The sequence below is a fragment of the Hordeum vulgare genome, chromosome 3H (assembly GCF_904849725.1).
Source record: "Hordeum vulgare subsp. vulgare chromosome 3H, MorexV3_pseudomolecules_assembly, whole genome shotgun sequence".
Taxonomy (NCBI): domain Eukaryota; kingdom Viridiplantae; phylum Streptophyta; class Magnoliopsida; order Poales; family Poaceae; genus Hordeum; species Hordeum vulgare.
Genome location: NC_058520.1, coordinates 610,070,644 through 610,142,732, shown reverse-complemented (window position 1 = coordinate 610,142,732; position 72,089 = coordinate 610,070,644). Strand labels below are relative to the sequence as shown.

Genomic DNA, 72,089 nt, shown 5'->3' with positions numbered 1-72,089 from the left:
GACGTTCCCCAAAAGGCTGACCACCGGTAACGCGCGGTCACTTTGCATTGATTCCCGTGGGATACCGAGGCGATGAGGACGACGAAGCGCCCGGTCGCTGACATGGTTGGCCCACCCGTTTTCTGCCAAAACCCTTTCCCCTGGCGCCCCTAGCGCGCCGGGTTTGGCCTAGGTCCGCCGACGTCGATTTCGGCCCTAACCGGGTAAATTTGGGCTCCTGGGGCGCGAGTAGGCCGATTTTCAACAGCTGGCGATAAAAAAGTGGCGTGGGAGCTTGTTGGGGCGCGGCTGGAGATGCTCTAAGGGAAAGGGGCATCTCCGACAAAATTAGAGGAAGGGGGCAACATATTCATTTTTTTCGAAAAACATTCAATCTATTCATCATCAATCATGATAGTACAACAAATAACAGAAAAAATAAAAATTACATTCAGATCCATAGATCAGCTAGCGACGACTATAAAAACTAAAGCGAGCCGAAGACGCGCCGTCGTCATTGCCCCTCCCTTCTTAGAGTCAGGCAAAACTTCATCGGTGATGGTTGTTGTTCTCGTGTGCCAGTCCTGCACGACCTTAGCACGACGACTTCCTGGCTGTATATTATAACAAATTTTGCCCGATATCAGCGAGAGAGGGGCAACGACGGTTTGCTAAAGGGCTTGTGGTCGTCACTAGGTGGTATATGAATCTGGATCTATTTTTTTATATCATTGTACTGCCATAATTGAAGATGAATCTATTGAAAGTTTTCCTAAAAAAGCCATTGATAATCCGAGCGAGGGATAAAAAAACACCAGCCATGACGTCATAAGGACAGTACCTGGAACCCCGAGCATCGACCTCCTCGTAGACATGCAGGCATGTCAAGAGGATGCGTCGCGTCACCTCATGTCAGACAATTATAAGCGGGACTGTCACGCCCGCGACCCTATCCTCAATTTGGCATGAAGGCCTCGTCAGGGATAGAAGCGCATCTCGTCGTGTCGCAAGAATGGATATCGTTACAAGTACATGTACTGAAAAGAAGAGATATATATATATATATAGAATTGGCTTACACTCGCCACAATCTACATCAGAGTCACATCAGTACATTACATAATCATCAAGAGTAAGAGCAGGGTCCGACTACGGACGAAAACAAACGAGAAAAGAAGAACGATGTCCATCCTTGCTATCCTAGGCTGCCGGCCTGAAACCCATCCTAGATCGATGATGAAGAAGAAGAAGAAGAAGCAACTCCAAATGAACAATCAACGGGCTCGCGTCGAGTAACCTTTACCTGTACCTGTAACTGGTGTTGTAGTAATCTGTGAGCCACAGGGGACTCAACAATCTCATTTTCAAAGGTATCAAGACTAGCAAAGCTTACTGGTTGAGGCATGGTTAAGTGGTGAGGTTGCAGCAGCGGCTAAGCATATATTTGTTGGCTAAACTTACGAGTACAAGAAATAGAGGTGAAAGATCTACACATAACGGACGTGTCTACTGATGATCAAATGAATGATCCTGAACACCTACCTACATCAGACATACCCCACCGTGTCCTCGATCGGAGAAGGAACTCACGAAAGAGACAGTCACGGTTACGCACACAGTTGGCATATTTTAATTAATTAACTTCAAGTTATCTAGAACCAGTGTTAAACAAAGTTTCCACGATGCCACATAACCGAGGGCACGGCTTTCCGAAAAGATTTAACCCTGCAGGGGTGCTCCAACTAGTCCATCACAAATTACCACAAGCCGCATAGAAATCCTCAATCACGAAGCTCGCGATCTCGTTGGATTCCCTAGTGGAAAACCTCAACTCTGAGATTGCCCAAAGCATCGCCGGAATCCCGATGCACAAGATATTCCGTCAAAGGTAAAACTAATCCAGCAAGGCTGCCCGACGTGTCGACGATCCCGATAGGAGCGCTAAACCTTCGGGTGACCAGAGGGGCGTCGGACATCGCTCAGGTGGGATCAACACTCATGAGGAGCACTGGCCCGGGGGTTGATTAAATTATCCTCGGGTTAATTACTCCCTATGCACTTCATTAGTTATTAGGCAAATGTAGTACCAAATTTGGGCCTTGCCAGACCAGCTTTAATCTAAAACGAATTATCAAGGGGGTCTCCATAACAACCCCGACTGTGTTAGGGTGCTCATTTATGGAACATAACAACGGTAGCCGAAAACTAAGGGGGCAAAGCTGGAACAAAACACCAGGCTCGAAAGGCCGAGCCTTCCACCTTTTACCAAGTATATAGATCCATTAAATTAAATAACAATAATATATGGTGATAAGACAAGGAACCCATGTTATCACATGGAAGCATCTACACCTGCAACTAGCAACGCTAACAACAGGGTTAAGCAAGCAGTAACATAGCCAAACAGTGGTTTGCTAGGTTGTACAGTTGAAGATTATCATGGCATTGTTGAGAGGATGAAATTTAACATGTGGTAGGCAACGAGACATAATCGATAGCATCGAAATAACTAGCATGGCAATGATAATAATGGTATCTGGGGAAATGGTCATCTTGCCTGAGATCCCGCTTGGAAGAAGAGGAACTCCGGGAAGAAGTCGAACCAACATAGTCGAACGGGTCCTCACATTCCAACACGCTTGCGGAGCTCTATCGAGACGAAGCAAACCAGAAACAAACATCAACACAGATATTCATCACACGATGCACACATGATGCACAACCTACTATGATTCATGATCAGTTCAACATGCAAGGGATGACATGGCAATTCACCTCACGCAAACACTACACATTAAATGAAGCTCGATATGCAACGAGTTGCATATCGACAAAACTCCACGATTAATTATTTAATTCACTCCTGATTATTTACACGACAATATTAAATTGTTGTTATCATGGAAAGGGGTGAAGCGGTGATCCTACATGGCATCCTAGACGGTTTAACTCGCGGAACATAGAACGGAGCTACGGCACAAGAACATGCAACACAAGATGTATATGCCATGAATGCGTCATGCATGCGAGTTCATAACACGGGCAAGAAGGGAAAGAAACAGGTGTCGCCACGGCGAGCGAGAGGGAACCATGGCAGCAAGACGGAAACGAAGCCACGACAACGTTCCTATCCCGATAACTCGTCGAGATATCATGCCACGTTTAGGAAGCGTGTGCGGGAACGCTAAATAAAGAATGGGGTGATCCCGCTACCGGGTTCCCATGTGTCGGGCACAACATAAGAGGAACAACGTGCAACGGGCAACATACGGCGCAAACATACATACATCTCATACATCACATGCACACGGTCACGACAACGTCTCAACGTTATACCTTCGGAGCGTGCACATCGGAGCGGTTCGGTTCGTTGAAGGAGAACAACGGTCGTTGTGGAAGTCGTGGTACACGGTCTCGTCAATGGTAGTCGTACACGGTTCTTCTCGTCGGCACAGGGTCTTCGGCGTCGGTATTCGAACACGTTCCGGGGGTCGTCGAGGACGTCATTGAACTCGTCGAATTTGTCGATGAATCACAGCAGGCGGGGATGGCAGGCGACACAACAACAAGCAACAACATATAGCAGCTTATGCGATAAGCTATAGCAACTATCCTCGGCAGCAAGCTTCAACAGCTGCAGCAACAAGCACTAGGCAACCCAAGCAGCTACAGGCAGCAGCAAAGCAACCCAAGCAGCAGCCAACAACTAACAACAGCAGGAGCAGCAGCTTAGCAACGCAACAACGGCCTAGCAGCAAGCAACAGCATCGGCCACGCAACCAAGCACATCAGCCAGCAGCATTGGCAAGCCGCGGAAGCGAAGCAGCAAGGCAACCGCAACAAATCGGCAAGGGAACATGGCAGGGAACAACAGCACTCCGGCAACAGCAACGGCAGGGGAAGGAGGCCGGCCTGGAGGGGCAGCTTGTGCGCGGGAGACGAGGGCGAGGCAGGCGCAGCGAGCACGGGCACGAGGAGGCGAGGCGCGGCCCGCAGGGAATGGCGCGGCGCACGGCGCGGGAGGCCAGAGGAACCGGCGCGGGGCGGCTCGGCCTGGGGCTGCAGCGCGGGGGGGGGGGGGACGAGGGAGGCGGCGCGGCGGGGAGCTAGCGCGGTGGGGCTGCTCGGACGGGAGGCGGGCGAGGCAGGGGCTGGAGGGGATCGGGAGAGAGGAACTGGCGGCGGGGCAGGAGAGAGAGGTGCGCGAGGGGGACGAGGGATGAGGCGCAGCGTCGCTAGGGCTGGGGAGGGAGCCGGCTCGTGAGGCTGGCTCTCTCTCCCTCCCTCTCTTTTGTGTTTTTTTAACTTTTAAAACCGAATCTTTTAAACAAAGAAAAGTTTTTAACAAAGATAAAATAAAAAAAGTCTTTGCTCCTTTGAAAATTTATACCCCAACTATGAAATAGCTTGGGCATTTTTAAAAAAAAAAAATGAAACCTTTTTTAAGAATTAAAATAAAACCCTTTTTTTATTTAAAGAATAAAATAAGAGCTCTTTAAAGGAGAAAAGAAAATGAGACGGTTTTTAGAAAAACAAACAAAAGGGAAAATAAAGGAAACCCAAGGGGTGGCCCCCATATTTAATAAAAGGGTTTTTAAAAGAAGACACAATTTTTTTAAAAGGGTTAAAACGGAAACTTCTACACAACCCCAAAAAAAATCACACTACGGGAATCAGGTTATTTGCCGTTTGTTAAGATCTTTGCCGTCAACTTTTCTTCGTGGATGACGACAAATAACACTTTTGCCGTTAGTTGCCGTCAGCTGCTGACGGCAAAGAATGACTGCCGGCGTAAACATATTTTGCCGTCTGTAAAAATAAGCGGATGACGACAAAGACATAATTTGCCGTCTGTAAAAGAAAGTGATGACGACAAAGAAGAAGCACAACACACGGATCGATCACGCGGATCGATGACGTGGCAAGATCTGAGACACACTAGCCTACCCCATCCCACCACGCACGGACGTGGGTGAAAAAAATATTTTGCCGTCTATAAAAATAACTGGATGACGGCAAAGACGTATTTTGCCGTCTGTAAAAATAACTAGATGACGGCAAAATTATTTTGCCGTTTGTGAAAATAACTGGATGACGGCAAAGACGTATTTTGTCGTCTGTAAAAATAACTGGATGACGGCAAAATAATTTTGCCGTCTGTAAAAATACCTAGATGACGGCAAAATAAGAAGCACAACATACACGGATCAATCACGTGGATCGATCACGTGGCAGTATCCGCACCACATATCTTCTGTCATCCACCACACCCTCAGTCCCCACCCCACCGACGCACATCCCACCACCCCACGTCTCCATCTCTTCTCTCCCCCACCAGCAGCCATGATCTGCCACCCCCTTGCCCCCACCCCCCGCGCCCACCACCACCCACTCCCTCGGGTGCCCGACCACCACCCCCTCCTCCAATGCACCACCGGCCACGCTCCCAATCAGGTCGCCATCCGCGGAGCCCCTACCCCCGCCGCGCCCACCACCACCCACCCCTTCCTCCGACGTCCAACCACCCCTCCCTCCGGTGCCTCACCGCCCACCCCTACCTCCCGCGCCCCACCACCCACGCTCTGGATCAGGTCGCCGGCGGCGACGCCCCCACCCCCCGCGCCCACCACCACCCATCACGTCAGATCCAGCGACCTGAGACACAAATGCATCGATTCGGCCCCGGATCCGGCGAACTCAGCAACTCCCTGACGCCACCGCAGCTCGCCTCTCATGCGACCCCGCCTCCTTCCAGTGCCTCCATCAGCTCGGCCTCGGGGTGGCCGGCCCCGGATCCGGTGAGATCCGTGCGGCGCGGATGCGGGAGTCGGATGGAGTGCCCGAGGAGCTACTCTCCGCCTGGTGGCCCTGCACACGCCGCCTGGTGGCCCCGCACCCGCCGCCTGCTGGCCTTGTTCGAGATGTGCTGCGTCCATGCAGTGGAGAAGAAGCCAAGGGACCTGATTGCTTTTTTATCTTTAGTTCTAGGGTGCTTTATGTAATACGCGAGGACTGCTTTAGGAGTTGTGCTAATGTCAGGGTCCTTTCTGTAAATTTATATCAACTTGTTGGCTGATGTAGTTTCCATGCCCTTTTGTGCCATTTTGGTTCATTGAGTGACGATGGACTATATATGTTTTATAAAATCCGCTCGTAAAAGATTCTATCTATGCCTTTGACCAGATCTGCACCTGATTGTTGTTTATATTATTTTTAAAAAGAAAATTTCTTTGCCGTCTGGTATTGATAACAACTCACGGCAAACCCGTAATCTTTGCTGTCTTGCATTCCGGTTGGATGACGGAAAAGAGTTAACGCCGCCCGGGTAGTTCTGTTAGGTTTTTTGCCGTCTGCCCGAGAAAATGCTGACGGCAAACCGTTTTCACCGACGGTAAATTTTTTGCCGTCTGCCCGAAAAAATGCTGACGGCAAAATTACCCTTTGCGGGCACATGGTCTGACGACATTTTTTGCCGTCATGGGCTGACGGCAAATTTTTTGCCGTCTGTAATTCTCTCTTTGCCGTCTTTAGCGTCCTGACGGCAAAATGCCCGATTCCTGTAGTGTCAAAGAGAAGAGAGGAGGGGAGTTCCTATCGCCCTAAGACTCGGTGAGCACTCGAAGCACACACACTCAAAACACCACACACGACAGACGATGCAAGATGCCATGCATGATGCGACGATGCAAACTAAATGTTGATGCAACAAATAAAACTAATCACACGACGGAAACATAAATAAAGGGGGAATCTTCTGGAACGTCGGTCTCGGGCTGTCACAACTCTCCTACACTACAAGAGGATCTCGCCCCGAGATCCAAGAATGGAAGGGGGGAGAGGATGAGAAAGAACAAGAGGTAAAATTTAGTCGCTTCTTGGCAAACGAGTGAAATCAACGATCCTTGAAGGTTGCAAAGAGATGAGGAATGATATGAGAAACAAGCAAGAATTCACGGAAAATTTCGGCAGCACTTCGGTAGGAAAATGGGACAAAAAATTCGATAAGATGGAAAAAATAGACAATATTCATAACAAACAACTAAATAGAGCAAGGGAACACCATGATCTTGACAGAACAAGATAATAGACCCAAAAGAGCAACATCATAATGCCTCCGAAACAAGAGAATATGAACTAAGTCAATCGGAAGAAGAGAATGAAGAAAGAATGACAACTATCATCATCATAGAATTGAAGAGCCTCCGGACAGAGAATTGACGTAGTAATTGGAAAACCAACAACGAAAAGAACAAGATAACAAGATAGTAGTGGGATTATGAAAATCATCTCAACAAATGTGAGGTGACGACCAACCACTAAAAGAAACAAGGATAGATTGGGAGAAACAAGATATGAACAATTCTTACACCAAAAGGATACCTTGAGAACAAGGATTAATGAGAAGCACCATGATAGCACAATCCATAGGAAAAGCTTTAGGTGAAATCCAAACCAAGATAGCTCAATGAAGAAATCATGGGTTGAAAATATCTCATGATCATAGAATTGGTGGGTTTAATTATCTCATTCTTGAAAGGATATCTCTTCGAGGCTCCTACACTAACAAGAATGCTATAATACCACCTCAAATGATAAAGGAAGAACAATGCACTTGGAAATGCAAGAGAAGAAAACTTGAGGTACTCCAACAGGAATGTTGAAGAACACTTCAAAATGAATGAAATCTTGATGAACCACCAAGAAGGACATCCGTATCAAATGGATGTTGCAAGATATGAAGGTAGAAAAGAATAAGATTATGACCTTGCCAAGATTTAGATGAAGCTTCACAAAGAGATACTTGATAAAACTTGGAACTCCGGAAAAGAAAAGATAAGAACACTTGAGAAAAAGGAATTGATATCATGAGGCACTCCGGAAGAAGAATTCAGATTACTATGAACAAGAATAAGAATTATGTTAGGCTTATCTTTCATCAAGTTTAATTGATGACAAGCACGGAATTAGCATACGACTTAATCTTCTAGAAATAAATCTTGAAGAGGCAGAGAGATAGCACCACTTGAGGTAAAATTGAAGGAAGCACCGGTAAGAATTCACAATTGAATGGGAATACCAACAATTAATGGAGATGCAAGATAACGAAGAGATCATGATCCACCGAAAATAAAAACTTAAACAAGACACCGGATAATCGAGAGACGAACGAACAGACAACAATTGAGAAGAATTGAGGAAGAAAGCTGAAAGCTCAGAACGAAGAATCCTCTCGAATGATATCCTTCGGAGGATCAAGAATGAAAACAACTCAGAGAATTACCGGATAGCGAGAAATGGATTCTCATGATTGGAACAAATGAGATGATAACACGAAGCTGAGATGACAATCTTCACAAAAAATGGAACAAGACTGAGAGAAACACTCCTTCGGATTTGCACGCTGAGAATGATGACGAGGAACAACACCAAGAATAGCCGAGACACTCCGGAATAATGAAGAATGCAAGGTTGAACCAAATATGAGAATTAATTCAAATAGATCTTGAATAAGTAATATGACTGATGGAAATCATACTTACGTCATAGTTGAAAAGATTTAGAGGTCTCTGGAAAAGATTAAAAGCGCCAGGAAAGATCCTGGGAAATAACCTGTGGGTTATGGGGCCACTCAAAGAAATCACCGTTAGAAAAGATTGCTTAGAAGAGAGATATTGCACCGGTATGAATAGAACTAGATGAGGTTGAGAACCTCGAAATAATTAAAAGATTGGAACAAGAACTTCTAAGATAGCTTCAATGCTCCGGATAGAAAAGAGAGGAATGAATAACAAAAAGACTCACAAGAATTTCCAACATAGGAAAGAATTACAGGGATGAATAGGATATAGTGAACACGGATAGCTTGAACTGAATTCACCGAAAAAGATGACAAGAATGAATAAATATGACGCGAATCTCCTGAGAATCTTCACAATGAATCATCGGGTAAGATAGAAAAGAACAGATAGCGGAAGCACAAAGAAGAGAAAACTCTTGGATGAAAATTGAATCACTGAAGAAAAGGGTGGGAGGGCGGGGAAAAACAAAGACAACTTGGGACAGATGAGACAAACTCCGGAAAGAATTCAGAGAATGATCTGCAACAATTTAGAGAGGATTGAATTCAGTTGAAGAGAAGCACACCGGTTGAAAAGAATTGATACGATGACTCCGGTTGAAAAGGAATTGACATGATAATTGATATAGCAAAAGAATTAATACTCTCATAAAAATATGAGAACACCTCTTAGAAAAGATCTGAAATCACCACTTGATATCGAAGCAACACGAATTTGTTGGAAGATCGTCCTATAAGTAACTACTTGAATTCCCACCTAAGAATTCTCGAAATATTTGGTCATGCAATCTGGTACACGGATACAAGGAGTAATATCACACAACTCCTATACTAACCCGTCACCTGTATCACATCCGTCAACACACAACCAGAATCTCGAACCTTCATCTACAACAGACCCTCGTGGTCACAACGATACAAAGTATGGCAGTACTCCCGAACAATCTGCATCAGTACTGGGGACATCGGGGTTATCTCGCCACTACTAGTATTGAAGCAATTACGAACATCCTTCGTTCTGAGATACTAAGAAATCTGAATGATAACGATGTGCTCAAGAATCCCCTGGAGCTCAACTCCCCGGAAGAAAATCAAGTCAGACAGGAGGCACCAAGCTAGAACTCCGTCACATCGGCATCATATAGATCCCAAGAATATCCGCGTGATCCTAAAAAAATTTGAGTGAGAAGAGGAGTAGAATAAATTATTACGTCAAGATTCCTCACCAGAGCATAGAAGAGGAAAAAAAAGAACCATACTCTCCGATATATAACTAGACTCAAAGTAGTTTTTCACTAAACTCGACTCGGCCAAGTTCGATCAATAAAGGGAGCTCCTAGGTCGGTACTGCTCTGATACCAACTTGTCACGCGCAAGATGCGACCCTATCCTCAATTTGGCACGAAGGCCTCGTCAGGGATAGAAGCGCATCTCGTCGTGTCGCAAGAATGGATATCGTTACAAGTACATGTATTGAAAAGAAGATATATATATATATATATATATATATATATATATATATATAGAATTGGCTTACACTCGCCACAAGCTACATCAGAGTCACATCAGTACATTACATAATCATCAAGAGTAAGAGCAGGGTTCGACTACGGACGAAAACAAACGAGAAAAGAAGAACGACGTCCATCCTTGCTATCCCAGGCTGCCGGCCTGGAACCCATCCTAGATCGAAGAAGAAGAAGAAGAAGAAGACGAAGCAACTCCAAATGAACAATCAACGCGCTCGCGTCGAGTAACCTTTACATGTACCTGCAACTGGTGTTGTAGTAATCTGTGAGCCACAGGGGACTCAACAATCTCATTTCCAAAGGTATCAAGACTAGCAAAGCTTACTGGATGAGGCATGGTTAAGTGGTGAGGTTGCAGCAGGGGCTAAGCATATATTTCGTGGCTAAACTTACGAGTACAAGAAATAGAGGGGGAAGATCTACACATAACGGACGTGTCTACTGATGATCAAATGAATGATCCTGAACACCTACCTACGTCAGACATAACCCCACCGTGTCCTCGATCGGAGAAGGAACTCATGAAAGAGATAGTCACGGTTACGCACACAGTTGGCATATTTTAATTAATTAACATCAAGTTATCTAGAACCAGTGTTAAACAAAGTTTCCACGTTGCCACATAACCGCGGGCACGGCTTTCCGAAAAGATTTAACCCTGCATGGGTGCTTCAACTAGTCCATCACAAATTACCACAAGCCGCATAGAAATCCTCAATCACGAAGCTCGCGATCTCGTCGGATTCCCTAGTGGAAAACCTCAACTCTGAGATTACCCAAAGCATCACCGGAATCCCGATGCACAAGATATTCCGTCAGAGGTAAAACTAATCCAGCAAGGCCGCCCGACGTGTCGACGATCCCGATAGGAGTCGCGTACCTCGTTCTCAGGACACGACGGATGAGCTAGACGTCGGGATCGCTAAACCTCCGGGTGACCAGAGGGGCGCCGGACATCGCTCAGGTGGGACCAACACTCATGAGGAGCACTGGCCGGGGGTTGATTGAATTATCCTCGGGTTAATTACTCCCTATGCAGTTCATTAGTTATTAGGCAAATGTAGTACCAAAGTTGGGCCTTGCCAGACCAGCTTTAATCTAAAACGAATTATCAAGGGGGTCCCCATAACAACCCCAATCGTATTATGAGCGCTCATTTATGGAACATAACAACGGTAGCCGAAAACTAAGGGGGCAAAGATGGAACAAAACACCAGGCTAGAAAGGCCGATCCTTCCACCTTTTACCAAGTATATAGGTCCATTAAATTAAATAGCAATAATATATGGTGATAAGACAAGGAACCCATGTTATCACATGGAAGCATCTACACCTGCAACTAGCAACGCTAACAACAGGGTTAAGCAAGCAGTAACATAGCCAAACAGTGGTTCGCTAGGTTGTACAGTTGAAGGTTATCATGGCATTGTTGAGAGGCTGAAATTTAACATGTGGTAGGAAACGAGACATAATCGATAGCATCAAAATAACTAGCATGGCAGTGATAGTAATGGTATCTGGGGATTTCTATGCGGCTTGGAAGAAGAGCAACTCCGGGAAGCAGTCGAACCAACATAGTCGAACGGGTCCTCACATTTCGACACGCTTGCGGAGCTCTATCGAGACAAAGCAAACCGGAAGCAAACATCAACACAAATATTCACCACACGATGCACACATGATGCACAACCTACTATGATGCATGATGAGTTCAACATGCAAGGGATGGCATGGCAATTCACCTCACGCAAACACTACACATTAAATGAAGCTCGATATGCAACGGGTTGCATATCGACGAAACTCCACGATTAATTATTTAATTCACTCCCGATTATTTACACGGAAATATTAAATTGTTGTTATCATGGCAAGGGGTGAAGCGGTGATCCTACATGGCATCCTAGACGGTTTAACTCGCGGAACATAGAACGGAGCTACGACACAAGAACATGCAACACAAGATGTATATGCCATGAATGAGTCATGCATGCGAGTTCATAACACGGGCAAGAAGGGAAAGAAACGGGTGTCATCACGGGGAGCGAGAGGGAACCATGGCAGCAAGACGGAAACGAAGCCACGACAATGTTCCTATCCGATAACTCCTCGAGATATCGTGCGACGTTTAGGAAGTGTGTGCGGGAACGCTAAATAAAGAATGGGGTGATCCCGCTACCGGGTTTCCATGTGTCGGGCACAACATAAGAGGAACAACGTGCAATGGGAAACATACGACGCAAACATACATACATCTCATACATCACGTGCACACGGTCACGACAACGTCTCAACGTTATACCTTCGGAGCGTGCACATCGGAGCGGTTCGGTTCGTTGAAGGAGAACAACGGTCGTCGTGGAAGTCGTGATACACGGTCTCGTCGATGGTAGTCGTACACGGTTCTTCTCGTCGACACAGGGTCTTCGGCGTCGGTAGTCGAACATGTTCCTGGGGTCGTCGAGGACGTCATTGAACTCGTCGAATTTGTCGATGACTCACGGAAGGCGGGGATGGCAGGCGACACAACAGCAAGCAGCAACATATAGCAGCTTATGCGATAAGCTATAGCAACTATCCTCGGCAGCAAGCATCAACAGCAGCAGCAACAAGCACTAGGCAACCCAAGCAGCTAGAGGCAGCAGCAACGCAACCCAAGCAGCAGCCAGCAAATAACAGCAGCAGGAGCAACAGCTTAGTAACGCAACAGCGGCCTAGCAGCAAGCAACAACATCGGCCACGCAACCAAGCACATCAGCCAGCAGCATTGGCAAGCCGTGACAGCCAAGCAGCAAGGCAGCCGCAACAAATCGGCAAGGGAACTGTCAGGATCAAGCTTCAGACTTGAACCAGACAGGCGAAGATGATCAACTTCACAGAAGAACAGTGGGCGAATTGGTGTTTCTATTGATTGGATCTCGCAGAAAATGGAGAAAGCACGCCACCGGCGGCTAGGGTTTGTACCCAAAATATCTTACATGCCTCGATGGGCTGGTGGTGAGGGGCTCTAAATAGCCAGCTCCCGAGCTAAAAGCAGAGAAAAGAGAGGAGCTCGTAGTGGAGCGTGCCTGATCTTGAACAACGACGCGGGGAAGGCTCCGAGCCGTTGGATTCTTGATCTGCGGTGGAACTTGCTTCACTTTAACGAACCGGTACCTCCTCATCTCAGTCGTCCGAGGCTTCATCAACACCTCCAGGCACAACCGGCACGCAGGAACAGGGGAGGAGCTTGACAATTCCCCCCTGTTAAGCTGCAGCTTGACCCCGAGCTGCAAAATCAGGGAATACCTTCTATATGAATGCTGCATCCTCCCAAGTAGCCTCCTCCACTGGCAGGTTCACCCATTTGATCAGCCACCTTACAACAGGAACACTAATATCCCCTTGCACCCTTGGAACCAGCTTCCTTTCCAACAACAATTCAGGCTCTATTTTGATCAACCCATCAGGCCCCACTAAAGGCAAATCCTTGGAAGGTACCACTGCTGGCCCCACATGTTTCTTCAATTGACTGACATGAAAGGTGGGATGCAGTTTACACCCCTCAGGCAGCAACAACTTGTAAGCATGGAAACCCACCTTTTGCAAGATTCTAAAAGGTCCATAAAACTTTGAATGTAACTTAAGATTCCTATGGATGCTCACATATGTGTGCCTGTAAGGTTGTAGCTTCAAATAGACCATGTCCCCAATCTCAAACTCTCTTTCTTTCCTTTTTTGTCAGCAAACCACTTCATTCTAGCTTGTGCCTTGATCAAGTTTGCTTTAATAACTTCGAGTGCTAGTTCTCTGTTCTGCAGCAAATTCTCTGAATCAACAGAAGTAGTATCAGGCAAAGCAGACTCAGCTACCATAGGAGGAGGGAACCCATACAAGGCCTGGAATGGTGTCATTTGCAGTGAAGTGTGAAAGCTTGTGTTATACCACCACTCAGCCAGAGCGAGCCATCCATGCCACTTCTTTGGTTGTTGAAAGCACATGCATCTTAAATAGTTTTCCAAACACTGATTAACTCTTTCAGTCTGGCCATCAGATTGGGGGTGATAGCTTGTACTCATGTGTAATTTAATCTTCAAGGATTTGAACAATTGCTGCCACAAGTTGCTAGTGAATATTCTATCTCTATCAGTCACAATCACCACTGACATGCCATGCAGCTTAAACACAGTTTCAGAAAAAGCTCTAGCCACAGATTCCAATGAAATAGGGTGCTTCATTGCTATGAAGTGTGCATACTTTATAAACCTGTCCACTACCACCAAAATGAGGTCTTTGTTTTCAGACAAGGGCAGTCCCTCCACAAAGTCCATGCTCACATGTGCCCATGCAAAGTCAGGCACAGGCAGTGGCTCCAACAACCCACGGTAAGGGCAATGCTCTGCTTTGTTAATCTGACAGACAGGGCATGCTTTCACAAAAGCAGTGACATCTTGCTTCAGTCCTAGCCAATGGAACACAAGTTTGATTCTCTGATATGTAGCCCTCTCTCCTGAGTGACCTCCTAATTCAGAGATGTGGAATGTCTTCAACAGTTCTTGTCTTAAAGCAGTAGTGCTACCAATCACAACTTTGTTTTTGAATCTTAGGATACCATTCTTATAAGTATAAGCATTAGCTGGGCTTGTATCCACAGAGCCTTGAGCAATCCATTCTTTCACTTTCTCATCCCCACTATAGCTTTTAGCCACCTCCACTATCTAGGTTGGAGTAGTGCTACTAGCAACTAGCATGGAAGCTAAGTGTTTAACTCTGGATAAAGCATCAGCTGCTCTGTTCTCCTTTCCCTTTTTATATTCAATTGCGAAGTTGTATCCCAGCAACTTGAGCAAGAGCTTATGTTGGATCCCTTCAGTAAGTTTCTGCTCCTGAATGTATTTGAGGCTCTCCTGGTCTGTCCTGATGATCAGTGTAGTGGCCAGGAAATAGTGCTTCCACTTTTTAACAACTTCAATGATTGCCATAGCTTCCTTGTCATATGTGGACATAGAAGCAACTCTAGGTCCAATGGTTTTGCTGAGAAAAGAAATGGGCCTTCCCTCCTGCATTAAAACAGCTCCTAGGCCATATCCACAAGCATCTGCCTCCAGAACAAAAGGCTTGGAAAAGCCAGGTAGGATCAATACTGGAGAGTGTGTGAGTTTTTCTTTAATTGCAGCAAAGGCTCTGTCTTAATCAGCTCCCCACTGAAAGGAATCTTTCTTCAGGCAATCTACACAGTGGCCTACATGTGATTCAATAACCCTGAATGAACCTCCTGTAGTACCCACTTAATCCCAGAAAACTCCTTAATTCAGTAACATTAGTAGGAGCAGGCCAGTCCTTAATTGCTCTAATTTTAGAAGGATGAGTAGCCACTCCCGCTTGGTTAATGATGTGGCCCAAGTAATCCACCTCAGTCTGACCAAAAGAGCATTTCTCCAACCTTGCATATAACTTATTCTTTTGCAATATATCAAACACTTGAGTCAGGTGATTTTTATGCTCAACCATAGAAGTACTGAAAACCAGAATGTCATCAAAGAAGGTCACCACAAATTTGAGCATCCCAAACAATAGGTTCATGAGGGCTTGGAAACTTGGAGGACCATTAGTTAGTCCAAAGGACATCACTAAGTATTCAAATAAACCCATATGAGTGACAAAAGCTGTTTTATGAATATCTTCCTCTGCCATTCTGATCTCGTGATAACCATTCCTGAGATCAATTTTTGAAAAATATTTAGCCCCTTTCAGTTGGTCCAGCAAATCCTCAATGATAGGAATAGGATATTTGTTCTTCACTGTAATAGCATTCAATTTTCTGTAGTCAGTGCACAACCTCCATGATCCATCCTTCTTTTTCACTAACAGCACAGGGGAAGAAAATGGGCTAGTGCTTGGTCTGATCACTCCAGACTTTAACAACTTCTTGACGATCTTCTCTAGTATTTCCTTTTGATGATGTGGCATTCATAAGGCCTTTGGTTTACTACTTTAGCCCCTTCCATCAAAGGAATTCTGTGGTCACAAGGCCTACTAGGAGGCAGTTCTGTAGGTTCTTGAAATAACTATTCATAATCCTGCAACAGGCCCTGTAGCTCATCAGGCAAAGCCTTGGCAGTATCCACTATTTCCACAGGACAAGTAGTAAACAGCACAAATCCACAAACTTCTTGTTCCATTAACTTATCAGTACAATCTTTAGCTTCATCAGGTGGTATCTTAGGAACTGTCTCATCAGCAAAGGTAATGATCCGACCTTCAATTCCAGAAACCTTCATTTCCATTTTAATGAAATACATGTGCACTGGGCTGTACTTTTTCAACCAGTCCACTCCAAGAATCATATAGCCTTTCAGCTGGAGAACTCTGAAGCAATCAGTAAATTGTGTACCTTGGATTTCATACTCACAATCCTGCACCATGAACTCACTCCATAATACTTCACCACTAGCAACAACAACCTTTACTTTTTGGGTAGGCCTAGCCTTCACTGGTATTTTAGCTGCCATTTCTGGAGAAATAAATGTGGAAGTGCTGCCACTGTCCACCAAAGCAACTGTAGCAGTATTTCCCACCTTGATGGTGAGCACAAAAGTGTTTCTAATAGCTCCAATGCCCATAGCAGCATGCATAGACAACTGCAAAACAGTTTCAGCTTGGCAGTGTTCCATGTTATCCAGCTCTGGATCAGCAAAATCAGTAACAAATATGGTTTCAGGAATTTCTTCTTCTTGTAATGCTTGGATTTGAGCTCTCTGACTCATCTTGCACACCTGCCTGTGCCCTGGAATCCAAGGCTCCCTACATTTGTAACACACCTGGTTCTGCTTGGCCTGTTGGATAATAGTGTTTCTGTTTGGTGTTGCAATATTACCCTTACTCTTGCTCTGCTCAAAGGTAACCAGTCTCCTAGGTTGTGGAATATATTATTTAGGAGGAACTACTGGCACTGGTGGTTGAGCCTTCTCCATCCTTCTAGCATACCACATAGCAGTCTGCAAGTCCTTAGATTTAAAACATTCCACATGACTCTTTATGTAATTGTTCAGGCCAGCAACAAAACTAGTTACATAGTAACTATCTGGTATCCCAGGGTTCTCTCTCCTCATAACATTCATCAGGTGCTCAAATTGCTCAATATAAGCTGACAAGGTTGAAGTTTGGTGGATAGCATGAAATGAACTGACAATATCACAGGCAGACTCTACAACAAATCTGTCAGACAGATAAGAACAGAACTTATGCCAAGGCACATTACTGGGAGAATACCCTGTTCCTCTCCACCACTGCACAGCAGGACCCTTTAAATAAGACACATCCAATTCTGTCCTATGCTCAATAGGAGTCCTAGCAGCAGCAAAGTACTGATCCAAATTCTGAATCCAGGCTTCAGGGTCCACTCCTTCAAATTCAGAAATGTTCAACTTTGCTGGTTTGACTGTTAGCACTTGTCTTCTACCATCAGATGGTGAGTACTGTCTCTGTCTCTGTCCATCAGGCCATTCTTCTATCACCCCTGTCTCCACTTGCTGTAAGTGAAAATTCTGTTGACTCCCAACAACTTGTTGTCCCTCATTTCTGTTGCTAGAAAAATTAGGATGCCTGTAAGGAGCCTTTCTTGTCCCATCTAAATTAAGTTCCTTCCCAGTATGGTCTCTTAACACTGCAGTGCCCCCTACCATCACTGGAACCTCCTTCTCATGGCCTTGTATTGAAGGTGGTGTATAGTGAACTAACTGTTTGGGTCTACCAGCAGGAATACCAGGAGAGTGTACCTCCTCAACTTTTTTCTGTGCACTACCCTGCTCAGAATGTTCATGCTGTTCTTCAGTCCCCTGGTTCACCAACAACTTCCTAAAATTCTCCTGGATCTTATCGAAATTTCCTTGCATGGTAACAAAGTTCTTGTTTACCATCGATCTAAACTCTTGAAACTTTCTCTTATCCTCTTCCCTACCGATCCTCGGGGTCTTGATATTCAGTTCCAACGAGGCTAACTGTAAATCGGCCGTCACCATGGATTCCTCTTGGCCAGCCATGGCCACTCTCTAACACTGGGTGGGTGGTGGGAATTTGAGAAGCTTACCTCTGCCGGATCCAGATCTGCCTCTTGCTAGAAATTGCGCTCCCCTGGTGCCTCCCCGGCCGAAAGATCGACTGGCTCTAAATACCAATTGTCAGGATCAAGCTTCAGACTTGAACCAGACAGGCGAAGATGATCAACTTCAGAGAAGAACACTGGGCAAATTGGTGTTTCTATTGATTGGATCTCGCAGAAAATGGAGAAAGCACGCCACCGACGACTAGCGTTTGTACCCAAAATATCTTACATGCCTCGATGGGCTGGTGGTGAGGGGCTCTAAATAGCCAGCTCACGAGCTAAAAGCAGAGAAAGGAGAGGAGCTCGTAGTGGAGCGTGCCTGATCTTGAACAGCGACGCGGGGAAGGCTCCGAGCCGTTGGATTCTTGATCTGCGGTGGAACTTGCTTCACTTTAACGAACCGGTACCTCCTCATCTCAGCCGTCCGATGCTTCATCAACACCTCCAGGCACAACCAGCACGCAGGAATAGGGGAGGAGCCTGACAGGAACGCGGCAAGGAACAACAGCAGTCCGGCAACAGCAACGGCAGGGGAAGGAGGCCGACCTGGAGGGGCAGCTTGCGCGCGGGAGACGAGCGCGAGGCAGGCGCGGCGAGCACGGGCACGAGGAGGCGAGGCACGGCCCGCGGGGAACGGCGCGGGAGGCCAGAGGAACCGGCGCGGGGTGGCTCGGCCTGGGGCTGCGGCGCGGGGGGACGAGGGAGGTGGCGCGGCGGGGAGCTAGCGCGGCGGGGCTGCTCGGACGGGAGGCCGGCGAGGCAGGGGCTGGAGGGGATCGGGAGAGAGGAAGTGGCGGCGGGGCAGGAGAGAGAGGTGCGCGAGGGGGACGAGGGATGAGGCGCAGCGTCGCTAGGGCTGGGGAGGGAGCCGGCTGGGCCCGGGCCGGCTCGGGAGGCTGGCTCTCTCTCCCTCCCTCTCTTTTGTGTTTTTTTTAACTTTTAAAATAGAATCTTTTAAACAAAGAAAAGTTTTTAACAAAGATAAAATAAAAAAAATGCCTTTGCTCCTTTGAAAATTTATACCCCAACTATGAAATAGCTTGGGCATTTTTAAACAAATAAAAATGAAACCTTTTTTAAGAATTAAAATAAAACCCTTTTTTTATTTAAAGAATAAAATAAGAGCTCTTTAAAGGAGAAAAGAAAATGAGACGGTTTTTAGAAAAATAAACAGAAGGAAAAAATAAAGGAAACCCAAGGGGCGGCCCCCACATTTAATAAAAGAGTTTTTAAAAGAAGACGTATTTTTTTTAAAAGGGTTAAAACAGAAACTTTTACATAACCCCAAAACAAAATCAAAAAGAAGAGAGGAGGGGTGTTCCTATCGCCCTAAGACTCGGTGAGCACTCGAAGCACACACACTCAAAACACCACACGCGACAGACGATGCCATGCATGACGCGACGATGCAAACTAAATGATGATGCAACAAATAAAACTAATCACACGACGGAAACGGAAATAAATGGGGAATCTTTTGGAACGTCGGCCTCGGGCTGTCAGAGGGACCCAATCATCTACCAGGAGCACTCGAGCATCGGACGACACACTACAGTGTCAATTTAGAGCATTTACAGCCAGACCTATTAAATATGATCCCTTAAACGTTCGTGGACGTGTCCGATCTGTTTTGAGTTTTGAGCCTCTATAATTTGGTCCGCGTAGCCACAGTTTTAATTTTTCTTTTCATATGTCCGGTCACTTGCACGTGATTGGTGAAGAAAAAAAGAGAGAAAGAAAATAATGAATAAGAAAAGAGAAAATGTGGTCTGAAATGGGATCGCGTCCTATGTAGCGGACTGACCGGGCGCGTCCGCGCATCCTCGTATCGTCCTCATATTCGAGATGGATATGAGGGGTGCCGACCAATTCAGACGTTTGAGACGGATATGTGAAGTCCAATTGAATCGTATTTTTATGACCGGTTAATGATTGGAAGGACGTTCCGAGTGTTTGAGGAGCATATAGAAGGTCCAGTTGTGTCGTACTTTTGTGACCGATCTGTGACGGTAACTCGACTTACAGGAGCTCGGAAAGAGCACCAGAGACGACTCCTGTCAAGTATTCATACCCCACAACATACCTGTTGTTGCGATGAAAGAGATGACAACAAAAACAAATCTTATCAATCTAGAAAACCAAAAACAAATCTATCCTTTTCCAGGATAAAAAAGAGTGCATGTTTTTTTTAGAATCATAAGAAAATGCATCCATGTATGAGAGACTATTCTAGTGGCATTCAGCCCGCGGGCCACATATATGGCCGAGTGCACCCCAATTAATTGTGAAATCCCCATCCCTGCAGCGGCGCAGAGACACCGTTTCCTCCGCTGGCGCAACCCTAGACACAGCACGCCCGCAGCGGCCGGCGGCGTCCTGCCTCCCTCTCCCCACCGCGCCCCGTCTTGGCCCCAAGGACACAGCGCCCTTCTCCGCGCCCCGCTCCAGCAGCAAGTTGGTTTTGCTTCCTGTTCCCACACGTTTGAAACTCGAGACCTGTTTGTTTGCGGTGGATTAATGAATGCTTGTTGGCGAATCAGTTGTTCTCTAGCATCCGCTAGTGCTAATCTCCAGAATTAATTCTTCTGCTAGCATGCAGGGAATCAGGAACCATGGAACGAAGCGATCGAACGCACATCACGCATCCGACGCAACGCTTCGCCGGCGCGCTGGGTCTAAACATTTCCCTATGTTTTAGGGGTTTATGTGGGCATATATGTGGTACGTATATAGCATGAGAAAAAGGAAAAACGGCCGATACTTACTAACCATTCAGCGGTTCAGCCCAATATAACCTACCCACCCTCACACCACGTGGCCCAGTGGCCCAATCTGTCCTCAAGCCCGATGCTGAAATCCCCAACGTTTCCACCACCGGCGTGCGGCGCAAAAGGAAATTTCAACCTAGAGCGGCGGCGCAGGCATCCGCCGTGGCGTAGCGGCGGCGCCCGCGCTCCGGCTCGGTCTGCAGGCAGTGTTGGGCAGCGCCCTGCCGCAGCGGGCGAACGGCGTCGCCTTGCCCCGTTCTTTGTCGCTCCGCATGTTCTGTTTGCTGCCAGTTTAGTTCACATACTTGTTTTGGTTCAGTGGCTTAACTGAATCCAGTTCAGTACTACTCTGTTATCTACAGTTTAGTGCTAATTTCTCAGAATTAATATTTTCCTAACTAGCACATTGATTTTGCAAGAAAGGTTAGTCAAATGTCGGTTGGAACCTAGTCTTGTACTCCCTCCGTTCCTAAATACGGAGTATAAGTCTTTTTAGAAATTTCACTAGAGGACTACATACGCAGCAAAATGAATGAATCTATACTCTAAAGTATGTCTATATAAATCCGTATGTAGTCCCTTAGTGAAACCTCTTAAAAGACTTATATTTAGGAACTTCGGAAGTATTTATTATTGGAAAACATAATTTTTGATCCGACTAGGATTGTGGAATGTGGTTGCTTATAGTTAATGTTGGAATAATCAAGTGTTTTATTTTAGCAACGCCAGCAGTTGAGTTCAGTTCTATGATGAATGGAAAAACACCGGACTTGTTTCCCTAAACTTCCATCTCTCGGTTGTACCTTTTTTTTCTTTTTTTGGTTATGAACAAGCAACTTACTTAGCAGTTAGTACACCATTTAATTTTTGCATGTGTTGTATTTGAAATGTGGTAGAATCCACACTAACTTAGGCCCCCGTTTTTGGAAAGAGTTAATTCATTTTTACCCCCGTGATTCATCCTTTTGATAGATTTTACCCACTTTTAGAAAATCCTCAATTTATAACCCTGTTTATCACCTTTGTGCCACATTTTATCCCCTTGTGATCGAGTTGACCCCCAATTTAGTGCTGATTTGGCATGCCATGTAGGCGGTTCAGTATCGTGATGCTCCGATTGCCAATACCGTTATGCTCACTCAGGTTCAGTACTTCCAATTAAATCGCAGAGTGCAATCCAGGGAAAGTGGCTTGTAGGAACAAGACTGTTAATAGTATCCCATGTTTTGTACCTTCTTGTGGCTAGCCATAAACACCGTCTATCTTAGCATCTATGTGATACTGGAAATAAATTAAAACTTCGAGCTTTATGGAATTGTTCCAAAAGAGACCAAATTCACTAACCGGAGCTACTAACTATCAAAACCCAAAGATGATGGCAATTCGAGCATTCAGTCGGACCAGCCTACCCCCTCCCTATTCATACATGGCCCAGTGGCCCAGTCTCTCCTCAAGCCCAATTCTGAACTCACCGAACCCTATCCCTCAAAAGGATAAAAAGAGGAAATTGGAACCCTAACCACAGCGGCAGCAGGGGGCGGCGGCGCTCCTGCATAGGCGCATCCGGCTTGGCGTCAAGACGACGTCCTCGCACCTCTGTCCTCAGCGCTCCGCTTTTGCAGCAGGCCGAACTTGGCAGTGTTGAAGGCGGCACCAGGCGAGCGGCGTCGTCTCCCCTCTTATCCGGTGCTCCTCTAGCAACTGAGCGCGGGGGTCATCGAGCCACATCGAACACCAACAAGCGACATAAGAGTAAGTTGATTTGGCTTCCTATTTGATGACTCAAACAATTTCAAGTTTTTTTTACCAGTTGTATGAATCTATGCCCAATCTTGTGCTACATTTGTTGTACAATTAGTTGATCGCATGGTTTGTCAGGTTTGTTGCTTAACTTAATCCAGTTTATTACCAGTATGTTATTCACATTGTGTTTTTTTTTCTATTATCTAACATATAAAGTGACAATCTCGTAGAACTTATATTTTCCTACCCAGCATATTGATTTGGTAAGAAATTTAATCAATTCTCAGTTGTACCCTACATAGTGCATAGTATGCCAGACATAATCATTGGTCGAATTAGAACAGTCATGATGAGTAACCATGACTTTAAGCTATTGCATCCCGATCTTGCTTATATTTAGTGTTGTGATAAGCAAACTTTCCAAGTTACCAACACCACAAAGAAAAATATCATGTTAAAAACATATTGTAATCTGTCTGTATATATTAATTTGCCAAGCCAAAAAATGATATATAAAAACATATGCAGAAGTAATAACAGGTTGCCAATTTTTGAAACATATGCATCGTAATAATAGTTGCCATCGCCAAAAATTATTTCAAGAACTAAACACTGTAACATAAAGTTGCCATAGCAAAAAGCGTTTTAAAAAAGAATATACATTATGATGAAGGTTCCCATGTGAAGAATCATTATCCTGGCAACTATACAATTCACTTCACGAGAATGGATTTTTAGTACTCGGGTGTCTAGACACCCCCTTATCGAAACCGTACATTTAGAATTCACCACATAGAGATCTGTGACATAATGTATGGTACCACAATTTTGATTAGCAGGTGCAGCAGTTGTTTAGCGCTGGAGGATGCGTCTATTTGAAATGATTCTGGGCCTAGTCTATCACAGCTCATAGGCTGATTCCACCTAGCGATGCAAGTAGCGAGCTGTCGAGTTGACATGTCGAGCACATGTTCCATTGCTCTGACAGTTGAAAGAAACACTATGGCAGAACTCTTTTTTTAATGCAGTACTCCGTTGAGTGAGAGGACGCTGCTGCGTATGGCTTTGAGAGTGACCCGGAGAAAAAAAAAGAGAGAAATCGCTTAAGAATGAACTTTACTTTTTGGAGATGTGACAAAAAAAATGGAGAGAAAGCATGTGAGAGAGAACTTCACCTTTTTCTTCGAGAAGTGACACAGAAAAATGGAGAGAGAGGGAGAGAACGCTTGTGAGAGAGGAAATCACTTTTTTTTTAAGAAGGAACAAGTGAGAGAGAATTTATGCCCGAGATAAAGAGATGTTTTTTAGTAGGTGAGAGAACAACTTGTGCATGCATGATGATGTGACCATGAGAGAGATGCATAGCATGAGGGAGAGAGATGTGCACGGACTGCAGCCAGTTCACGTGCTACCTCTCTTAATTTGCTGTGATCATAGTCCACTCACTGCAAAACCTAGGACTCAACACGAATCTATAAAAAAACTGGGCGCACCGGATAACGGGGTGCCTAGACACCCGGATGCTATAGCACCTTTTCGTTCACTTCATATATGCGCCGGCCAGACTTGTTTTCCGAAACTCCCATGTTTCAGCTGTTGCTTATTTTTTGCTTTGCCATGAACAAGCAACTTACGCAATGCACCATTTAACCTCTGCAATCTTTTGGCTGTTGCTTATGTTTTGTTCTGCCATGAACAAACAACTTACGCAGTGCACCATTTACTTTTCTGCATGTATCAATTTTTTAGTGATATGTGGTAGAATCCTTGCTAATTAAGTCTCCCTGTCTTTTGAAAATGCTAGGACAGTTTAATCTGGGTTCTGAAGCAATGAGTACCTGCAAAAAGGCGACGACGGAAGCTATATCTGTTCCAGACAGACTGAGCAGTCTACCTCCAGAGTTAAAGGGAAACATTCTCTGCCGTTTGAATGTCACAGAAGCAGTTAGGACTAGCACATTATCAAGTACTTGGAAGAATGTATGGGCTGATATGCCAAAAATATCTCTGCGCGATGGGAATTTTACACGAACCAAGTTCGTTACGTTGGTTGGTATGGTGTTATCACTCCACAAGGGAACAGTAGAGCAGTTTGATATTTCAGGTAACAAAAGTTATCATGATGAGTTTGCTAGGTGGATTCTCATTTTGTCAAGGAAATCACCAAGATCAATTACAATCGAGTTGAACCAAGGGCCAAGGTATAGGATTCCGTCGTGCCTATTTTTTATCAGCAATCTGAAGTCTCTACACCTAGAAAACTGCACCATCAGCTTGCCCCCGTTATTCCATGGTTTCAAGAGCCTAACTGACCTATGCCTGAAATATTTCTCCTCCACGGACATGGATATCCAAAATCTGATCTCGTTCTGTCCCATATTGACGGATTTGATATTAATATCTTTTAAGGGCATCCACTCTCTAAATATTCAAGCTCCTACACTGAAATATCTAGTTGTTGACGGGGACTTTAAATATATTAATCTGGATGCCCCTAATCTGGAATGGGCCTTTCTCTCTCTTCGTCACAAAGCTAAAGCATATCAATCTGTTTCAATTGCACATGACAAGGAAAGCTATGTCAAACAGTCATTGGGAAGCTTAAGTGACATCAAAACACTTCTAATTGACCACTTTTTCCTGAGGGTGAGCTATCATTATCGCTAGCATTACTATGGCCTTCTTCTGTCTTCTGACTAATCTGTGTTGCCAATGCTTCTTTATTTTCCTGCTGCAGTATCTATCAAAAGGGTGCATACTTAGGAAGCTGCCTGTCGTGTTTAGTTGCCTGGAGTACATTCTTCTTCAGATATGCTTTTGGGATCAGAGGCAAGTCTTGACAGCTTGTTCATTATTTAAGAATGCCCCTAACTTAAAGGAGCTTGACATATCGGTACGTATACCTTTAAACCCTTTCCCTCACTCGATCACAATCCATGTGTGTTGTCTTTACTGCACCTGATGAGTAATGAGTTGTGGAAAAAATATGTGCAGAGTGTAACCTTCAAATCGGATCGCCCAATCACATGGGATCAGGATCAGGCGAGCATTCAAGAGCTTAACCTTCAAATGCAAATGGACCATCTGGTAACGGTGAGTGTGAACTGTTTTGGGGGTTTGGAGTGCGAAGTCAATTTCGTGGGAAAGCTACTGAGCTGGGCACCAGCTTTGGAAGAACTGCAGATAGAATGGAAGGGCGGAAAGGACTGCAGCATGGTTCATGCCAAGCTATTAGCTCTGCCGAGGGTGTCTCCCAGGGCCAAGGTCATTGTTACATTTTGATAAGCATGCTCCCTCATCTCTTTGCTGATGTAATTTGCTGCCGAGTAGGACTATTTTGGCTTTGTTCATGACAATGTACCAGCTACGACTAGCTGGTAGTTATATGTGTGCATCTAATGCAAATCATCAGGTAGAGGTAGTGTCTGTTATCAAAGACATTCTGTGGGAATATTTAATGTCCCACCAACATGTGATTTCCATATGAAACAGTTCTTTTTGCGAGTAAGTTTTCCATATAAAACACTGTCTATGTGTGGTCTTGCGAGCAGCATTTCCGTGTTAGCCTATGCAATCCTGTGGGAAAAATATGTCGTCATAGCGAAACAAACCATGTGATTAGGTGCATAACCTATTATGGTTAAGTTGATGAGCCCCGTGAGAATTAATTAATGACAATCAACTTAGGCTTGTTTAGATCCTAGTTGATCTTACTGCTGTTCACATACTTGTTTAGATTCAGTCACTAGTAGAAAATGGTCCATTTATCCCGGTTCCAGAAACCCATTAGCCCCGGTTCTGGAACCGGGACTAAAGCCCAAAACATTTAGTCCCGGTTTGCTTACCAACCGGGCAGAAGGGCCTCCATGTGGCCGCTGCGGGGAGCCCAGGCAGGAGGACCTTTAGTCCCGGTTGGTCATACAAACCGGGACCAAATGACATCCACGTGTCAGCATCTGGAAGGAGCTGGTTTTTTTTAGGGTGGGGGTGGGGGTGGGGAGTTTCGGAGGGTTAATTTAGGGGTTTCATATTGTGTTAGCTAGCTAATAGAGAGAAGTATTCTCTCTTTCTTCGTGCTTGGTCGACGCTAGCTACTATACATATAGAGAGAATTCGACGCTAGCTAATAAGAAAATGAAGGAAACCATTAATTACACGAGATTGTCAACATGTATAGAGAGAATTGACATCTCTTTCTCCTAACATCTTTCCAACGCTACTACGTATATACAATAACATCTTTTCCAATCTCTAACATCATCTACCTAAGATCTAATCAGAAATTCGCATGGTATTCTCCGTCTTTAGGTATGACGTGGTCAAGAAAGAATCCCGCCAATTCCTCTTGAATTGCTCGTATGCGATCATATGGTAAGGGTTCATCCCGCATCTGCCAGATCTAATTTAAAGAAGGGGACAATACATGTATATATATGCATAAAACTCAACACAATTGATGGTAATATATAAAATAAAATTATGAATATTATTTACGTACTTCAAATTGTTTGTCAGAGAAGCCCCGCTCAGAGGTCGAGAGACGAATGAACTCGCATACGTAGTATGCACATAAAACAATTCCTTTTTTCTGGTACAAGCACTTTACGAGAATAGAGTTCAGTCAAACTGATAAACAAGCATGGTAATGATATACTGATGATAATTTGAATCAATTAGAGATGCGCGGAACTAGCTAGTACTACTTACTTTGGAGTGCGTAAATTGCAACTCTTTGTTTATAGTGGAAACCTTTTTGATGAACTTCTTTCAAACTCTGCCAGACAAAGAAAATGATTACTTGATATCAGGAAATTAACGAAAGTAGCATGCCGATATGGTCCTGGTATTGACTGAACTTACTTCTTGAGCATTGCAGTCATGTCCGCATAATACTCGGGATCTTTACGTCTCGAGTCTAAAACACTCGAGTCTAAGTCAGTTACTTTTGCCCCGTCAAGCTTAATGGCTAGCAGAATAAAGTGGTAACTGCGCACACATATATAACTCATCAATTACATTACTTAACCTCGAGTAAGCGAAACCGAGTATACAAAGAAGACAACAACATTCACTTGAAATTGTAAGGAAAGAGTATTTCCCTTTTGTTTTGATTTATAAGGAACGAGTTTAGCAAGTTCTCCTCGGTCTCTTTGATTAATTTTCGTACCGACCATTCATTTATGGCATCTGGGCTAATGAACCCAACGTCGAAGATTCCTGCTTTTTTTTAATTCGACGATCTTCAATCTGCATAATACATATAGTGAGGATAATTATATATACATGCAATGAACGAGTTGAGCTAGAGACTTAACTATAAAAGTAATACTTACAAACGGTAGAAAGTCATGAGTTGTTTGTCGAGGGTCAGTTGATTGTATAACTGAAATAACTCCACAAATTCAACAGGCATCACTTGAGCTCCAACGAATTCGTGCTCTGGTTTCACTGCCATATACATAGTGTTTTTCCCAGACTCCCTGCAGGTTTTCATGTAATACTCATGCAATTTGTGCATCATCGTTGTTAGAGGAGGATGAACAGGTTTAACGAGAGACTTCCCGTGCACGTATTTATATTGTTCTTTTGTTACCTCAGCCGTTTCAAAAATTACATCATCCCACAAATAATCATCAGGATTGGTACCGGGCACCATCCACGGATGATTAACGATGACGATATCGCTAGACACCTTGAGCGGGGGCACGATTGCTTCTCCTGTTGGACGAGCTGGGAAATTGTTTTCCCACTTCTTCGTTCTGCTAACCTTGCATCACTGCTAGCCGCGTCATTGGTAGCAATCAGTAGTTAAGGCTTCAGGGCAATTCATGACCGAACCTTCACCCTCTCCAGTGATGTACTTAGCATAAATGCACCATTTAGACAACTTGACAACAGTTCACATGACAATTGAAAATCAAGACTGATTTGAATTAAAAATAGCGTTGGTGCGTACCCTATCTTCACGAACATCTAACATGTGACCGCACCATGTTACATCAGCGGTGCTTCTATAGGTGAACTAAAATACATTGATAGTATCAAATGAATTGGTGCTTCTCCTCAGTCAATAAACTATGTAGCGATTCTCCCTCTCTCCCTCCCTCCCTCTCCCTCTCGGCTTCTCCCCCGCTCTACAACATCACAAAGTCTCCCCCCTCTATTTCTCAGCTTTACCAGTAAAAGCGAATAGTAGCGGCAATAACATCGTAGAGTGAAGAATCTCATCTCATCTCTCTTTTTTTGTCACACATCTCTCTCCCACTGGGATCTCTTTGTCATTCCCTGCTCTATGTATTTAAAAATAAGAATATTTGTTATCTTCATCAGTAAATAAACAGTAAAAAAGCAGAGGACCAAACTAAAGTAATTTGGAATGAACATAATTTTACCACTTCCGAGAAAATAACACTTAATTTTAACTCCACGAGCATGCAGTAGAATTATTACTATTGGATACTGGAGACAAATGGCTTTGTAAAGGGTTTCATGCACTCTTGTTGATGTGTAAGTACATCAAACATGTTCAAACAAGCAGGAATTAATTTCCTAAAAAAGTAAATAAGTTGTACTTCAGTAAGACTATAGAAATCCACACTGAAAAATAAATGAGTTTACTTCAGTAAGACGATAGGTATCATCACACTTGGAGACATAACTACCACAACAATATAGGATCTGCAGAAATAGAAAAAATATGAGGTGCAATCATGGGGTACAACTTGCAGTGGTATAGCCCACCTCATAATTTTCTCGTGTGATGAGCTATTCCTATCATCCCTGGGTGTAAAGATAGGACACAAAAACAAAACAAAACAAATCCGTCATAAGATTAAAAGTCACAAAGCATTTACAAAGTCCTATGAAAATTACAACTGATGACTATTTAGAATGGATCACTGGCGAATACAATCAAATTCTCAAGTACCTAAGTGTACCACAAAATTAGGCCAATTTAACTAATATAGGTTGGCCACCTACAAATCAAATCTAAGGCTGGAATACAAATCATCCTGGACTAATAACTAAGTAACACAAATGAGCTAGCAAAATATTTAAGATGGCATACTAATATGCTTCCATGGCACCTCAATGAGCACTAGGTGACAAGAGGGGGGGGGGGGGTTGAACCTGCTGCCATGAGAAGATTATGAAGGTATCAAGTCACTGACCGGTGATATCCCTAATTAGTCACTGCAAAAATGCAACTATGTTTTCCTATAACTTGAGGAAATTGATGTGAGCCCAACAAATGAAATACATATGCAACTATATTTTCCTTGAACTCGGAAGAAATTGATATTAGCCCGACAAATGAAAACATATGCAACTATGCTTTCCTATAACTCGGAAGAAATTAATGTGAGCTTGCCAAATGAAATACACATGTAACTATGTTTTCATGTAACTTAGAAGAATTGATGCGAGCCTAGCAAATTAAATACAAAAGAACAATCTTAAAGATAATAAACATATAATAGGTACGTACCTCAACGTAACCACAAACAATATCAATCTACATGTTAAAATAGCACCAGATGATACCCCAAAAATAAGCCTGAGTAGATGATAATAACACAAGTTTCCCATCTAGCATCTCAATCTAAAACCCAAGGATCATGTAGCATTTGTAGAAAGGGAACATCAACTCAAATGTACAGACATAATAGAAGTTTCCATAATGCAATTGTTTTTCTAAAAGTAGAGATATATCAGATATTCTGTCGATCTGTACTCTAAAATATTTAGGAAGCCTTCACCAACTATCTGTTTTGTGATAACTTAGTACTAAAACAAGTGATTATAATCAAAGGAATAACTCTTTGCAGGCGCGTGAAACAAGATCTGCATAGTTGTTGATTTTATTAAGTAGGAACAAAATGTAAATCATACAACAAAAATATAGTCCAATGTAGTGCAGATGACGTCAAACGTCTAGGTGAGTATCTAAAGGCCTACTCTTAGTGCTTGAATTAGAAAAACATTGTCATTATAGCAATCTGGATTAGCAATTAATACTTGTCGAATAGTTTTAGTTTTCCAGATTTTGGAAAGCTACAAGAGTAGTTGCCTCGTTTTCAAGATGGCTACTAAATTCTACAGGAGTATTTGATAACCACATTTTCTTGACCATCTCAACTTATTTGGATGATGTTCTCTTAGATAGCTCTATGGTATACAATATGGGATAAAATTTCACCATAAAAACTAAGGGGGCGTTTGGTTATGAGGTTTCCCTCATATGGCTAAGGATGGAGACTTTGCAGGTTGAGAGATGACCAAGGATATGGGCAACAAGATTTACTGAATATGCTCTCAAAACTTGGCTGAGTACATCCACAAAAATCTGGCAGATACAGCTAGCCACCCACTCTCGTTCCTTCGTAGACGTAGCCGGTCCAACACCAACATCAGCTCCTAATTACTACTAACCTCGGCCTCCAAACCTTCCTCTAGCAGTCTCCACACCCACCTGACCTCGAGCATTATATGAGAGACTTTCTCAATATTAATATATCTGAATCAGTGCCGAATAGAGAATGCAATTTTCATCAGATAATCTAAACCATATCCAATAGAGCATTAACATGCATAAACCATATCCATTTGAATTAGTAGAGACAAAGACAAGATCATGCCTGCCCCAACTTGTTTGGGACTAACGGCTTTGTTGTTAGATCCATATCCACCTGGATCAGAAGGATTGGTAGATTCCAACACAGTAACCAGCATCTGAATAGCCCTTGACATACCACCATAGAGAAACACATCAACAGTAAACTATTTCCGTAGACACAATCCAGGTGTTTCTCCACTTTTACTTGAAAGAACCTTCACACAGATCACTTCAAAAGAAAACTTCCATGTTCATTTAAGGTACTTCCCAAGAAAATTACATCTAGAATGCAAACAAAACAAGCACCTCTGATTTTCCAAGGAATCTTGAAATGAAACCAACTAAAAGTTGACACTCAAATATAGCCACTGAAGAATCACATCCGCCACAAGCATGTCCACACAGTTCAAGAAAGAGATATCCCAGCTCTACCTTTATAACATGGTAATATAGCACAATCCCCTTCATATAATTTGACATTTATAGGGCTGCTAGGCCAAAGCAAATATATCCGGATAGACCTAGCAAACCTCTTTCCAACTTCCTCTAATCTTATTGAGTCTGACTAACTATGAAGGAACGAGATCAAGAGCAAAAAATTACTACAAAACTTTGACTGTCTGAACTATTTCCAACACGTTGTTTTTTGCCGTAAAAATATGAAGTACTTTGTATGCAGAACATTACTGAATCACCTTGAATTGAAAAGAACGATCAAAACTGAAACTACAACCCTCAATCTCTCATTCGGATAACCAATCCACCATAACGAACAAAGATGAAACTAAACGGACTGATTTGCACATGTATACCAACAGAGCTCGTTATTCCAGCCTGCCGAATATAATCTCCATTACTCATCACAACCTTAAATCAAATCAGCAATCATGATCATGATAATAATAAGGATATTTCACCAACCTAAATGACATCGCAACCAGAGCATGATGGATCCCTAAATCAGATGAGAAGTCATAGCAAAATAGATTAATCGCGACCCTAAACCAAAGCAGCAAGGTTCAGAACAAGGTGCCAATATCTTAGGAACAGAAGAGGAGAAACAACCGAAACTAAGAACTCAACATCGATAGAAGTAGGACCTCAACCAAGACAAAACGCTCGCCTGGAATACAATCAAACAAGGAAAAGCGAAACATGAGCGTGAGATTGGAACCGATTACGAATACAATACTTGCGACTTAATCGATGACGAGAGGTAGAAGAGAGGAGAGGTGAAGTCAATCAAACCCTTCGATGCGAGAAGGCGGCGGTGGCTCCTCTAGGACCTCGTAGTTGGTGATTGCGGACCTCGGCGGTGTGTACCGACGACCATCCGGAGGTCCGCAATGAAGGCGGCGGCGGCTCCTCTCGTTCCTCGGCGGCCGCAACTCCTCTCATTCCTTGGCGGCGGCGGCGCCTCTCGGATCTCGGCAACTATGAAGGAGCCCCGTGGCGTCCTTGACGATTGACATTGGAAATAGATCGAAGGAGCCTAGTTGCCTGATTTTTTTGTTGTAAGTGCGAGGGGGAGAGACAAAAAAAAAAAATCAGAAAGTGGTGGGACGAAAGACGAAAAAAACCAGACAAAGATGGAGACGAAAATTAACCGGTGAACGCCGGCGAAAATGGTCTGTTCAACTTCGTGTTCAATATATTCGCCAAAAAGAAAAAATCGTGTTCAATGTGGCCCGATATGGCCCAGTCTCTCCTCAAGCCCAATTCTGAAACCCCTGAGCCCTCTCAGTCACAGACCATTTCGTCGTTCCCTCCGCTGGCGCAGCCCTAGTCACCGCACGGCCGCGGCGGCCGACGGCGACGCGGCGTAGGCACCCGGCGTGGCTCGTGCCTCCGTTCCCCGCCCTTCTGGCCTCTGCGTTCCGTCTCGGTGGCAAGCCCAAGGCTGCAGCAGGTTCTCCGGCGCTCCTGCAGCAACCGAGCCGCTCTGTAAGTTGGTTTTGCTCCCTGCTCCCTTATACTCCCTCCGTTTCTAAATATAAGACCTTTTAGATATTGCACTATAAACTACATACGGATGTACATAGACATGTTTTAAAATGTAGATTCACTCATTTTGTTCCGTATGTAGTCTCCTAGTGTAATCTCTAAAAAGTCTTATATTTTGAAACGGAGGGAGTATATGAAATGCAAGAAATGTTGGCGGCGGATTCATGAATTAATGAAAGGTCAGCCTATCTGTATCGGAAAATTATTAACGGCTGGCGAGATTGGTTGCGACTCACTCGTTCCCTTGTATTTGCTTCTTTAGATCTACAGTACAGTAGTTGCTTACTGAATCCAGTGCTAATCTAGATTGCTTTTTTATTCTCAAGCCCTGCAGTGTTAATTTCGCAGAGTTATTATTGTCCTGGCATATTTTCTACTCTAAAGCTTATACTACGTGCATGGTTTTAAGCTCGTTTTGAAATGCGAGACCTGTTGGCGGCGGATTCATAAATTAGTGAAAGATCTGCCATGCTCCATAAGCAGAAAATTATTAAGGGTTGGCGAGATTGTTTGTGACTTGTATTTGCTTGTTTACATCTACTTGCTTAACTGAATCCACTGCTAATTTAGATTGCTTTTTTATTCTCAAGCTCTGCAGTGCTAATTTCGCAGAGTTGTTATTGTCCTGGCATATTTGCTCCTCTAAAACATACTCGTACTACGTACATGGTTTTAAGTTAGTGCATGTCGATCATGCTTATATTTAGTGTTGGAGTTAAGCACGTTGTTGCTCCTGATTTATTTGAGGGCAAGTCCACATCTAGGTTAAGAAATGAGGGCCTGTTCTGGGGAAAATTTACTCTGTCCTTAGTTAGAGCTGCATTTCATCATTTCCCAACGTTGACAGCCTCTCAATTATATACCCTATTTTTTTTGTCCAATTGATATTTTGCAGGACAAGTTTTCTGGGGTAAATTGACCCTCCGTTCAGTTCTGTTCATAGAAACATACCTAACCCGTTTCCCTAAACTGCCATCCCTTGGCTGTTGCTTATATTTTCTTTTACATGTATTGTATCTTTAGTGATATGTGGTAGGCTGCACGCTAATTTAGGCTCCCTGTCTTCTGGAAGTGCTAGGACCGTCTAATATGGATTCTGAAGCAATGAGTACCTGTGAAAAGGCCAGGGTGGAACCTACATCTGTTGTGAGTGCAGACAGACTGAGCAGTCTACCTACAGAGATAAAGGGCAAGATCCTCTCCCGTTTGAAGGTCGAAGAAGCGGTTAGGACCAGCATCTTATCAACTACTTGGAGGGATGCATGGGCTAATATGCCAGGAATATATCTGCACGAAGGAAATTTTGCACGAACCAAGTTCATTATGTTGGTCGATATGGTGCTAGCACTCTACAAGGGAACCATAGAACAGTTTGGTATATTATCAGGTAAAAGAAGTTACCATGATGAATTCGCTAGGTGGATGCTCATGCTGTCAAGGAGATCCCCAAGATCAGTTATAATCGAGTTGAACTCAGGGCCAAGGTATAGGATTCCCTCATGCCTCTTTTCTATCGACGGTCTGATGTCTCTGCGCCTGAAAAACTGCATTATCAGCTTGCCCCGGGTATTCCAAGGTTTCAAGAGACTAACTGTCCTCTTCCTGAAAAGGTTCTCCTCCACAGACAGGGATATCCAAAATCTGCTCTCCTTTTGCCCTGAACTGACTAATTTGAGATCAAGTTCTTTTGAGGGCATCAACTGTCTAAATATTCAAGCTCCTAAACTTGAATCTCTTCATGTTGATGGGGACTTCGAAGAAATTAATTTGGATGCCTCTAATCTGCACGAGGCCATTCTCTCTACTCCCAAAGCTAAATCATATCAATCGGTTTCAGTTGCGCATGACAAGGAAGGCTATGTCAAACTGCCATTGGGAAGCCTAAGTGAGATAAAAACACTTGCAATTTTTGGTTTCATGAAGGTGATCTATTTATTTGCTCCAACATTAGTATGGCCTTCTTCTGCCTTCTCACTAATCTCTGTTGTCATTATATTATTTTCTTGTTGCAGTATCTATCAAAGGGGTGCATACTTATGAAGCCCCCTGCCGTGTTTACCCGTCTGGAGAATTTTTATCTTGCGATATGCTTTTGGGACCAGAGGCAGGTCTTGACAGCATGTTCATTGTTACAGAATGCCCCTAACTTGAAGAAGCTTCACATTCGGGTACGTATGGCTCCAGTTAATTCTCTCCCTCTCTCAATCACCAGATCCATGTTCATTCTAGTATTTAAGGCACCTAATGAGTTGTGAAAAAAAATGCAGAGTGACCCTTTAAGCACGCGGGATCAGGATCAGGTCAGCATTCAAGGGCTTACCCTGGAATTGCAAATGGACCATCTCATAACGGCCAGTATGATTTTTTTCAAGGGTTTGGACTACGAAGTCGATTTCTTGGCAAAGCTGTTGAGCTGCACACCTGCTTTAGAAGAAGTGAAAATAGAGTGGATGGGCGAAATGGACCGCAGCATGGTTCTTACCAAGCTATTAGCTCTTCCAAGGGTGTCTCCCAGGGCCAAGATCATTGTTACATGATAAGTATGCCCCCTCATCACTTTGCCGATCTAATTTGTTGCAGATAGAATTAGATCTTCCAAGGGTGTCTCCCAGGGCCAAGATCATTGTTACATGATTAGTATGCCCCCTCATCACTTTGCCGATCTAATTTGTTGCAGATAGAATTATTTTGGCTTTGTTTATGCGAATGTACCAGCTAGACCTGGTGGTCATTTATGTGTGTGCACTGGACTCAAATTATCAGGTAGAGGTAGTGTGTTTTGTTGAACATTCGGTGGGAGTACTTAATGTGCTATCCGCAAGTGTTTTCCATATGAAACGCCGCAAACCAGTGCTGTCGTTCCTCAGATGCATCAGTTCAGCTCGTCCTGTTTTGTGCCTGTGTTCTTCTTTGTATGGTACATTCCTGGCTGTAGCGAATATTTGTGTCCATGAGACGTGATCACATCTAGGAAGGCACCTTCATGTTGTATCAACAAGAGCTGAATCAAAGACATCTGATTGTTCTTTCTGCATGTGATCAAAGTAGCTCATGCCTGAAATCAGTCTACTTTCGGAAATCAAAGCATTTATCAGGTTGGTTTGTATTGGTTTCAGGTTGGGATGAATGTTTAATGCCGTGAATATTACGTTCCAGCTCTGCAGTGCTATATCCCAAATCACCGATTGTCAGTTGAATACGTATTATTTTTGTATATTTCTTTTCAGGAAAAAATGATTATTTAGGTATGAAAGAATAAATATACTGTGTGTATGAACTTTTTTTTTAGCATAGTACAGACGCAAGCGCTTATATACACGCACATACACTCATCGCTATGAACGGACATCCCATCCCTATGAGCACTTCCAAGAAACTGAACCTATATCTATGAACTTGTTACATGATCTATAAAGATGAGTATGTTTAGACTAGAAAAAAAAGTATGGTATATACTATAGTACCATGTATGGCAAGAACCAAGAAGTGCACCGATGGACGCAGTGGCAGCTGCATGCATTGGCATCGACGGTGCGCGTCCCTTCACGATTCGCATCAGCACAGCGTGCTAGCTAGACGGGGACGTTGGATTTTGCATTTTGGTTTGCATCGTACTACAGTATATGCCAGCCTAATCGAAGGACCAATCTGACAGCACGATCTGACACAAGGCTAGTATGCATCCTGTTCGATCACACTCACACGTCGTAGGACATCACGGGCCATTACCACTGTCTGTTTCAACTGCACACAAGCGGACCGTTTGTTTTGATCCGCCGTGGTTAAGCCAGGATGCCCCAGAGTTCATCCTCTGCTCGCCGTATCCGGACAGCTCCAGTCCACCACGGCTGCCATTGATCTTGTGCCCAAGGTGTCCCGAGACCAGGACAAAGGTAGTTTGTGTCCGACAGACCGGAACCCCGCCATCCGCTTCTACAAAATCCCGAACCATGCAGTGCACTTGCTAGGCAGCGATTAGAGCATCTACAACCGAAACTTTCAAACTCGTCTCAAACGTCCAGTCACTGACCGGTCACAAAAAATCGATCCAGGCGGATCCCTTAGAGCAACCCAACGGGTCGATCTAAACGGATGATGATTTTCACTAGTGGAGAAAGGGGTATTAGAACCGGTTGGTAAGGGCCTTTGGACCCGGATACACATCCGGTGCTACGTATCCGGGACTAAAGGCCCCCCACTTTAGCACCGGTCTCTTACAAACCGGTGCTAAAGGCCTCCACGTGGGCGCCGAAAAGTGCGCGCAGGCGGAGGACCTTTAGGACCGGTTGGTAACACCAACCGGTCCTAATGCTTTTTTTTTTCTTTTTTTTTTTTCCTTTTCTTTTCAGGGTTTCCGATTCCGTATTTCGGTGTTTCCGTGTTCCGAATTTTCAGGGTTTTCGTTTACGTGTTTCCGGTTCCGTATTTCCGTTTACGTCTTTTCGATTCCGTGTTTCCGATTCCGTGTGTCCGTGTTCCGTTTTTTACGAACACGTAATCGGAAACACGTATCCGGAAACACCGATTCCGTGTTTGCGGTTAAGTGTTTTTCCGATTCCGTATTTGCGGTTAAATGTTGATGCACCAAATAAAAGTACATATATACATGTAACACGAAGTACTGGACCAATTATCATTACATAATTTGAAGTTCGTTTCCTATATATAGCTCTATACTTGCATAGAGAAGGGAGCTGGCTATTGGTTCATAGGATGGAAAAATTCTCCGCCTTCATCTATGACTTGCGTGAGGAGAAATCCTGCCAATTCCTCTGCAACTGCCTTGCAACGTTGGATTGGTCTTAGCATCGCCCGCTTTCGTTGCAGCTTTAAAAGAAGTAGATGAAAACAATTAAGTTATGAACAAAACTAACATAATTGATGGCAACATAAATAAAGTTATGAAGATCCGGTTACGTACCTCTAGATTTCTGGAAGTACGGGATTTCTCATTGATAATCCTGTGAATGTACTCGCAAACGTAGTATCCACAATAATCAGTGACCTGTGGTTGTTGCGGGACGCCCTATATACGAGAACATAATTCAGTCAAATTAATAATAATCAAGAGAATGGTAATGGTATTGAAACCAGGGTACGTAGTACTACTTACTTTGTTAATCTGAAAGTGGAGCTTGTCTGCCCATGTACCGGGTTCTTCCTTGATGAACATTTGCCAAACCCTGGCCGACAAAGAAAAATGAATACAAGAGTTAATTATTACTTACTTGATACCAGGAAATGAACGAAAAAGAGGCCGATGAATGAAAGAGGCCGATATATATATACCTTTAAAGCATCTGACGCGCGCTCTTCCATTTGTCAGCGTCCTAGGTTAACGGGTCCCAGACTTCAATCACTCCTTGATCGATTCTAATGATGAACAATATGAAGTGGGACCTGCGCACGTGTACACACGCAGTCATGCATACTCATCAATTACACTTAACATCAGGTAAGCAAAATGGAATGTGTACAAGACAGTAACACTCACTTGAATGCGTAGGGCCAAAGTATTTCTTTTTTAGTACTTTGTCGCTTCAAAAACCTTAGCAAATCATCCGGTGTATCCTTGTTGAACTTTTCTATTGTCTCTTGATGAAACGAATACGGGTCAATGAACCCAAAGTCCCAGATTCCTGCCAGCCTGCATTCACGAATCTTCATTCTGCATAGTAGCGTACAAAAAGAATGTCTCGTGAGTGATAATTATACGGGCAATGAACGCGAGCTTAACTAAATAATTAAATTACACAAATAAATCACTTACAAACAGTAGCAGCTGACGATAGCTTTGTCGAGGGCACGTTGATTGTACATCTGGAAAAAATCATCGAACCCAACCTCCACACCGTACTCTCCGAAGTAGTGTTGATCCTGAACTGCCGCCATGATACAGTCTCTCTTTTGCCTTGCGGCCTCCAAGTACCAACCATGTAAATTCCATAGTTGGGTTGTTAGAGCACTAGGATTTTCGACCAGAGGCTGCTCGGGCTTATATTTATATACCACATCAGCAATAGCGTAACCTACGTCGCCCATGCGTGGACCGGACACTGAAGCCTGGTCAGATAACACCTTGAGCGGGGCAATTGACTGTGCTTCTTGTTGTCCGAGCTGGGGAACTTGTTTCCCGCATTTCGTCTGCTCCGCCTGCTTCATCTGCTCCGCCTGCTTCATCTGTGCGGTGTGCATCTTTTCAATGAACCGTTCATAGTCTGAAAGGGGCGGTGGCGGCGGCGGTTCAGGATAATATAAGTTGTCGATGGTGCGCTCAATTTTCCACTTTGGTACGTTCTTCAGAGTTTCCTTCCAGATGTCTGGAGGGGGCTTCAGGGGAAACCGTGCGAACCATGCTTTGTTTTTGGCTTTCACGGCCTCGTCTAGTTCCTCCGGAGTCATCAGGGCTGGTAACTTCGGGGGAGTCTTGACTTTATTGGGTTTCCTTTCTCTCTTCTTGGGAGGACTCCCGTTTCTTCTGAACTGCAGCTTCCGCTTTGCCGTACCCGTAGTGCGCGCATCCGTCGGCTCACTGGAGTGCACGGGCGATGGACACTCGGCCTCGGGCTCCCTATCTTCGTTGTGGGGTGGACTTGGAGGTGCGTTGGGGGTGGACTTGGAGGTGCGTTGGGGGGTGGACTTGGAGGTCGTGCATTCTCTGTACGAAAGTGAAAAAACTATTTAAAATAGGCTTACATGTGGTGCAACATTCAGTAATTGTTGGAGGTGGTGCATAATTGTACCTGGAGGAGTCGGTGGCCTTGGCGCCGCGTTAGGAAACACGATGTGTTTCTTCTTCCACAAGATGATACCAAGCTCCATTTCTCCCAGTGTCTTCTCGCCTTCACCTCCAGGAATATCAAGCTCAATTGACTGGCATCCCGGCGTAATTGTTGACAACCCGACACAAGCATGGGATGCTGGAATCTGACCACCATGGTAGGTTGCTCCAGGTTGATTCGGTAAAGCATAGCCTAACGCCACCATGAAGGATATGTTCCCCATTGGCATATGTATCTCACAGTTTGTCTTCTCCGTGACATCATCCACGGGGTAGTGAGGCGCCGACGGTTCGACTGCAGGACCGTCTTCTAGCTGCAGCTGCGTGGAACCCACGCTGCTTCTATGCTGAGATGGGACGGCATCTGCTACAGGATCGTCTTCTAATTGCTGCCTATCAGCGTCAGGTGCAGGATCTTCTTCCTCCTCTTCAGTGTCAGGTATAGGGTGTCCCCCTTTCTTCAAGAGAAACGACACCTTTTCTTCTAATGTCGCTATCCGTTCCAGCGCCTTCCTCTTGCTTCTACCACGGCTTCTGTAAGTGCCAAGGTCCGCCGGAAACCCTTGGTTCCACGGGGTAGTGGCTCCAAAGCCTCGTGTTCGTCCCCACTTTTCGGGGTTCCCGAGTGCCTTCGTCAACTCGTCGTTCTCTCTATCGGGAACAAAAGTTCCTTTTCGAACAGCTTCTATTGCCTTCTCTAGATCTGATACGACTTGTCTTATTTTTTCCGACCATGGTCCCTCAGCAACAATCATCCCAGTCTCAGCGTCCAACATTGCCCCATGCGCGAACAACCAGAACTTGGACCTATCGGGCCAGTCATGTGTCTGTGGAATGATATTTCTTTTCAGAAGCGCATCTTCATAGCGTCGCCACCTAGGCAGGGCAGTCATGTAGCCACCTGACCCCAAAATATGGTGATATTTCTTCTTCTTCGCATTCTCCGTATTTGTGGCTGATCGGGATGTAAAGACACCCGATTTCTTGTACGCCTTAAAATCAGGTCAAGCGTCTCTTATCTTCACTAGGTGCCCAGTGAAAACTGGATCTTCGTCCTTATATTTCTTCCACAAGTCTTTCTTCCACCTCTGGAATTGTGTGGCCATCTTCTTCAAAGCCCACTCCTCGACTTTCTTCTTCTTATCTTCCGCTACGCTGAAATTTAGCCAGACCGTCGCAAAGCACTCTTTTCAATCTGTCATCGACATAAGTAGCTCCAACGTTGGCGCCGGTCTTCGGCTTATTCCATTCTATTAAGTTGATCGGGACCAGGTCTCTTACAACAACTCCGCACTGATTTACAAATTTGCGATAAGTTACTGGGGGTTCCAGTGGTTTGCCATCAGCAGCAACTTTATCGATCGAGTACCTTGCAGTATCTTTCAACCTTGCGGCCGGGCCTCGTTTCGACTTTGTCTCAGTACTTGCGCTAGGTGTTCCGGAGGGCACCTAAACGGGAAAATAATGATTCGTTACTAAGTGCAATACAAATTAATTGTTGCGTCAATAGTGACTTGAGATATACATTGGCAGAGTTTGTTCCGGAGGGCACTTCTTCATCTACTACATCTTCTATATTCTCAGCTCCGTCACCGGAGTCGTTCAAAAATTGATTGCTAAACGCATGCCCACCGTCGTCATCATGATATATGGCCGTTGCATCTTCAAAAATCATCTGGCACATGTATCTTTCCTTCTCTGCCTCACCCATTTCCGCGAGCTGATCGGCGTGCTGATCATGTGGTTCTTGGGGATCCATAGCTCAACACCTACTAGTAACAAGAATTTAACTTAGCAAAATTATTTACGGAAAAGTTTTACGGAACCGGAAATTTTACGGAAAAGTTTTACGGAATCGTCGGAGTCGTAATCATCGCAAAGTTTTACGGAATCGTCGGAAAGTTTTACGGAATCGTCGGAAACTTTCCCCGCAGTTATGGAATTAATCGTCGGAATCGTAGGAAAGTTTTACAGAATTGAAATCGTCGGAAAGTTTTACGGAATCGTCGGAATCGTCGGAAACTTTCCCCGCAGTTATGGAATCGTCGGAATCGTAGGAAAGTTTTACGGAATTGTAATCGTCGGAAAGTTTTACGAAATCGTCGGAATCGTCGGTTTAGGGTTTTACGGAATCGTCGGTTTAGGGTAAACTATGAATCGTCGGAATCGTCGGAATCGTCGGTTTAGGGTTTTACGGAATCGTCGGAATCGTCGGTTTAGGGTAAACTATGAATCGTCGGAATCGTCGGTTTAGGGTAAACTATGAATCGTCGGAATCGTCGGAATCGTCGGTTTAGGGTTTTACGGAATCGTCGGAATCGTCGGTTTAGGGTAAACTATGAATCGTCGGAATCGTCGGTTTAGGGTTTTACGGAATCGTCGGAATCGTCGGTTTAGGGTAAACTATGAATCGTCGGAATCGTCGGAATCGTCGGTTTAGGGTTTTACGGAATCGTCGGAATATGATGAAGGCGGCTTCACGTAACTTTTTTTTATAGGATGTCCTTACGTGAATATACGAAAATATGGATATACGAAAATATGGATATACCTTTGAAGACGGCGCGTCGAAGAGGCGGCGAGGAGGCGGCGCGAGGATCGGCGAGGAGGTGGCGCGAGGAGGCCGCGCGCGAGGAGGCGGCGAGGAGGCGGCGAGGATCGGCGAGGAGGCGACGGCGCGGCGAGGAGGCCGCGGCGCGAGGAGGCGGCCGACGCGGCGAGGAGGCGGCGGCAGCGCGCGAGGAGGCGGCGCCGCGCGCGAGGAGGCGGCGCCGCGAGGAGGCGGCGGCGCGGCGAGGAGGCGACGGCGCGGCGAGGCGGCGAGGAGAGATCGAGGCCGAGTCGGGAAGGAGAGAAGGCACGCGCGGGAAGGCGAGAAGTTGGCGACCCCGGAGAGGTATAGGGCCTTTAGCACCGGTCTGTGTTAACAACCGGTGCTAAAGACCCTTTAGCACCGGTTGCTAACACAGACCGGTGCTAAAGGGTCCAAAATTCGGTCGCGAACCGAACCCACCTTTAGGACCGGTTGTTGTTACAGACCGGTCCTAAAGGTCACCTTTAGGACCGGTTGTTGTTACAGACCGGTCCTAAAGGTTTTTTTCCTTTTTTCTGTTTTCTGTTTTCTTTTTTTTTTGTTTCCTTTTTCTTTTTCCTGTTTCTTCTTTTATTTTTCTTTTTTCCTTTTTTCTGTTTCCTGTTTTCTTTTTATTTTTGTTTCCTTTTTCTTTTTCCTGTTTCTTCTTTTATTTTTCTTTTTTCCTTTTTTATGTTTCCTGTTTTCTTTTTCTTTTTGTTTCCTTTTTCTTTTTTCTGTTTCCTCTTTTATTTTATTTGTTTGTTTTCCTTTTCTGTTTTTTTACATTTATTTACAAATTGTCAAAATGTCATTTGTACACTTAAAAAATAAAAAATGATATTTATCAAAATGATCAAATTTAGTGGAAACTGGTCAAATTTTTAATATTTATTAAAATGGTCAACACAATTACATAAAAGGTTTAATACATTATTACACGTCACCAACAACACCCCCTATCTATTTTTCTTCTTGCCTTTCTTCTGATTGCGCCGTAATCATGGACTATCTTCATCATTTAACGGGATGCTTGGATCATCTTTGACTTTGAAGGGAGGAATTTCATCAAATTTATTGTAATCTTCTGACATGTCTGTCTTGCCCTCGACTCCCACGATGTTTCTTTTCCCTGAAAGAACTATGTGGCGCCTTGGCTCATCGTCTGATGTATTCGCTTCCTTATCTTTTCTTTTTCTCGGTCTGCTAGACATGTCCTTCACATAGAAAACCTGAGCCACATCATTGGCTAGGATGAATTGATCATTGCCGTACCCAAGATTCTTCTGATCCACTGTTGTCATTCCGTACTTCGGGTCTACCTTCACGCCTGACAGGTTGAACCATTTGCACCAGAACAAAGGGACCTTAAAGGAAGGTCCGTAGTCAAGTTCCCATATCTGCTCTATGTAACCATAGTATGTGACCCTTTGCCCGTTGTCGTCTTTTGCATCAAACCGGACGCCACTGTTTTGGTTGGTGCTCTTTTTATCTTGGTCTGCCGTGTAAAATGTGTTACCATTTATCTCGTACCCTTTAAAGGTCAATACAGTCGAAGATGGTTGCTTGGCCAACAAGTATAGCTCATCTTCAACAATGTTGTCATTAATGAGACGTCTTTGCAACCAACCGCCGAAAGTCTGCGCGTGTTCTTTAGCAATGAAATCTTCAGGTTGCTCCGGGTATTCCGAGCGTAAAATATCCTTGTGTTCCTGGATATATGGAGCCGCCAAGCTGGAATTAACTAGAACTGTGTAGTGTGCTTGAGTGAAAGATTGCTCGTCCATACATGTTGTTGATTTCTTTCCTAGCGTGCCTTTTCCACGCAGTCTCCCCTCATGGCGCGACTGAGGAACACCGATCGGGTTCAGGTCAGGAATAAAGTCAACACAAAACTCAATGACCTCCTCTGTTCCATAGCCCTTGACCATGCTTCCTTCTGGCCTAGCACGGTTTTTAACATAATTCTTCAGGACTCCCATGAACCTCTCAAAGGGGAACATATTGTGTAAGAATACAGGACCGAGAACGGAAATCTCTTGGACTAGGTGAACTATGAGGTGCGTCATAATATTGAAGAAGGTTGGTGGGAACACCAACTCGAAGCTGACAAGACATTGGACCACGTCCTTCTGTAAACTTGGTAGAGTTGCTGGATCGATTGCCTTCTGAGAAATTGCGTTGAGGAATGCACATAGCTTCACAATGGGTACTCGCACGTTTTCTGGCAGAAGCCCCCTCAATGCAATCGGAAGTAACTGGGTCATGATCACGTGCCAGTCATGAGACTTTAGGTTTTGGAACTTTTTATCTTCCAGGTTTAGTATTCCTTTTATGTTCGACGAGTAGCCAGACGGGACCTTGATACTGCTCAGGACTTGGAAAAAGATCTCCTTCTCTTCCTTGGTAAGAGCGTAGCTGGCAGGACCTTTGAAATTCTCTCGATTCATCAGGTCGTCTCGTTCGTGCATACGTTGGTGGTGCAGCCGTGCTTTTGGTGTATCTCTCGACTTCTTCCCATGCACGCCCAATAAGTTTAGCAGGTTCACGCAAATATTTTTTGTCACATGCATCACGTCAATCGCAGAGCGAACCTCTAGGGATTTCCAATAGGGTAGTTCCCAGAATATAGATTTCTTCTTCCACATGGCTACGTGGTTGTCGGCGTCATTCGGAACAGATTGTGCGCCAGGACCCTTACCAAAGATTACTTTTATATCTTTGACCATGTCATATATATCAGTACCTTCAGGGAGGGTTGGCTTCCTCCGTGTATCTGCCTCGCCTTTGAAATGCTTTCCTTTCTTTCTTACGGGATGCCTGTCTGGAAGAAATCGACGATGCCCCGGGTACACATTCTTGCCTATATGTATACTTTCAGTCTCGCCTAAACAGTGTGTGCATGCGCTGTATCCCTTGTTTGACTGTCCTGAGATGTTACTAAGAGCGGGCCAATCATTGATGGTTACAAACAGCAACCCTCGTAGGTCAAATTCCTCCTGTTTGTACTCGTCCCACACACGTACACCTTCGTCAGCCCATAACTCTAAAAGTTCATCAACCAGTGGCCTCAGGTACACATCAATGTTGTTGCCGGGTTGCGACGGGCCTGGGATAAGCACTGGCATCATAATGAACTTACGCTTCATGCATAACCAAGGAGGAAGGTTATAGATACATAGAGTCACGGGCCAGGTGCTATGACTGCTACTCTGCTCCCCAAACGGATTCATGCCATCTGTACTTAGACCAAACCTTAAGTTTCTTGGGTCACGTGCAAAGTCCTCGTACTTATCGTCGATGTTTCTCCACTGCGACCCATCAGCGGGTTGTCTCAGCATATCGTCTTCCTTACGGTCTTCTTTGTGCCATCGCAGCAACTTGGCATGCTCTTTGTTTCGGAACAAACGTTTCAACCGTGGTATTATAGGAGCATGCCACATCACCTTGGCAGGAACCCTCTTCCTGGGGCGGTCGTCGCCCTCAACATCACCAGGGTCATCTCGCCTGATCTTATACCGAAATGCACCGCATACCGGGCAGGCATTTAAATTCTCGTGCTGACCGCGGTAGAGGATGCAGTCATTGATGCATGCATGTATCTTATGCACTTCCAATCCTAGAGGGCAGACAACCTTCTTTGCTTCGTACGTACTGCAGGGCAGCACGTTATCTCTTGGAAGCATCTTCTTCATTATTTTCAGCAGCTTTTCAAATCCCTTGTCAGATATTCCATTCTCTGCCTTCCATTGCAGCAATTCCAGGGTGGTGCCCAGCTTTTTCTGGCCATCTTCGCAATTTGGGTACAACAATTTTTTGTGATCTTCTAACATGCGCTCCAACTTCAACCTCTCGTTTTCACTTCCGCAGTTTATCTGTTCTTCACGAATGACCTGACGAAGATCATCATCAGACTCATCAAAAATGTCCTCAAGTTCAGGCTCGTCTTCCCCCATTTCAGTATCACCGTGTTCACCGAACATAGGATAGTTATCATTATCCTCTTCTTCTTCATTGTCTTCCATTACAACCCCTCTTTCTCCGTGCTTGGTCCAACAAAAATAACTGGGCATGAAGCCTTCTTGAAACAGGTGGGTGTGTATGGTTCTTGAGTTAGGCAAATTCCTCTTATTCTGGCATTTTTTACATGGACAAAAAATAAATCCATTCTGCCTGTTTTTCTCAGCCACATTGAGAAAACTATGCATGCCATTAAGGAATTCGGGACGACGTCGATCACTGTACATCCATTGCCGGTTCATCTGCATTATATAAATTTATCAAAAACCATTATGCTAAATCATCATGACTAAATTAATTAATTAATACAAAAAGTTCATCACACGTTAAAACCAAAGTAGCGTAGTGACCATACATATATATAGTTCTCATAAAAACACACACTGAAACCAACCATAAAAACTCTCTCTAATTAATGCATTTAAAAACAACAACAAATGCGATCAAAATCGCAACAAAGGTAACAATTGATCCGTCGGCATAATGATACCAAGCCTCTTTACTAATTGCATATTTTCTAATCTTTCTAATCTTCAGACGCATTGCGCCCATCTCGCTCTTGTGACCATCGACGACACCGGCAAGAACCTTTTCCAAGGTCATCTTCTCTCTTTCAGTTTTTTCCAACCTTTCTTCAGTTTTTTCAATCTTTCTTTCTGGCCAACATTTTCTTGTTCAACTAAGTGTAACTTCTCACCAATAGGGTCGATTGGCATTTCCGGTTCCACTACCTCCTAGATAAAAATATCTATGTCAAGTTGGTCGGCGTAATTAATTGTCATATAATCAAGAAATGAAAATATGTAGTTATAAAAGATAATATACCACATCCGAATCATAGACTGGACGAGGGCCAACGGGGACGGATATCAAAACTATGGCGCTATACATATAAAAAAAATCTTACACAATAAGAAAATTATATACAAGTAAATATGTAAATCATACAAATCAAAATTTGTTTTGGTAAATAAAAACAATAGGCTCACCAAGGTTGTGTCGGTGACGGGGCGATCGACGGCGGTGAGGAAGGGGACAAGGCGCGCGACACTAAAAAAAACCACAAATCATAATTAAATTTGAGCTCAAATTGCATATGTATACATAACAAATGATGAACTCTCTCTAGCTTAGGCATTTCATCAAACACCTAGCTAGCACAACAAAAATGAAATGAGCAAGAAAATGAGCAAAACTTGCAATGCCGGAAGAAGGAATGTTGATGCTAACCGTAGGACCGATGGGTGCCAACAATCTTGACAAATGGTGGAGAAAAAATGGGGATGGATTAGAGCTCCCAAGAGGAAGGAGAGAGCAAAAATGGAGTTGAGCTCGAGCTAGAAAAAATGGGGTGGAATATAGGGTGCTCAGGGAGGAAGGAGAGGAGGGCTTTAGGACCGGTTTGTGTCAAAAACCGGTGCTAAAGGGTCTGACAGCGGGGCCCTGCAGTTGCTGCAAAAATGAGAAAACCTTTAGAACCGGTTTGTGATACAAACCGGTTCTAAAGGGTCTGTCCACTGGGCCCCCCTCCCTGCAGCAAACGGTCCAAAAACCTTTAGGATCGGTTTGTGTTACAAACCGGTCCTAAAGGCCTTCCGGCCATTTGCTGCAGGGAGGGGGCCCAGCGGACAGACCCTTTAGAACCGGTTTATATCCAATCCGGGTCAAATGTGGTTGGCTCAATGCCCTGTTTTCTACTAGTGTTTGTTTGTTTTTTTGTCTGTTTGTGTCCGACGTCCGCTCTGTTGCCTAGATCCCTTAGAGCAACCCAACGGGTCGATCTAAACGGACGATGATTTTATTTGTTTTTTGTCTGTTTGTGTCCGACGTCCGCTCTGTTTTAGATTTGGGTCGGCACTGTATCCGACGCGCCGATCCATATGTGCCGGCTTGGCCGGCTGGCCGCCCTATTTCAATAAATAGCTCATTTTTGCATTGCTTTGCATTCAAACATATAGTCAAATTTTCAACCGAATAAAACAACATAGTTTTACAAGCCGAATAAAGAAGATACACCTATTGGTTGCCAACATGAGCCCACATATGCTTAACCAAACTATTTTGCAGTTGCGCGTGAGTTTTCCAATCACGCATGTCATGATGAAATTGATCTGTTTGTAATATTATTATTTTTGAAAAGGAGGCGTAGCCCCGGCCTCTGCATCGAGAGATGCATGCGGTCATTTATTAAAAAACGATCCCAAGTCATCAAATAGTACAAGAGGGTCTCATAACGAAAAAAGGAAAAAAGATACACGGCGTTTAACGCCCACAACCAGGGATGCACATAGGATAACCTGTTCAAGCGTTGCCGCTCATCCATGCTCAGGCACAAGATTCTCACCCTGAAACTGAAACCCTTGATCGTACAGGTGTTCCGAGCCCTCACCTTCTACGATCATATTATGCATGATCACACAAGCAGTCATCACCTCTCATAGTTTCTGCGTGCTACAGTTATTAGCAGGATACCGAATGATGGCCCATCGAGATTACAAAACACCAAAGGCACGCTCGACATCCTTCCTAGCACTCTCTTGCTCTTGTGCAAATCTTTTCCTCTTCTCTCCGACAGGATCGGGGATTGTCTTGACAATAGTGGTCCACTGAGGATAAATACCGTCATCCAGGTAGTATCCTTTGTCGTAGTTGTGGCCGTTGATAGTAAAGTTCACCGGTGGGCTGTTGCCTTCGGCAAGCCTAGCAAACACCGACGAGCGCTGAAGCACGTTGATATCATTGTGTGATCCGGCCATGTCAAAGAAAGAGTGCGAGATCCAGAGATCTTGAGACGCCACAACCTCTAGTGTGATAGTGCAAGCCCTGACATGACCCTTATACTGCCCTTGCCAAGCAGAAGGGCAGTTCTTCCACTCCCAGTGCATGCAGTCTATGCGGCCAAGCATCCCTGGGAAGCCCCTGCTGGCATTCATCGCCAACAAACAGGCTGCATCTTCAGGAGTCGGCTCTCTCAAGTACTCAGGATCAAACACAGCAATAACAACCTTGCAGAACTTATACAGGGACTCTAGGCATGTAGACTCGCTCATACAGACGTACTCGTCAATGAGATCACCGGGCACTCCGTATGCAAGCATTAGGATGGCAGCAGTGCATTTCTGATAAGAGGAGAAACCAATCTTTCCAACGGCATCCTCTTTGCACTCGAAATAGTCATCGTAGCCGACCACCCCCTCTCTAATACGGTTGAAAAAAAATTCCTACTCATACGAAAATGGCGGCGGAATTTCTGATGTTTGAACAACGGATTTGTTGTATCAATGTAGTCCTTCCAAAGAAGGAGATGCCCGCTTTCTTGGTTGCGATTTAACGCCGGAAGGTGGCCCAAAATGGAGCAACGGAACAACGACCGCTGGCTATTGAGGTGCTGATGGACCAACACGGCAACCAATATCTCCTCCTCGTCACCAGACGACGAATCATCGGAGTCACCAAGGAAATTGTGAAAAAAAACTCATGGACGGAGACCGTTTTGTACCTTGGCAAACTGTCGAACAGCTTGCGGGCGTCGACGAAGGAGACGGCCGGCGTCCGACCAGCGTGCCAATGAGGATCTGGCCGGGGCGGCGAGGCGACTTCTTGGTCGTAGTCGCGACCGACAGCTGCTAGAGTCATCGGAAAAAATGGGCGACGGCGTCGGCGACGAGGGAGGGCGAGGGTTGCTGTTGGATGGGGGGAGGCCAATGTGCTACCGACCAGCGGGCCCGGGGGAGGAGAAGACAGGCGCGCACGTCCGTCTCGTGTCTGCGCCGACGCAAATCTGGCTCAAAAATGGGCCGGGAATGGGCCGCCCGCGGACAAAAAGCGGACACGCGTTTGTTTAGGTCGATGTGTTGGACCGACTTTTGTGTCCGTGCCGACCCAAACGAATGCCAGCGGACGAAATGGGTCGCCCCGTTGGAGTTGCCCTTATAGCCATCTGAAAACATTTGAACTGACCAACGTCCCTCATAGCCATCTCAAATATGAAGACGATACGAGGGCTCGCGGACGTGCCCGGGCATGTGTGGTCAGTCCGTCACGTAGGACGCAACCCCACTCACATCTCACTTGGGCGTTTGGGTACCCGAACCCGCTACCCGAACCCGAACCGAACCGAATTACCCGAATTGTCGGGTAATTCGGGTATCGGGTAAGGGTTCGGTTCTCATTTCTTGACTATTCAGTTTTCGGGTTAGGGTTCAGGTTCTAGTATGGAAAACCCGAAATACCCATACTACCCAAATTATTCATACTGTCCAAAATTTTCATGCTTGTTACCCATACTAACTAAAATACCCATATTACCAAAAATACCCATACTATCCGAGTTATTCATATCAAAAGTTGATGTATGCTCGGAATATTTTGGGTACCCGAATTACCCGAACTGAAATTTTGGGTAATTTGGGTTCGGGTATTTTTGTGATAGAAATAATTTTGGTTCCCATTTTCGAATACCCGAATTACCCATAAACCGAACTACCCGAACCGAAATAACCAAAATACCCGAACGCCCAGGCTGACTCACATCTCACCCTGGGCGTTTGGGTACCCGAACCCGAACCGAACCGAATTACCCGAATTGTCGGGTAATTCGGGTATCGGGTAAGGGTTCGGTTCTCATTTCTTGACTATTCGGTTTTCGGGTTAGGGTTCGGTTTTAGTGTGGAAAACCCGAAATACCCATACTACCCAAATTATTCATACTTTCCAAAATTTTCATGCTATTATTACACTAACTTGTTACCCATACTAACTAAAATACTCATATTACCAAAAATACCCATACTATCCGAGTTATTCATATCAAAAGTTGATGTATGCTCAGAATATTTTGGGTACCCGAATTACCCGAACCGATTTTTTGGGTAATTTGGGTTCGGGTATTTTTTTGACAGAAATAATTTTGGTTCCCATTTTCGAATACCTGAATTACCCATAAACCAAACTACGCGAACTGAAATAACCAAAATACCTGAATGCCCAGGCTGACTCACATCATCTTTTCTCTTTCTTTACTCATTCTATTTTCTCTCTCTTCAACTTCACCAATCACGTACAAATGACCGGACATATGAATAAAAATATTAGAGGTGCAGATATGCGAACAAAAAAAGAGAGGTTTAAAATAGACACACCCGGTCACTGATCAGTCATGTCCGCGGGTGTTTAAAGAACCGGATTTGCAAATTCCGGCTGTAGAAACAGTAAAAAACAAAAAAGAAATCATAAAGAGAAAAAAATATAAATATAAATAGAAACAGAAAAGGAAAATTAAAACGAAAGGAAAAAACCAGAAAATAAAAACAAAAAAGATAAATTTAAATGAAAGGAAAAAAGAACCAAAAAAAGAAAAAAAAAGAAGGAAAAAAGAACAAAAAAAAGAAAAAAGGAAAACGAAAGGAAAAAGAAACCAAAAAAGAAAAACAAAAAAGATAAATTTAAATGAAAGGAAAAAAGAACCAAAAAACATTTTGAGGTGCTTCCTACGTATAAAATAACCTGTGGACTTCTCAATGTTTTTGAAAAGCCTTGAATTTTAATTTTGAAAATACATTTTCTTGTTTTCAAAATCGTTGAACGTTTTCTAAATCCGTGATTATTTCTTAAAATTTATAAACTTTTTCCTCACTTTTTTTATTTTCGTAACATTGTGAAGTCCGAGAGCGAGATGGGCGTGACTGGGCTGGCCCAGTGTTTTAGCGTAGCCCAATCCCGGTTTGCCACATAAATCCAGGTTTTTTCTAGACCGGGATTACATAATTCAGGATGCAATCGACAAAGATTTTAATTCAGGAGATATCCCATGGTGTATGCTCTTTGCGGATGATGTGGTGCTAGTCGATGATAGCCGAACGGGGGTTAATAGAAAGTTAGAGTTATGGAGGTGGACTCTAGAATCGAAAGATTTTAGGCTTAGTAGAACTAAAACTGAATACATGAGGTGCAGTTTTAGTGCTACTAGGCACGAGGATGGAGAGGTTAGCCTTGGTGGGCATGTGGTACCGAAGAGAGACACGTTTCGATATTTGGGGTCCATGTTGCAGAAGGATGGCGATATCGATAAAGACGTGGGCCACCGAATCAAGGTTGGGTGGATGAAGTGGCGCCAAGCTTCTGGCGTACTCTGTGGCAAGAGAGTGCCACAAAAGCTAAAAGGCAGGTTTTATAGGACAGCTATCCGACCTGCGATGTTGTATTGCGCGGAGTGTTGGCCAACCAAGAGACGACATATCCAACAGTTAGGTGTAGCAGAGATGCACATGTTGAGATGGATATGTGCCCACACAAGGAAGGATCGTGTACGGAATGACGATATACGAGAGAGACTTGGGGTAGCACCGATTGAAGAGAAGCTGGTCCAGCATCGTCTCAGATAGTTTGGACATATTCAACGGAGGCCATCTAAAGCGCCGGTGCATAACGGACGGATAAAGCGTGCTGAGAATGTTAAGAGGGGTCGTGGTAGACCAAACTTGACATGGGAGGAGTCCGTTAAGAGAGACCTGAAGGTTTGGAATATCGACAAAGACTTAGCCATGGACAGGGGTGCGTGGAAGTTAGCTATCCACGTTCTAGAGTCATGACTTGGTTTCGAGATCTTATGAGTTTCAACTCTAGCCTACCCCAATTTATTTGGGACTGAAAGACTTGGTTATTGTTGTTGTTGGTTCATTTCGCCGAACTTCTACAAATTCAGAATTTAAAATGGATTTTTCCCTAGCTCCTGATCTGAATCGCGTGACATGCCAGGTCGAGGAGACGAAGACGAGAGGGCAAGGGAAAGAGACGATGTCTTGGGGATGACTCTTTGCGCAAATGGACGATATTTGGGGACCAATAAGTAAAATATATAAAAAGCCCATCTGTATATAAAATCTGGTCCATTTATTGTCCATCGGGCGGCTTGGACCTTATTGGTGCATCTGTAGCATCAGACGGCTCGTTGCACAGGATATATCCTCCATATTTTTATTTTGCTCAATGAAGTGGAAGCACTCGAACGCCAGTAGCGCGTTGTCCGTGATCAATCTTCCAGGGACAAACACATTCTGGTTAATGGAAATGATCTCTCCAAGAATGGGTCTGAGTCTGTTTGCTAAGCACTTGCCAATCATTTTATACAAGAGTTAAATACATCACGGGTGCCTTGACTTGTCACGTGCGGTCAGTTTGATACCTAAAGTTGTAAAATACACGAAAATGATGCTTTAACTTGTTCGACCGTGAAAATACGGTGCCTCCTACCGTATTCGGGTGTACACCTTGCCCGTGTGGCGTGCCAGCATAGCGGCGGCCCACGAGCCAGTGGCTGAAAGTGAACGAGTATTTTTCTATTTTTGTTGGGATGAAGATTTGAAGCTGGGACATCCTGCTTAATGCAATAACATGTTGGTCACCGGGCCAAACTAAGTTATACATAGTAGTATTAGCTAGAAATATATACAGACCAATTCGGCGTATCGTTCTGCAATTCTTCAACACATTTGCTTCATTTTTTATAGAAAAAATCGAGATCTTGTTTAGTTTTCATGATATGTAAATTTTACCAAATAAAAAATACAGTAATTATCGGTACGGCATTATTTGTATTTTAAATATCTATTATATTTTCATTATTGTGTACTTTGAAGAGGTTAACGTGAACGTTTTCAAAAAATTATGTGGATTTAGACAGTCCAATGTATATTGAAAATTGTTGTGTAAATTTACGTATCTTCATGCAGGACCACAAGCACGGACAATTAGTGTGTATCTTTATTGTATTACTATATTTTTAAAATACACAATTACAGAAAAATTGACAATGTAACTGTTTGATGTGCATTAGCAATTAGTGTGTAATAATAGTAATTCTAGAAATATACTAAAATATCTTAAAGGTGTTTGTAGAAATGTAAGAACAATTTTACAAAATAACATTTCCAATGCACGTTGAACATTTATAAAATATATGTTTTCATTTTTTTGAACGCATGACAAACATCTTTCAAATATAAGTTTATAATTTTATAATACCCGTAAAACATGTTTCAAAAGCATTTTTTTAAATGCACCACCTCATTCCCTAAATCTCGCTTGATACTAAAATGTTTAAGAAGTAAATTATCTCATTTAGGCATCAAATGGTGTCTTGTCTGTTGGTTAGCAGAGGTCCCTCGGTGAACAATATAAGCACGAGGCACGATACCACGTGATGCCTAAAATGAAGAAATAATGTTTACATTTTTTAGAGGGTGAGATAAATAAATTCATAGGAAAATTCCAACTAGACGCTCTAAATAAACATAAGATTTTGCTTGGTTTATCGGCTAGATTGCAAGGTGGCACACGTGAGCTCCTAGCTTCGAAACTTCAGATTTTTTTCCTTTCTTATTTCTCTTTAATATCTCGCACAGTATCATTATTATAAATTTCATTATATCTATGATTTGCACATACAACCGTGCTTGGTGTAGCTAATATGCGGGAGCCAAACCTGAAAAGTTGGACCCATCAGTATGCATCCGTATGTGATACGATAATGAGTAAATAAATAAAATGTGAGGGGGTTGGATTAAAAAAATGCTACCGGTCACTGACATGCGGGTTGCCATCATAGTGGCTCGCTATGCGGGCAATGCATATGCCTGGATACTGTATGGGGCACCGTATTTCCACAGCCACACAAGTTAGAGCATCATTTTCATGTATTTTTCAACTTTAGGCACTAAACTAACCGGACATGACAAGTTAAGGCACCTCTGGTGTATTTAACTCTTTATACAACACCATGCAAAGACGGGGTCTGAAGTCTTTAAGTGTTGTTGGTTGATCCACTTTGAGTATGAGGACAATGTCAGTGTGATTAATATTAACCTGCATCTTCCCTGTAACGAAGAAAAGCTCCACTGCTGAAGTAACTTGCTCTTTCATGATACCCCAGTTCCGCTGATAGAACCTCACAGAAAAGCCATCTGTGCCAGATGCCTTTAAGGGCCTAATTTGAAACAACGCATCTGAAATCTCACGGTCTGTGAAGTCCCTACAGAGCCTTTCATTCATCTCCACCGACACCTTGGACTCGAAGAGTGCAACAATTTCCTCCGGATTTGGGATCGCGGGTAAATAGGTCCTGGAAATATGCAGTAGCCAAATATTCAATTTCTGAGGGGGAGGATATCCAGTTCCCATTCGCATCTTGCAACTGTTAGAGATGTATCATGCCTATCTCTAGGGGCCACGGTGCCTTAGTTTGGTACGACACTATTGTATGGTTAGAATAGTTTAAGATCTCTATCTCTATCCTAACTTGTACTGCAATCTTCCTATCAATATATACCTGCGGACTCTACCCTGGAGGGTTGAGACGCTTCCATATTATCTTAGTACATGGTATATAGAGCAGGCTCTTTCAATCGTATCTAGCTCGTATCCTCCATCTTGCCGGCCATCTCACCATCGCCGGCCGTCACCCAAACCCTCGTCGCCATGTCCACCCTCCTCCGCTGCACCCGCCTCCAGCCTCCACTACAATACCTCCGAGCCGTTTTCCCGGATGAACTATGTTCTCTGGAAAGCTCAAGCCCGATCCCAAATACTGGGCATTGGTTTGTACGGCTACATCGACAACACCATTGAGGAGCCTCCCAAGATGATCACCGTCAAAGACAAAGATGGCAAAGATCAGGTTATCTCTAACCCTGCCTATGCCCCCTGGCTTGTCCAGGATCAATAAATTGTTGCCTATCTCCTGTGCAATTTGTCCAAGGAGGTTCTCGTTCAGGTCGCCTCTCTTGAGACTTCTCATGTGATCTCGACTGCCTTGGCCACCATGTTCTCGGCAGTAGCGCTGTCCTGTGTCAACAACCTTCACGCCGCCCTCACAAACGCCCAGAAGGGTTCACTCTCGGCCTCGGCATACTTTGGCCACATGCGCTCCCTCTCCGATGAGCTCACGGCGGCGGGCAAGCCACTCGGGGATGGGGAGCTCATCTCCTTCATTGTCGTCGGCCTCGACATGGACTATCAACCCATCATCTTCGCGCTTGACGTCCGCACCGAGCCCATCACCGTCGACGCCCTCTTCTCTCTCGTGGCCAACTTTGACCAGCGAGTTGAGATGTTTCATGGCAACTCCGGTTTCAAGTTGTCCACTAACACCGCCTTGCGCAATCGTGGTGGGGGCGGCAGAGGTGGTTACCGCAAGGGTGGCGGTCATGGTGGCGGTGGTAACCCTGGCCTAGGTGGCGGCGGCCAGGGCGCTGGTGGTGGCAGCGACTATGGTGGTGGCGATGACTACTAGAACCCTCCCCCTAACTCCGGCGGGGGCTATGGTTTCCACCACTGAACCAGGGAGGAGGCTATCAAGGTGGTGGTGGTGGCCACTACCATCAGAACAACCACGGTGGAGGCAACAACAATAATCGGCGTCCCCCCGGCAACAACAATCGGGGTCGCCCCTTCCAAGGGTATGAAGGTTATGAGAACAAGTGCCAAATCTGTAAGTAAACAAATCACATTGCAAAAGATTGTGATTGGTCCTATGCTAATGACAACAATGCCCAGAAAAAGAAAATTGCATCTGTAACTGATACTTCATACCAATTGGTATATGGACACTGGCGCCATATACCAATTGTTATATAACAATTGGTATATGGACACTGGCGCCACAAATCACATCTCCGGTGAACTGGAGAAGCTGACAAAGCATGATAAATATCGTGACCATGATCAAATCTACACCGTCTCAAATGCTGCAGGTATGGAGATAAATCATATTGGTCGTTCAATTAACAAAACCCCAAACAAAAACCTTGAGCTCAATGACATATTGCATGTACCTAATGCTTCCTAAACCTTGTTATCTGTTCATCGCATTGCCCTTGAGAACAATGCCTTTCTAGAATTTCACCCTTTCTTCTTTTTGATCAAGGATCAGGTCACGAAGAAAATTCTTCATAGAGGTGTCTACGTGCAAGTATGCTTTGCTTCCCTAGTATTGCGAGTACAATAAACAAGTCTATGGGGCCATCAAGCTTTTTGCTGAAAGGTGGCATAATCGCTTAGGTCATCCTTCATTTGCTATTGTTCATCAAATTCTTAGTAAAAATAATCTCCCGGTTGTTGGTGTGAGAAATTCTGAAACCATTTGTGATTCATGTCAAAAGGCTAAAAGTCATCAATTGCCTTATCCAGTGCCTACTAGCGTGTCTAATAAACCTTTGCAACTCATTTTTTCTGATGTATGGGGTCCAACACCCTCTTCTGTTGGTCGACATATGTATTATGTGAGCTTTATTGACGACTTTAGCAAATGCACTTGGATCTACCTTCTTAAGAAACGTTCTGATGTGTTTCAAGTGTTTCATAATTTTCAAGCACTTGTTGAGCGCCAATTTGATAGCAAAATTCTTGCTATGAGTCAGATTGGGGTGGTGAATATGAGATACTGAACTCCTTTTTTCAAAAGATAGGCATCTCTCACCACGTATCATGCCCACATGCTCATAAACAAAATGGCTCTGCAGAACGTAAACATCGTCACAATGTTCTGTTGAAGTAGGACTATCTCTTCTAGCTGCGGCATCCATGCCACTAAGTTTTTGGGATGAAGCTTTATTGACTGCCGTTTATCTTATAAATATGTGGCCAAGTCGTACTATATCCAATGAAACTCCCACTGAACGTCTTTTTCATGTCTTACTAGATTACACCAATCTTCGAGTCTTTGGCTGCACTTATTGGCCAAATCTTTGTCCATACAACACTCGCAAACTCATATTTAGGTCGAAACAATGTGTCTTCCTTGGATATAGTGCTCAACACAAAGTGTAAAATGCCTTGATGTTTCTAACGGTCGCGTGTATATTTCCCGCGATGTCGTTTTTGATGAAACTCAATTCCTTTTTGAAAAACTTCATCCCAATGCCGATGCTCTCCTTAGGAAAGAAATCCTTCTTCTTTCTCCACACCTTTCCGGTGTTCCACGTGTTGGTAATGATGATTTTGCTAACCAAGATTTGACTAATATCTCTCTTGCTGGTTGTGAGCTTGATGTTTCAAAAAACACCCGCGCTGAACATGACGATCGCAGCCAACTGGATGTCTTTGTTGGAGGTGTTGCTGACCAGGTGCGATCCTCCTCGGGTCGAGAACTCATGCCTGGGCCGGCCTGCATCGACTCCACCTTGGGATCTGCAGCTATCCAGGCTGCTCGAACTCCTCCAGCCTCGCCAATTCCGCACCTTTCACCATGTGTCATGCCAAGTTTCACGACAGCTCAAGGTGATGTCATGGTTCAGCTACAACCTGGTGTGGGCGATCAGCCGGCCGAGAGGTATGGACGGGTCTATGCTAGACGTCGCCCAGGTGCTTCTGCCTTCGTGCCTGGTGCAACCGACACGGGATCCGTGCAGGATTCACCCTCCAGTCCTGTCTCTTCTGTGGCTACGCCTAGAGCTTCACCACCACTCTCCACTGCAGATGAGTCGGCCTCCTCTGACATGTCTGGTGGCTCTGGCAGCTCAGGATCGCCGCCCCTGCTCAGTCCAACGCTAGCATTACTGAACCTTCTATGTCTGCATCAATGCCTCCTCATACACGACTGTGTGCTGGGGTTATTCAACGAGTCAATTATAAAACTAAATACGGCTTGGTTCCACTACTTCTGCAGGTAAATCCCGCATTGTCAGTGATGCTTTGGCTGATCCCAAGTGGAAGCATGCCATGGATGAAGAATTTCGAGCTCTTCAGCAAAATCACACCTGACATCTTGTTCCTTTTCAACCAGGTAAAAATGTGATTGGTTGTATATGGGTATTCAGAATAAAGAGGAGATCAGATGGTACCATTGACCGCTACAAAGCCAGACTTGTTACCAAAGGGTTTAAGGAGAGGTATGGTATGGATTATGAGGACACCTTTAGCCCTGTTGTTAAAGCAGCTACTATTCGTCTTGTTTTGACCATTGCTGTGTCAAGAGGATGGAGTCTTCGACATCTAGATGTGCAGAATCACTAGTAGAAAAGAGGGCTTTGGTCCAGGGCATGCAATCCCATTAGTCCCGGTACACCCACGAACCGGGACCTATGGTGTCATTGGTCTCGGTTCGTGAGGTCAGGGCGCCAGGCGGGCATCATGGGTCATTGGTCCCGGTTCGTGTCAACCCTTTGGTCCCGGTTCCAGACATGAACCGGGACCAATAGGCAGGGACCGTTCGTATCCCCCTTTAGTCCCGGTTGGTAGATCAAATCGGGACTAGGTGGACCGTTCGTATCCCCCTTTAGTCCCGGTTAGTAGAACAAACCGGGACGAAGTGGTGGTGGCAACCGTTCGTATCACCCTTTAGTCCCGGATGGTGGCTCAACCCGGGACTAAATGCCCAAACGGTTTGCCTCCCACTTCGCAAAAGCACAACCGGAGCAGAGTCTATCGCCATTTCTCTGTTCTTCTCCTCTCTCGCTCTCCTCTCTTCTTCCCCTCTCTCGCTCTCCTCTCTTCTTCCCCTCTCTTCTTCCATCATGCCAACTCGCTTCGGAGAGGTGCTCGCACATGGCAAGAACAAGCTCGATGTCGTGTGATGTCTACTACGCAACTTTCTCCTTGTAGACGTTGTTGGGCCTCCAAGTGCAGAGGTTTGTAGGACAGTAGCAATTTTCCCTCAAGTGGGTGACCTAAGATTTATCAATCCGTGGGAGGCGTAGGATGAAGATGGTCTCTCTCAAGCAACCCTGCAACCAAATAACAAAGAGTCTATTATGTCCCCAACACACCCAATACAATGGTAAATTGTATAGGTGCACTAGTTCGGCGAAGAGATGGTGACACAAGTGCAATATGGATAGTAGCTATAGGTTTTTGTAACCTGAAATTATAAAAACAGCAAGGTAATTAATAATAAAAGTGAGCACGAACGGTATTGCAATGCATGGAAACAAGGCCTAGGGTTCATACTTTCACTAGTGAAGTTCTCTAAACAATGATAACATAATTGGATCATATAACTAGCCCTCAACATGCAACAAAGAGTCACTCCCAAAGTCACTAATAGCGGAGAACAAACGAAGAGATTATTGTCGGGTACGAAACCACCACAAAGTTATTCTTTCTGATCAATCTATCCTAGAGTTCGTACTAGAATAACACCTTAAGACACACATCAACCAAGACCCTAATGTCACCTAGATACTCCATTGTCACCTCAAGTATCCGTGGGCATGATTATACGATATGCATCAGACAATCTCAGAATCATCTATTCAACCAACACATAGAACTTCAAGGAGTGCCCCAAAGTTTCTACCGGAGAGTCAAAACGTGTGCCAACCCATATGCATAGGTTCCCGATGTCACGAAACTCGCAAGTTGATCACCGAAACATACATCAAGTACTCACATGAATATCCCATTGTCACCACAGATAGACACGTGCAAGACATACATCAAGTGTTCTTAAAGACTCAATCCGATAAGATAACTTCAAAGGGGAAACTCAATTCATTACAAGAAGGGAGAGGGGGAAGAACATCGTAGGATCCAACTATAGTAGCAAAGCCCGCGGTACATCGAGATCATGACATCTCAAGAACATGAGAGAGAGAGAGAGAGATCAAACTCATAGCTACTGGTACATTCCCCCAGCCCTGAGGGAGCACTACTCCCTCCTCGTCATGGAGATCGCCGGGATGATGAAGATGGCCACCGGAGATGGATTCCCCCTCCGGCAGGGTGCCGGAACGGGCTCCCGATTGGTTGTTGGTGGTTACAGAGGCTTGCGGCGGCGGAACTCCTGATCAAGGTTTATTTCTGGAGGTTCTTGTATTTATAAGACGAGATGGCATCGAGAACAAGTCAGGGGGACCCACGAGGGAGTCACGAGCCCCCCAGGCGCGCCCAGGGGGGGTGGGCGAGCCTCCCTGGCTTGTGGCTTCCTTGGGACTCCCCTCTGGTATCTTTTTCTTCTGGTATTTTTGATAGTTTCCATAAAAAATCACGGCGAAAGTTTTATTCTGTTTGGACTCCGTTTGATATTCCTATCCGAAAAAGGTAAAAACAAGGAAAAACAGGAACTGGCACTGGGCTCTAGGTCAATAGGTTAGTCCCCAAAATAATATAAAATAGCATATTCATGCATATAAAACATCCAAAGTTGATAATATAATAGCATGGAACGATCAAAAATTATAGATACGTTGGAGACGTATCAAGCATCCCCAAGCTTAATTCCTGCTCGTCCTCGAGCACGTAAATGATAAAAACAGAAATTTTGATGTGGAATGCTACCTAACATATATTGTAACATGAATATTCAGATCCATATGATTAAAAGCAAAAAGTTTAATATTGACATAAGAACAATAATACTTCAAGCATACTAACAAAGCAATCATGTCTTCTCGAAATAACATGGCCAAAGAAAGTTATCCCTACAATATCATATAGTCTGGCTATGATCCATCTTCCCCACACAACGTATTTAAATCATGAACAACCCCGGTCTTAGTCAAGCAATTGTTTTCACACTTTTACTTTCTCAAACCTTTTCAACTCTCACGCAATACATGAGCGTGAGCCATGGACATAACACTATAGGTGGAATAGAATATGGTGGAGGTTGTGAGGCAAAAAAGAGGAGATGGTCACATCAACTATGCGTATCAACGGACTATGGAGATGCCCATCAATAGATATCAATGTGAGTGAGTAGGGATTGCCATGCAAGAGATGCACAAGAGCTATAAGTTTATGAAAGCTCAAAAAGAAACTAAGTGGGTATGCATCCAACTCGCTTGCTCACGAAGACCTAGGGAAATTGAGGATGCCCATCATTGGAATATACAAGCCAAGTTCTATAATGAAAATTCCCACTAGTATATGAAAGTGACAATATATGAGACTCTCTATCATGAAGATCATGGTGCTACTTTGAAGCACCAGTTTGGTAAAGGATAGTAGCATTGTCCCTTCTCTCTTTATTTTTTTGTTTGGGCTCTTTGGCCTCTTTTTTTCATTTTTTTCATTCATTTTTTTGGTGGGCTCTTTGGCCTCTTTTATTTTCTTTTTTATTTTAAGTCCGGAGTCTCATCCCAACTTGTGGGGGAATCATAGCTTCCGTCCTTTCGTCACATGAGACAATGCTCTAATAATGATGATCATCACACTTTTATTTACTTACAACTTGATAATTAGAACAAAGATATGACTCTATATGAATGCCTCCGGCAGTGTACTGGGATGTGCAATGACTCATGAGTGACATGTATGAAAGGTAACGGTGGCTTTGCCACAAATACGACGTCAACTACATGATCATGCAAAGCAATATGACAATGATGGTGCGCGTCATAATAAACGGAACGGTGGAAGTTGCATGGCAATATATCTCGGAATGGCTATAAAAATGCCATGATGGATAGGTATGATGGCTGTTTTGAGGAATGATATATGGTGGGTGTAATGCACCGGCAAAAGTTGCGCGGTACTAGAGAGGCTAGCAATGGTGGAAGGGTGAGAGTGCGTATAATCCATGGACTCAACATTAGTCATAAAGAACTCACATACTTATTGCAAAAGTTTTATTAGTAATCGAAACAAAGTATTAGACGCATGCTCCTAGGGGAAGGGTTGGTAGGAGTTAACCATCGCGCGATCCCGACCTCCACACAAAGGATGACACTCAATAAAAACATCATGCTCCGACTTCCGAACATAGCGGTTCACCATATGTGCATGCTACGGGAATCACAAACTCTAACACAAGTATTTCTATCAATCCATAATTACTAACTAGCATGACTCTAATATCACCATCCTTATGTCTCAGAACTATATGCAAAGAATCAAACTTCTCATAGTACTCGATGCACTCTATATGAAAGTTTTTATTATATCCCTCTTGGATGCCCATCATATTAGGACTAGATTCATAACCTAAGCAAATTACCATGCTGTTTAAGACACTCAAAATGATATAAGTGAAGCATGAGAGTAAAAGAAAAACTACTCCAAAAGATATAAGTGAAGCTCAATGAGTAGTGAATAATTATTTGGCTATGTGAAGACTCTCCCATATAAGAATTTCAGATCTTAAGTACCTTATTCAAACAAAATAAAATGACACTTAAAGGATAGCACGAATCATGTGAAGAAGCAAAAACTTATGTTCAACCGATACTAACCGATAATTGTTTGAAGAAGAATGGTGGGATGCCATCCGGGGCATCCCCATGCTTAGGTGCTTGAGACTTCTTGAAATATGAATTGGGTATGCCTTGGGCATCCCCAAGTTTGAGCTCTTGTGTCTCCTTAATTCCTCTCATATGACGGTTTCCGAAATCTTAAAAACTTCATCCACACAAAACTCAATCAAGAACTCGTGAGATAGGTTAGTATAAATCAATGCAAAACTTTATCATCCTCTACTGTATAAAATCACTAAAATCATTATTTGACATTGCATACTAAATGCCTCTGCATATTTAAAACTCCCATCCTCAACTGGAATCATTAAACAAGCAAACATATGCGAACAATGCAAACATAACAGCAATCTGCCTAAACAGAACAGTTTGTGAAGAATGCATCAAGATCCATACTTAATTAAATCCAAAAAATCTGAAAACATTCCACACTGTATAGAATTTATAAGATCATACTGTGTCCAAATTTCAAGTTATTCTGACATACAGAAAATTCTAGGGAATTTTTGCACTACAAGCAAACTTTCTGTTCTGGAACAGCAACTCCTAAACTTGCAAATTAAGCATGGTAAAGGCTATCCTTGGAATTTTTATTGATCTAAATGATGAAAAACATTAATATAAATAACATCAAGCAATTACTAATAAAATAAAATTATGCTCCAAGCAATACACATATCATGTGGTGAATAAAAATATAGCCCCAAGTAAAGTTACCGATGGATTGAAGACGAAAGAGGGGATGCCTTCCCGGGGCATCCCAAAGCTTAGGCTCTTTAATTTGGTGTCCTTGAATATGGATTTGGGGTGCCTTGGGCATCCCCAAGCTTAGACAATTTCCACTCCTTGTTCCATAGTCCATCGAAACTCTACCGAAAACTTGAAAACTTCACAACACAAAACTTAACGGAACTTCGTGAGACGGGTTAGTATGATAACGAACAAATCAATCACTTGAGTACTGTCAAAACAAGACTCATAATTATTTTCACACAATCCCTACTGTATATTACTATTTACACAATTTATATTACTCAATATAATCTATGGAAACACCAAAACAAGCGAACTATGCATTGAAAACAGCATCTGTCAAAAACAGAACAGTCTGTAATGATCTGAATGATAACCATACTTCTGCACTTCCAAAAATTCTGAAACAATTATGAAAATTAAGGAAATTTGTATATAAATCAGCAGCAAAAATAATCAACCTAAAATCGCTCTCTGGATAGAAATTAGAAATGATTTCGCGAGCGCAAAGTTTCTGTCTTTTTGAGCATGATCAAACAACTATCACCCAAACTAATCATAAAGGCTTTACTTGGCACTTTATTGAAACTAAGGCAATAAAACATGATTAATATAGTAGCTTAATCATGTGAACACACAAAAACAGTAAGGATACATATTGGGTTGTCTCCCAACAAGCACTTTTCTTTAATGCCTTTCAAGCTAGGCATGATGATTTCTATGATGCTCACATAAAAGATAAGGATTGAAACATAATGGAAGCATCATGGAGCATATGACTAGCACATTTAAGTCTAACTCACTTCCTATGCATATGGATTTTGTGATCAAACAATTTATTGGAGCAAGAATCAACTAGCATAGGAAGATAAAACAAGCATGACTTCAAAAGTTTCAACACATGGAGAGGAAGCTTGATATTATTGCAATATGTAGAAGCATATGATACTCTCTCATGATAATTTTCAATAGCATCATGAATGAATTCAACAATATAACCAGCACCTAAAGCATTCTTTTCATGATCTACAAGCATACAAATTTTACTACTCTCCACATAAGGAAATTTATTCTCATCAATAGTAGTGGGAGTATCGTAAAAGACTTGAACACTACGAATTGTTTCCACATTAAAAGAGTAATGTTCAGTAAGAGGGTACTCATAATTGTGACAAGTTTTATTATCATTCTTCTTTATATCATAAGTATCATCACAATAATCATCATAGATAGGGGGCATGCTTTCATCATAATAATTTTGGTCATTCAAAGTGGGGGAACTAAAAAGATCATCTTCATCAAACATAGCATCCCCAAGCTTGTGGCTTTGCATATAATTAGCATCATGGGTATTCAAAGAATTCATACTAACAACATTGCAATCATGCTCATCATTCACATATTTTATGCCAAGCATTCTATGTAATTCTTCTTCTAACACTTGAGCACAATTTTCCTTCCCATAATTTTCATGAAAGACATTAAAAAGATGAAGCATATGATGCAATCTTAATTCCATTTTTTTGTAGTTTCCTTTTATAGACTAAACTAGTGATAAAACAAGAAGCTAAAAGATTCGATTGCAAGATCTAAAGATATACCTTCAAGCACTAACCTCCCCGGCAATGGCGCCAGAAAAGAGTCACTCCCAAAGTCACTAATAGCGAAGAACAAACGAAGAGATTATTGTCGGGTACGAAACCACCACAATGTTATTCTTTCTGATCAATCTATACTAGAGTTCATACTAGAATAACACCTTAAGACACACATCAACCAAGACCTTAATGTCACCTAGATACTCCATTGTCACCTCAAGTATCCGTGGGCATGATTATACGATATGCATCACACAATCTCAGAATCATCTATTCAACCAACACATAGAACTTCAAAGAGTGCCCCAAAGTTTCTATCGGAGAGTCAAAATGTGTGCCAACCCATATGCATAGGTTCCCGATGTCACGAAACTCGCAAGTTGATCACCGAACCATACATCAAGTACTCACATGAATATCCCATTTTCACCACAGATAGACACGTGCAAGACATACATCAAGTGTTCTTAAAGACTCAATCCGATAAGATAACTTCAAAGGGGAAACTCAATTCATTACAAGAAGGGAGGGGGGAAGAACATCATAGGATCCAACTATAGTATCAAAGCCCGCGGTACATCGAGATCATGACATCTCAAGAACACGAGAGAGAGAGAGAGAGAGAGAGAGAGATCAAACACATAGCTACTGGCACATACCCTCAGCCCCGAGGGAGAACTACTCCCTCCTCGTCATGGAGATCGCCGGGATGATGAAGATGGCCATAGGAGATGGATTCCCCCTCCGGCAGGGTGCCGGAACGGGCTCCCGATTGGTTTTTGGTGGCTACAGAGGCTTGCGGCGGCGGAACTCCCGATCTAGGTTTATTTCTAGAGGTTTATGTATTTATAAGACCAGATGGCATCGAGAACAAGTCAGGGGGACCCACGAGGGAGCCACGAGCCCCCCGGGCGCGCCCAGGGGGGTGGGCGAGCCTCCCTGGCTCGTGGCTTCCTCGGGACTCCCCTTTGGTATATTTTTCTTCTGGTATTTTTGATATTTTCCATAAAAATCACGGCGAAAGTTTTATTCTGTTTGGACTCCGTTTGATATTCCTATCTGAAAAAAGTAAAAAACAAGGAAAAAACAGGAACTGGCACTGGGCTCTAGGTCAATAGGTTAGTCCCAAAAATAATATAAAATAGCATATTCATGCATATAAAACATCCAAAGTTGATAATATAATAGCATGGAACGATAAAAAATTATAGATGCGTTGGAGACGTATCATCGTGTACACGAACGAGAGCAGGGAGGTGCCTCATTTTCTTAGACAGTTGAAGGGACGATGGCTTGACGCCACGGTGGATCATGAGAAGTTCTTGCGCTTGATCTGGAGTACACGGCCGATCAACGAGGTGTTGCCGTCATCCAACTATGTTTCAAACACCATGTCTTGATCTTCCAATGGGCGAGGTATGTTTTGAGGCTTTCTTTGATCCAAGGTTATGAAAATTGCATATATATATATATAGTGATTTTTTTAGGTTCCATTGGATAGCAATATGCAGTTTCTATATATGTTCCATTGGATAGTTAATTGAGGGTTTCTTTATCAATTCACAGGATATGAAAATTGCATAGGATCGATAGCAATATGTTCCATTTTGGAATCCTCTAAAGATCAATTTCTCTTTAGTTGTAGTGAAACAATTTTATGCGGCGTTCTTTGATCCAAGGTTATGAAAATTGCATATAGCTAGTGATCTCTCTAGGTTCCATTGGATAGCAATATAATATGTCATAGTTATAAAAATTGCATATAGCTAGTGATCTCTCTAGGTTCCATTGGATAGCTATAGTGATCTCTCTAGGTTACATTGGATAGCAATATGCAATATGTCTAGCATGTTGCATATTTGCAAAACCGTGGGAGAATATGTATATATATGTCATAGTTAATTTACGGTTTCTTGATCAGTTCATAGGATATGAAAATTGCATAGGATAGCAATATGTTCCATTTGAATCCAAAATATAATTTTCTCTTTAGTTGTCGTGAAACATTTTTCCTTGTTGCAGCAGTATGTAACATTTGTTCCATTTTAATTTGTTGTTGTTGCAGTAGTGAAAAGCATTGTCTAGAACTCATGGACTTCCTTCGCAGCGGCATCAGCTTTGCTACAGTTGACATAAGGAACGACAAGCTGAAGATAAGGCACATCTTCGGTTTTGAGATACCAGTTGATTGCATCATTGATCTCCAATAGGAATTCAGGCTTCGACATGACAGGACTTCGATGGCTCATATGACAGTCGCCTTGATTGACGAGGAGTATGGTGATATGAAGACCAAATTCCCAAAGTCTCAGCACAAACTTTGGGTGAGGACCCCATTTGACCGTATCAACATTGAGTATGCATCAAAAGATGCATACGTTTCATACAAGTTGTACCGCAAGATTCGAGTCGTCAACTATGACCAGCGTCACCTCTGACAAGGTGGACATTCTGATTCAAACGGTTCAGACGAGTAGTGTTCACAACGGCGAACACTTGTATATATATCTATGCTAGCTATTATTATGTACTGTTTGGACTAGTATCATTATGTACTGCTTGGACCAATTTATATATGTGTAGTTTCTGTTTGTGCCATTATAGTTTACAAATTTGAATGTTTAGCCCTTTTTAACTTCATTTGCTACTTTTGAATGGTTTAGCCATTTCTAACTTCATGGTATCATGCATTTCGACCACATATATATACAAAAAGTCTTAAGTTCAAATAAATTAAAAAAAATGAAATCCCTTTTGCAACAGATCTGTTTCTGATTAAAACAGTCATTTAAAATAACCTAAAACCTACCAAATTGAATATAATGATAAAAACACAGTAATATTAAATAGCATGAAAAAAAACTCAAAAATCTATTTTTTAGTAAATTTATTCACAAAATTAAATAAATAAAGTGAAAAACGAAACATCTAGTTCAAATAAGTTCAAGGTTAGCAGAACGAAGAAGTGGGAAAACAATTCCCGAGCTCGATATCGTCGTCGCTAATCATCTGGAGATGGTGCCCGGTACCAATCCTAATGATTACTTTGGGGATGATGTAACAAAAGAACAATATAAATACGTGCACGGGAAGCCTCTCATCAAACCTGGTCATCCTGCTCTAACAACGATGATGCGCAGATTGCATGAGTGGTACATGAAAACCTGCAGGGAGTCTGGAAAAAACGCTATGTACATGGCAGTGAAACCAGAGCACGAATTCATTGGACTTCCCGTGATTACTATTCAATCTGAGGAGTTATTTCAGTTATACAATCAACTGGCCCTCGACAAACAACTCATGACTTCCTACTGTCTGTAAGTATTACTTCTATAGTTAAGTCTCTAGTTCAGCTCGTTCATTGCATGTATATATAATTATCCTCACTATATATATTATGCAGATTGAAGATCGTCGAATTAAAAAAAGCAGGAATCGTCGATGTTGGGTTCATTAGCCTAGATGCCGTAAATGAATTGACGATACGAAACTCAATCAAAGAGATCGAGGAGAACTTGCTAAACTCGTTCCTTATACATAAAGAAATGGAAAAATTCTTTCCTTAGAACTTCAAGTGAGTGTTGTTGTCTTCTCTGTAAACTCGGTTTCGCTTACTCGAGGTTAATTAAGCAATGTAATTGATGAGTTATAAGTCGCCAGAAGAGTGGCACGAAGAAGAACGACGGCGACGTCAACCCAGCCATGGCACGGGCCTCTTCCGAAGGTAAGTCTGCCTAAAATTACTCCGTTAGATTTCTTTGCAGCACCTTGGAAGGTTGCCACGAGCAGGAAACACCAGAGAGGGAAGGCGGTGCCGACGGTACCGACAGTACTGCCGGCGAGCCAGATCTCCACGATGCGTTCGAAGAGTTTGAACGCGTCGATGAGCCCTGAGACGTTTGATCATGAAACACAAGGCCTGGAGTTTAACGAGACTGGGTTGTTGGAAATATGCCCTAGAGGCAATAATAAATTAGTTATTACTATATTTCTTAGTTCATGATAATCGTTTATTATCCATGCTATAATTGTATTGATTGGAAACACAGTGCATGTGTGGATACATAGACAAAACACTGTCCCTAGTAAGCCTCTAGTTGACTAGCTCGTTGATCAAAGATGGTCAAGGTTTCCTGACCATAGGCAAGTGTTGGCACTTGATAACGGGATCACATCATTAGGAGAATCATGTGATGGACTAGACCCAAACTAATAGACGTAGCATGTTGATCGTGTCATTTTGTTGCTACTGTTTTCTGTGTGTCAAGTATTTGTTCCTATGACCATGAGATCATATAACTCACTTACACCGGAGGAATGCTTTGTGTGTATCAAACGTCGCAACGTAACTGGGTGACTATAAAGATGCTCTACAGGTATCTCCGAAGGTGTTCATTGAGTTAGTATGGATCAAGACTGGGATTTGTCACTCCGTGTGACGGAGAGGTATCTCGGGGCCCACTCGGTAATACAACATCACACACAAGCCTTGCAAGCAATGTGACTTAGTGTAAGTTGCGGGATCTTGTATTACGGAACGAGTAAAGAGACTTGCTGGTAAACTAGATTGAAATAGGTATGCGGATACTGACGATCAAATCTCGGGCAAGTAACATACCGAAGGACAAAGGGAATGACATACGGGATTATATGAATCCTTGGCACTGAGGTTCAAACGATAAGATCTTCGTAGAATATGTAGGATCCAATATGGGCATCCAGGTCCCGCTATTGGATATTGACCGAGGAGTCTCTCGGGTCATGTCTACATAGTTCTCGAACCCGCAGGGTCTGCACACTTAAGGTTCGACGTTCTTTTATGCGTATTTGAGTTATATGGTTGGTTACTGAATGTTGTTCGGAGTCCCGGATGAGATCAGAGACGTCACGAGGGTTTCCGGAATGGTCCGGAAACGAAGATTGATATATAGGATGAGCTCATTTGGTTACCGGAAGGTTTTCGTGCATTACCGGAAAAGTTTCGGGCTCATCGGTAGTGTACTGGGAGTGCCGGGAGGGGTGCCGGGGACCATCAGGAGGGGTGTCAGGCCCCAAGGGGTCTCATGGGCTATGGGAAGAGATAAACCAGCCCCTAGTGGGCTGGAATAAGTTCCCACTAAGGCCCATAAGGTTTGAGAAGGAAAAAATACAAGGTGGAAAGAGTTTCCAAGTGGGAAGGTGGAATCCTACTCCAAGTAGGATTGGAGTAGGACTCCTCCACCTCCAATTTCGGCCAAACCTTTAGGTTTTGAGGCTGCCTCCTCCCCTCCCTCCCTCCTATATATAGTGGGGTTTTAGGCTGATTTGAGACAACTTTTGCCACGGCAGCCCGACCACATACCTCCACGGTTTTACCTCTAGATCGCGTTTCTGCGGAGCTCGGACGGAGCCCTCCTGAGATTAGATCACCACCAACCTCCGGAGCGCCGTCACGCTGCCGGAGAACTCATCTACCTCTCTGTCTCTCTTGCTGGATCAAGAAGGCCGAGATCATCGTCGAGTTGTACGTGTGCTGAACGCGGAGGTGCCGTCCGTTCGGCACTAGATCATGGGACGGATCGCGGGACGGTTCGTGGGACGGTTCGCGGGGCGGATCGAGGGACGTGAGGACGTTCCACTACATCAACCGCGTTCACTAACGCTTCTGCTATACGATCTACAAGGGTACGTAGATCGGAAATCCCCTCTCGTAGATGGACATCACCATGATAGGTATTCGTGCGCGTAGGAAATTTTTTGTTTCCCATGCGACGTTCCCCAACATGGGTATATGGCCCAGTCAAGAGTCCAGGACGAATTTGATCTGCTTTACCAGACGGAGGCGAACTCACGTACGTGCCTAGAGCTAGGGCCCGATCGGTCTAGGTTTCCCAGGCGC

At 43.8% G+C, this 72,089-nt stretch overlaps 2 protein-coding genes across 4 annotated transcripts; both read left to right on the top strand.

Moving 5' to 3' along the window:
• Positions 1–22,441: 22,441 nt before the first annotated feature.
• Positions 22,442–26,184, top strand: LOC123441088 (F-box/FBD/LRR-repeat protein At1g13570-like). Of its 2 annotated transcripts, none has more exons than XM_045117611.1 (4): positions 22,442–22,689; positions 24,490–25,326; positions 25,418–25,573; positions 25,675–26,184. In XM_045117611.1, the coding sequence occupies exons 2-4, from the start codon at positions 24,511–24,513 to the stop codon at positions 25,960–25,962; spliced, it is 1,260 nt and encodes a 419-aa protein (XP_044973546.1). In that variant the 5' UTR covers positions 22,442–22,689; positions 24,490–24,510; the 3' UTR covers positions 25,963–26,184. The 2 variants fall into 2 exon arrangements, with proteins under 2 accessions (XP_044973546.1, XP_044973545.1); XM_045117610.1 differs by having other exon boundaries at positions 24,485–25,326.
• A 6,927-nt stretch (positions 26,185–33,111) lies between these two features.
• Positions 33,112–36,200, top strand: LOC123441087 (F-box/FBD/LRR-repeat protein At1g13570-like). 2 transcript variants are annotated; one of them, XM_045117609.1, is made up of 5 exons: positions 33,113–33,241; positions 34,374–34,785; positions 34,912–35,224; positions 35,314–35,469; positions 35,569–36,200. In XM_045117609.1, exons 2-5 carry the CDS (start codon positions 34,391–34,393, stop codon positions 35,836–35,838), a joined length of 1,134 nt encoding a protein of 377 aa, XP_044973544.1. In that variant the 5' UTR covers positions 33,113–33,241; positions 34,374–34,390; the 3' UTR covers positions 35,839–36,200. The 2 variants fall into 2 exon arrangements, with proteins under 2 accessions (XP_044973543.1, XP_044973544.1); XM_045117608.1 differs by having other exon boundaries at positions 33,112–33,241; positions 34,374–35,224.
• Positions 36,201–72,089: the final 35,889 nt, after the last annotated feature.

What these genes read in the sequence shown, in the direction of transcription:
- LOC123441088 (XM_045117611.1), top strand. Translation starts at nt 24,511, where the DNA reads ATGAGTACCTGCAAAAAGGCGACGACGGAAGCTATATCTGTTCCAGAC. An exon ending in TTGACCACTTTTTCCTGAGG is followed by an intron (nt 25,327 to 25,417) that starts GTGAGCTATCAT and finishes TTCCTGCTGCAG; the next exon opens with TATCTATCAAAAGGGTGCAT. An exon ending in TAAAGGAGCTTGACATATCG is followed by an intron (nt 25,574 to 25,674) that starts GTACGTATACCT and finishes AAATATGTGCAG; the next exon opens with AGTGTAACCTTCAAATCGGA.
- LOC123441087 (XM_045117608.1), top strand. Translation starts at nt 34,391, where the DNA reads ATGGATTCTGAAGCAATGAGTACCTGTGAAAAGGCCAGGGTGGAACCT. An exon ending in CAATTTTTGGTTTCATGAAG is followed by an intron (nt 35,225 to 35,313) that starts GTGATCTATTTA and finishes TTCTTGTTGCAG; the next exon opens with TATCTATCAAAGGGGTGCAT. An exon ending in TGAAGAAGCTTCACATTCGG is followed by an intron (nt 35,470 to 35,568) that starts GTACGTATGGCT and finishes AAAAAAATGCAG; the next exon opens with AGTGACCCTTTAAGCACGCG.